Here is a 72089-nt window from a genome sequence, read left to right as displayed (position 1 = left end):
TTCCTGAAGCTGAATGGAAACACAGCATCATGGGCAGGTGGTTCTACACATTTCACTCCACCCACAGCCTGAGAGCAAAGCCAGTTAAAATACAAAGGCGGGAGAGGTAATAAATACGGGAGATAGAGGATGCCTGAGTGAACTTGGAGAAAGATCAGTGCTACAAGACCAGGAGAGATGCCTGTGTTTGGCCTGTGTTTTGGCCAGGTGGAGAGCTGTTTCAGCTTTGCTTATCAGGCAAAGCATCAAGGCCTTCTCAGATCTTTGTCTATTACCTAATTGCTTGAAATAAATAGACAGTTGCATTTAGGGAGAAAGGAGAGACAAAACGCTATTAGGTAAGAGTTTGCCAGTCACAATTTGAGTCTTCTGGATTTATGGGCCAGAGACAATTGCTCTTTTTGCTAGAGATGTACAAAAGAGAAGATGTATTCCAGCATGATCCCACAAAATAAAATTTGTAACACTTTGGCTTCCAGCTACAGATTTCCTATCTGAAGAGTATGCTGAGGAGGACAAATCCTCCTGTTACCAAGGAATAGAAAATCCTTGTCATGGAAAGGCCCATCAGCCTGTTACTATCTGCCAACATAGCTATTTTGGACTGACAAAAACTACATTTCAAACCAACAAGAATCCAGGTGACAGGCATTTTATTTAGCTCCATACCATAACCTTATCTATAAGGAAAAATGGACTAACATAGCTATTCCGGGGGGAAAAGAAAAATGTTCTACCTACTCCTATACAGTATTCATATTCTGGGGTAAAAAGCCCAAGTCCCAAACAAACAGACAAAAACTCCTTCATGGGTGTATACACTTTATCTTGGAATTAGACTGAATTTTATTCTAGAATAATTATTCCACTACTCACAATGCACAGTAATTATTCCCAAATAAAGTCTTTTTTTTTATTGCAATGAAGTGTCCACAGGGAGCTATCACAGAGTAGTTATCCTGGAATTGCTATGCTGCTTAACTTCCCCCGTGTAGACAAGCCTTAAGAAATCATATCCAAAAGAAGATCAAGGAGCAAAAAAAAAAGTGTCTGTGCATGTGTTACAGCATAAAGTGTGAGTGTTAAAAGTTATACATTGTAATGTAGGTGCTGTAAACCACGTATTTATCCCAGGAAGGTACACCATAATAGCAGCAGAAAAGGATTTTATGCAAAAGTGTAATAAGAATTCATGCCTTTTCTTTTTTCTTTAAAAATTACTTTCAAATATTTCAAATTGAGCTTTCATCTTTATTCAATGAAGATGCACTGTTTACTCAACAATTTTATGGTATTCCCTCTCTGGATCTGCTGGAAAGGTGTGATTAACAGCGATGTTCAGTCTTTTGGAATACAGTAGCCTCGATATGGTGCTGGGTCGTAACTCCTTAAATGAGCTGAAATACTCAACTGTGGCATGTGCCTCAACAACAAATTAAGCTCAAGGACAAGAATGAAGAATGTTTTATAAGATGAGCTGGTACATCTCCTATTATATTAATACTTTACTGAGATGCACAGTGCAGTCCACCCTCTCTCTTGCTTCAGGTTGAGTGATGTATTCATCTGTATTCATTGTATTTAGATCATGTTTTCATGCTCTTGGAACTTGTAAAAAAAACAACCATAAAAACTATGTATAAGTCACAAGACTTCTGGAGTTTGTGGTTCTGAGTGGAAATCTGACTATTCTGTCACTTTATGTCACTCTCAAGGCTTCTTGATCCAGATGATCATCTTCTCTGATTCTTGTCATATCCTCGTGAGAGAGGTACCCTTGCAGTATCCCTCGACTGTCTCAGTCTCATCCCTGGGACACAGAGTGTGTGACATGCCATTGGACTTTTCCCCACAGTCACTGTGGTATCCCTGGTAAACCCATTCTACCACTTGGTACCATGTACATGTCCCACCAATAGACACACATGCCGAAGCATGTGGCCACACATAGGGTTGGAGAAGCAGGGAGGAAGAACAAAGTGTTCAAGCATAAGGTAGAAAGTGCTAGCTCTGTTGGGAGCATCAAAACCTGTTGACCAGGCACCATATCTCCTGGCCAAGGCCCCTTGACAAGCACCATGTCTGATGCACAGCACCTGGCTGGTAAGAGCTGCTGCCTCCAAGCCCAGATCCAACATTCCCAGATGCTCTGGGTACATATCACTAGCCAAACAATGCTCTCTCTGTGAGTCTTCTAGACAAGGAATGACTGACCCTGAGCTGTAATTTTGGGATAGGTGGAGGAGCACCACTGTATTTTGTTTTGCCCTTTTTTTTATTATTCCTGGAGCAGGCAGGTTGCCCATCCTAGGGCAAAGGCTGGTAGGCACTGTCTTCTGGAAGGTCACCAGGTAGCCCTCCCCAGATTAGGGGATAGCAGCTTGTTGTTTGCAAATCCACTGGCCTTCCAAATCCAAGCTCTGTAAGGTGTCTGCCAAGCCTTGCTGTGACCTTAGGTGCTGCCTCAGTAGACACGGCTCCAGCAAGAGGAGAGCCATGTGCGATGCCATCTGGACCCATGCTGGCGAGGTGACCCTCCCTCCGGCACTCTGGTTGTGGACACCTGTGCCTGTATCTGCCTCCAGAGCCCCAGCCCCTGCTCCTCTCAGATCTCTCCCTGGGAACTACTCAAGCATCTCCCTCTGCCTCTCCTCTCTGTGGACAATGGTGAAGAGCCACGGCCTGCCCACTCCAGCCAGTCCAGGGCTCAGCAGCGTGCACAGTCGGGATGTGGATCTCTGTGGTTCCTGTACAAGGATGGTGGAGATGTCTGTGCAGCCTCCTGGGACCCCTACTTGCCCCTGCAACCACATAGTGGATGTAGGCACCACTAGGGACTGACTTGTCCTTTGCCACCACAGGTTCTTGCAGTTCTCCACAGCTGCTCCAGAAAATGGGGTGGAGGGGGGGAATTAGCCTTAATGTCCCTTTAATTTCAGTCAGTTTGAGAGGACACTCTCAGCAAGTATACATAAGTAATAGTCTAATAATCAGTATTGAGAAGAACATATCAAAGAATGTAGGGATAATTTCCTAAATATAAAAACACTTTTCTTGACTTCACATTTGGAGAAATATAGAAAAAAAAAAGACGTACCAAAAAAACCAGTTGGGAGGGGTTGTTTGTTTTGTGAGTTTTCTAGCTCCTGTTGTGTTTTCATCTTGCTCAGCAGGACTGCCAGACCTTTCTCTTCATGTTCCGATACTTCTCCTTTGAGATCTAGATGAAAAAAGTAATAGCAGAAACATTTGAATTTTTAAAAAACATATTACTGAACTTTTTTTAAAGAATTGTCAGTAATGTTTGGATTCAAATTTGAGAGCTGGCTCATGAATCTCATGCTGGAGTGATAATATTTGTATTTTTTTGGCACCAGATACTTGTTTCTATTGCTTTCAACTATTTTCAGGCAGGAAAATAAAATATTTGTGCTGTTTCTGATAATCAGCCTGTTCTTGCACACTTTCTTGTGATATTGCTAAGGATAATCTTGTTACCCATTCAAACACCACGAGAAGATGTCCCAGTTAATGCCTTTGCAATAAATAGGGCAGTCTGTCCACAAACATGGAGGTATTCCCATATTGGCTTGCACTTAGTTTATGGTCTTTGTAGTTTTTCTTCCTGCAATCATGATCATTAGCACTAGAAAAATGAGCTACACTACAACCCCGGCTAACTACTGTGTTTTAACACATTTTAAGTAAGAGTAGTGCTGTTTAAAACCATGTCAGCAGGTCGCACACTGATGGGAATATAACTCACCTTTTTACTCTGTAACACTTGTATTACTGTCCACTCAAACCCTTCTCCGTCGTGTCCTATATACCTCACCTTATGAGCAGCTTGCCCTTAGTTCATCAGCCACTGTGACTCTAATAAAAAGAATGTCATATATTTAGTCATGAATTCCCTTGTCTTGTTTCCCCTCACTGTTGGGGTTTCTCTGTCACATCTTTCCAAATCTAAAGCCTCAGCAAAAAAAAAGTGAATAAATGCTTTTCTTTGTTTTAAAACTTGGTTCTTTTTGTTCTGCTGCAGATCAGGGAAGTATATAATTCTGACACCTTAAAGGTCCAGGTAGTACACAGACCTGTAAGAGAATACCTGCTGTGGTTTACCTTGCATGACTGAAAGGAAAGGTCTTTTCCTTTCCAGCACATTCCCTGCATTTCTGTAGGAGGCTTATTTTGCAATTGCAACTTCTTTTGGGATTCATGTCCCCAACAGTCTTTTGCAGAGAAGTGCAAGGTGATCAGCCTGATATCTCTGACTCTCTAGTTGCATCAGGGGTGGTGGTGTATATGGAATGATCTTGGCCTCGTGAAGATGAGGATTGCAGCAGAGACCATATATACATTTTTTTCTGTTTTGATCCCAAGTTGAAACTGGTTAAGAAAAGTCAGCCTCCATTTTCAAAGCAATGAATGACTGGGGTAAATTGGTGGCCAGGAATCCTTTGGTGATGGACCTCACACAGTTCATGTCCATTCTTAAGTTCTGCTTGGCACTTAATGTAAAAGAAAAACAAAGAAACAACCTTAATTTAACTGTGATGTTTTTCCAAAACAGTGTGTTGCCATGTGAATCTACTGGCCCAAGGACAGTTACAGAGGCTGCCTATGTAGCATAGCTGTGTGGAGACACCATAGTCCCTATGGACTGTCAACCACAGAGCTAAAAATGGGATTAACCCTGGCATGGCAACTCGTGTACATTAAAGTATATTGGTTTTGGGGGAATGTCTGTTACACCCTTTATTCCTTGTTACTCTTGATGTTTCACCTCCTGATACTGAGGTGTATCAGAGTATAAAAATAAGCTTCTTTTGTTCACTGGATATAAACAGAATCGATTTAAATGTGCCATTTCAGACTCAACAAAAAGTCCCTTGAGGTTTAGCTTTATCCAGTGTGCGAACTTTACCCAAGACCCATGGTGCTGACAATTCTATATGATTCATAAAGAAACATTCTGTTTACACATCAGCATAAGCCTCAAGAAGTAGAATTTAAACGTGGCTTGAAATATAGGACAGAAATTGAATGTAATAATGAAAAGCATTTGATTTTCCCATAAAAAGTAGCAGATACAAGGTCAGCAAGTGAAACATGAATATGTGTACTAATAACAGTGCTTCAGTCAGGCTCCCAATTCCAAGTTTTTGTTCAGAGGCTTGTGACTCATTTATAAATATTTACCAGGGTGGTAAAACTGGCACCAGGAAGCTTGCACTTAAAAGACCAGGTTTTTCTAAACAAAGATTTTATCAGAGGAATAGGTGTTCCATCTTGAAGTTTTGTGAAATCATGTAGGAAATTTCTAATCTGAGTTGGAGTATCCTAATGCAGAACATTGACAGGACTGCAAAACAACACATGCAGAAATGGACAGTTTTACATTTAATTTACTTTGTTTTCTTAAAACCAAACTTGGGTCGAAATAGATTTAAAAGAAGAAAATAACCAGCTTTCAAATGTTTAAGAAAAATTTAAGCATAATTCTACTTAAAGCCATCTATCTTGAAAATGGTCCAGTCCAGAGCTAGGAGATATCTCTACATGCCACTCTTGGCTTTGCAGCTAGTTGAGTCCTGAATTTTCAGGAAAAAAAAAAATATGTGTTATTATAAATCTCAGAAGCGTTATTTCACTTGGAAACACATTTGAAAGAACTGCGTGTTCTCAGAAGTGTAGTCACATTAGTAGTAGTTCATTAAATGGTTCTAACTTTTTGAAGCGTGTTAAGTCTGCAGTATCTATTCATGTGAGGTAAAACTGCAGACTGAAAACTTGTAGATGTCTGATAGTACAGAAGTTACTGTCGTTATAAATCAGTCTTTTCTGTGGTTAAATGATAGGGTGGAGAAGGGTGAGGGTGAAGCAAGTAACTATCTTTTCTCTCCATCTAATTTGAGGGAATATTAAAAGATGAATGAGAGCAGGATTTTTTAAATTTTACATCAGCTCCACAGCTCTCTGAGTATAGCTATTTTATTTATTTTTTTTAACTTTCTGATAAAATGGGACTCTATTGCAAGAATGCTATGTGTAAGATACTGCCTTTTCAGAGGCAGCATTTTCCTAGACTGAAAAAGCAGGATTTCCAAGCAGCATCAGATGCTCTTTGGGAGCAGAATCCTGGCTCTCTCTGCTCTACCTCCCATATGTCGGCTGCTCATGTTGTAGGACACTAATGAACTCTAATAGACCTTAATGATAAGGAAGTTCTGCTGAAATCAAAGGTATACACAGGGCAGCACCACTTCTCTCCACAGCAGGACAACAATCAGAATTGATGCGCAAATGGCCACTGGCAGATGCTTGTTAAAGATCGATGACTTTTCCTTTTTTTTTTTTTTTTTTTTGGCAGTCCTTGGTGGTTTTCTAATTTAGATGACAAAATGTAAATAGGAAATGAATCTTTTAGTTGTAGGCCTGCACATCCATGATCCTCACTTTTAAGGAACAGCACATGGCCAACATTTCTGAATATTTAAAAGATTTTATTTCGGTATCTCTTTTTGGGAAGCTGTAAGAGTGTTATCTGATTTGCCATGATCTGAGAAATTGCATCCATGAATTGCCTAAACTTTTTCCTTTTTTCTTTTTTTTTTTTTTTTTTCTTCACAACTCTATATTTATTATTTAACTGCTGTGGAGCATTTGGTCAAATAGTAAGATCATATTCACATTCCAGCAGTGATATGTGGCCTCAGTCAAGGATCAGGGCTAGATAGTGGGTTTTTTTTTACAAGTTGTTTTGGTTTTGTTAAATTAATAGGAAAATAGATTATTCTGACCCAGCAAGTTTACAATCAAAGTCTACATCAGGATACAACAAGGTGCTGAGACAGATAAATAGGCAGTAAACATGTTAAGAGGAAAAGGAGGAGAAGAAAAGCATATTTTTGCCACGAGAAACAGTAATTTCCACTCTTTACCTGTTTGATCACTGTTTCTTCTGGGATATAGATTCCAGGAAAGACTATCTACAAGTGAATGAGTCTTCCATCCTGCAAGCACCTGTGCAGGTGACTAAATCCATACATTTGCTTTAGAGGATTGAGACTCCAGAGTTTTACACTTTTCTAACTTCAGCTACATGTTTGATTCTGTTTTTTGACTACCTTCTTATCTAGTGTCATAGTGACAAAAAGGCAATCAGGCATTTCTGCTTTTATATTTACAGTAACTTTGAGTGATCATATGGGGACTCACACAGGAAAGCATAACTTACTTTGAACCTCCTACCCTTTCCTCATGTATGGCTTAAAATAAGTAGGCACAGTTATCAGACTCTTGTCAGGACTTGTAACTTGTCTGCAATAACAAGGTTAACCAGCAATAGCTGTCTATGCTCTGTGGTTGCATGCCAGTAAAACACTGACAAATTGAAAACTGTAATGAGAATAAACACATTATGAATATACCAAGCACATTGACACTTTTACATTAGGAACTGCGGTCATGGTAAGTTGCCTTGTCCTAGCCAACCCCTGCCTTTTGAAATAGGGCCCCATTTTAAACTTATCAGGTGCTCTAAAACAGTGGTAATAAACGTGTCCCATGTGCCATAATCCTGTGTTTTCAAGACGTGGTTTAAAATGATTTGCCTGCTTGGTGTATTCCTACTTCCCTCAGTAAACAAGATTGAAAGTTAATAACAAGAATGGTTTCATAAATGAAAACATAAATTGTCACGGAGCTGAATAGAGTTATAATTTATAGGCAATCAGAATTTTCAAGCAATAATTGTTCTATTATTTCTGTTTGGGTTTCTTTTAGATTTTTTTTCCCCCTGCAGATATGATTTGGCATGTGTTGATTAATAAAAGATTCACTGAAAATCATTTTCCAGCACTGGATTCTCCTAAAATGCGCTCGGTGATGTTCTGTAAATCACGTAGAGGATTCTACAGGCAGAAAAGTGTGACTTCCAGCCTTGGTACACAGCACATACACAGGTAACAAGGATGCGAAGAGTGCATTACTACACTAGGACTGAGAGCTATAGGTCTGAGTTTGGCTCTTTGTGTGTCAAAGTGGAGTGCATCGGGTTGTTTGATTCCCTTTTTCTGCTTGCATTGTTTTGGAGTGCAGAGCAGTCGCAGGCAGTCGGTGCAGTGGGCAGCCCTGGCACAGAGCAGCACAGCTCTCAGCAAGCAGGTGTGTCACAGTCAGGAGCGAGCTGCATTGGCAGTGCCGTGTGGGGAAGTTTGTGCGGCGATTGCTAGAGCTGGCTGGAGCAGTCATTATCTTTCCGCTTTATGTGAGCCTTCTCAATGACTGTTTAATTTCCTCCTCCCTCCTACCCCTCCAACAGGTGAGGTTTGGCCAGTACTCCTAGGGCTCCTGTCACGCAGGAGTGGAGTGGCAGGGTAGGAAGGAAACTTTGGACCCTGAACTAATTCAGGTAACCCAGGGTGAAGCTGCTAGTGGCTGGAAAAGGAAGCAAGTGCTTTTGAGTCTCCGAAGCTGTTTGTGTTGCAGAGGATCTGCTCCCAGCTGAGCCTCGGCATCCATGCAGACAGGCTGCCTTGTGGGTGTCCTAGGCAGCCCAAGAACTACAGCACTAGCCTTTGTTGTCACTCAGATTTGGGGAGCAGGATGTCAAAAAGGCAAAGGAAGGAGGTGGGGCCATAGACCTATTATCCTTCCCTATCAGCCTATGGAGCTGGGCCAGTACCTGAGGGAACAGTGTGGAATGAGATTGCTCACCTCCCATGGAGAGACGGTGCATGCCTTGAGACTGTAACTGGGTGGTTTTACTATCCTGCCAAAAATTCATAAATTTCCCTCTTTATATCAGGATGAAACAAGTGTTCTAAGGCAACTCTGGAGAAGCCAGTAACCTAGAGGATATTAGGACACTCACATGGAAGATAAAGACCCATGCTGCAAGCCCTGATTTTACTTAATTCTAATCAAACATTTGAACCTGCCAGAGGCCATGTATAAAACATGATCCCTTTTCACCATCTTTTCAAGGATGAGATTTTCCCCACCTCTCTGCACAAATCTCTTCTCCGTCCCGTGTGAATTGCTTATGCAGTCAGAGAGAGGCCCAGCAGAAGAGGTGTGATACAGCAGCCTATATTAAGACAGCCTGTAGCTGCAGGCTTCAGCATCAGGCAGTTTTGCCATTGCTTCACTTCAATAGAGTTTCCCTCCTGGGGAAGGATGGGAGTCATCAGAGGGAAACGGAGTGCACCATTCCACAACAGTAGACTCAATCCCATCTTAGTCTTGGTGGCAGGGATGAGAGGTCACTAACACTTAGGATGTGTATTTGCAAGGGTGAACAGGCAAGGCCACCTGTCTCTGTAAATACTTTCTAAGGGCTGTGATCACGTTCTCTAGAGTCAATGCCCTGAACTAACTGATGCAGGTGCCTACATATTCCTGTGGGTTATCCAGAGAAATTAGGCTCTCGAATCAGTTGCCTGGACACAGGAGATACCTCCTGTCATCTGCCTAGCCTGCAACTGCTGCAGCAAAAGGGTACAACTGTCCTGTAGTGCCTGTGTTACACCTGGCAGCCTTGGGCTGTTATCTTGGCTAGCCCAAATTAATTCGGAAGAAAGTAATTGAATCCTGGGCTCCTACTTTTAATTACTTTGAATTGCAACTGGTCTAAGTGTCTGAAGTAAAGCATGCCGGTATAGTGATATGACAATCTCCTCCATCACTGGGGTCTCTGCAGATCAGCTGGGAGCCCTAATCTTACAGTCCTGTCACCCTTGAAAAGAGCACAAACTGGATTTAGAAAACTCACACAGGAGCTCCCATCAATACTGGGCTCTGCTGGATTTAGACCATGTTTCCATCATATCTCTTCTTATGCTCCTGTTTATTTTTCTCATCTCTCCCTGGTGATTGATGATTGATTCTGGGTGACAGCTTACATTAATACAATTTCTTGGACCACCTTCAGATTTGGCTTCTTCAATAGAAATATGGTATTCACTTTTTTTTCCCTAATCAATAGAATTAAATGCTTTCCACTTCAGTAATTTACAGACTCAGATAGCATTGAACTGGCTCTTGGAAAATACCAAATGAAACAGATAAAAGTGTTGAAGTAACAATATTCATCTACTCTTTTTTCCTTCTCAAGGTGTTAACTATAGAAACAATGCTCTAGAATAATTTTCTTCTGAGAGAGCTGAGGTTTGAGCTTTTATCCCAGGAACAACATTCCTACGAAGACTAAATTGTTTTAACTACCTGTTCTGTCAGGTCATCTGCCATATTGATGTGTTTGGCACACATGTAATCTTTGTTGCAGCTAAAGAAAACATTTTCAGTGATCCTCTCCTTTTCTACGGCACTGCCTTTGGCTACTCTTAGTAGCCAAGCTAAGGGTAAGACTGTGCTGCAGACAGCAGCATTGCATGGAGCTGTGCAATAATGCAGAGCTTCATGGAGGTTAATCTACTCTGAAAATAGGCTTTGGCTGAACAAGCCAATAGCCACTGTCTCCTATTCAATTGATATGATTTAGTCCAAAACCAACTGTCAGTCACAGTAGGGGCTGTGTTACTAAAATATCAGTGCACTGTCAAAAAAAAATGCTTCAGGTACATGGCAAAGTGGTACCCACTCAGCACTTTGTTATAATTACATGGATGGAACTAACAAGGGAAAAAGTGTTGTAAATCTTCTTTTCACACAGTCTTTCACTGTCCTCTTGTCTTTAACCAAACAATGGTCACAAAAGGCCTGGAACCTAGATTAAAATAACCGGAGTCACAATTCAACATTTAAAAGAAATAAACTCCATTAGTAAACTTAAATGAAAATTGACCTTCTTAAACTGTCTTTTTAATTGATGTTTTCTTTCCAACTTTAAAAATTATATTAGCATTTTGTAAAGATTTTTGATAAATATGGATGTGGGAAAGAAATACTGCCAAGGTATCTGCCACATATAGCTTAGTAAAACCATGTGCGTATTCATGTCAGAAGGAGAAATATACTACCTGGCACCAAGGCAAAGAGTTTGCAGAAGATACAAGTGCTCTAATCTGAGTTCAAAATTTTTTTGATTTAAATATTGTTTTGTTCATGTTAGATTAGGTCTTAGAAGTTATGGCTGAGAACAAGACGCTAATGAATATGCAAAGAGTAAAATGACACTCTAAAGAAAAATTTATTATTAGAGCTCAGCAATAAATGATTTCGAAATGGCACTAACATTTTAAAAAGTTGTATTTCTGTTCCAGAAAAAGCTGAACTGTCATAATCTGAAACAGTGAAGCATCTTAGTTACTATACTGCATTGTAGATAAGCCCTTCTCTGCTCCTCCTTTACTCTAAGCTGTGGTAGGCTTATAAAATTTCCTGCAACCTAGAAGAGTTCAGTAAATCTTGGGTTTATTTTCTGTCTCGAAAGATATAGATCATCTTTTGCTCTTCTCCTAAAATCTCTGTAGAAAATGATGGAGGTTTTCCCACCACTATTTTTTTGTAGCCAAATAAGTCCCAGCTACCCACCGTGTGGGAGGAGAGACTTTAAAACATAAAGATGTTAATACTACACCACACCATCTGATAGTGAAGAATCCGAAAGAAAGAGATGGTTGGAACAACACTGGTGAAAGGTTGCTTCAACTCAAGCAGAGGAGAGAAAGTTGTCCAAGTAAGTGAGCGGAATGGAGAAGCAGATGAGAAAATGATGCTGAAGTTCCCTAAGCTGCAGGAATCAAAATGAAATTTCCTTGAATAAGCTTTTTGTAACTGCTCTCTAGTCCAGGAAACTTTACAGACTGAAAGCAGAAAGTTGCAATATTCAGGTTAAGAGCCAAAACCCCCTGTTGAGACTACACTTTCTATCAGGGCACTTTTGATGATTTTTTCTGCTAGCATCTGGTCGCCTAGTCTTTCACAGACAATTCTTTAATTGTTCTATCATAAATAGCATAATATGCATTTAGTAAAAGTAATAGAATTACAATACAGTGCACGTTATACAAATAATTTGGGAACCAAATGCCACTGCCGTGTTATTGAAGGACTTGTGTCATTACTTACCATCTTCTCTTTTGCATGACACTGAGCACTGCTTTTAAAAGTTATCCCTGTCAAGCATTTAGAAGACATTGATTATTGGGAAATCTGCTTATTCTCTTGTTCCCTGTTTCACTTGTATGAAATGCACACTTTTTCATTTCTATTATTTAGTATTTTTTCATCAATCTATTTAAACTAGGCAGAGACAGCTTTAGCAAGCAGCAGTAATATGTAAGAGGAATAAATTTATCTTTCAAAAACTTACACTTGGTCTTGCATGTTTTCTTGTTATTAAGGTTAGCTCTCACTCTCTTTCTTTTTTTTTAAATACTCAATATTGCATTTTTAGATATCCTGCCAATCTAGTTTTTAACTTTAGAGTGTCAATTTTTACGTCTCACTCAAAATTCCGTGAGTTTATTCTCCACAAACTTAAAATCATCTTCATAATATTTAGTCCCCTTCTGGCTGTAAAAAAAAATCTATGAATTGAAAAAAGCATGATGCACCACTCTGTAATGCTTAACAGTAGTGTTTTTCTGATAAAACAATTAATCATTTTGTCTTATTTATTTTAAATAAAATAAGCATTAAATTGGTCTTCAAGAGCTCTGCAAGAATTATACTTCAGTTGTAGACAGTCAGAAGGGTTATTTTTACTGGGATCACTTCAGGGATCTGGTTTATTACACAGCCCAACATCTAGTTGTGTTGGCATGATCAGGGGGAGGCAAACTGTGAAGTGGGGAGGGGGAAGGAGGAAATAGAAAGTTTCTTCACTGCCAACTCCTCTGTATCATTTAATGACAACTTGCATCCCTCCCTAATTTTTTTGCACCTGAACTCTTCTACTCCAAAACAAGGGTTACTTTTCATAAAGTGACCATCTGGATTAACTAGGGAGGGCAGCTGAGCATGGATTCTACTTTCATTAACCTTTTCGCAGTGAGGATGCAGTTTTTACCACAAGTGCTACGTGCTTTTTCACAGCTCTCCCCACACATCCACAAGGTCAGATGAAGTTTTTCTCTGATTACTGGGAACAAATCACAAGGTAGCCAGCTCATCACACTTTAGCCCATTTTTTTATATATAACTTTTATCTATAAGAACAAGGAGGAAAAAAAAGCCTTCATTCTTGTGTTGGTTTGCAATATGGTTCTCAGAAAAGCATAGTTTAATCTCAGTCGTCAGGTATTGGTCACCAAGACTAATTTTGATGTGGCCTCAGGGTTTCCACCTCTCAAAGGTACTGATTTAATCACTGTTTGCCCTTCACAGACATTTGGAGGAGAAATTTTACAGTAAAATCCCTAAGAATGGCTTAACCAACAACATGTACAGCAACAGTGATGAGCATCACAGAACAAGCCACCTCTGACACAGATGAAAATATCTGCTTACAGATTACAGTTTTTGGATGTTGTGGACACAAACAGATGGCTGTTACACTGTCTTTTTTTTCTGGTAGGTTGCTTTTTTAAAATTGTGTACATGACTTTGTGTATGTAAAGTACTTTTACTGCCACTGTTTACAGGAAGCACAGGAGAGAAAGAGCTTTTCAGAAAGAAACAGGACAGAATTTATTCCCCGTATAAGAAACTACAAACTTGTTGGCATTTAAAGAACCTGCAGGATGCCTTTAAATGAAGCTGCAAAACTTGGAGAAACTTTAATTTTATCAAGGGCTGATGACACTTGAAACTTCTTGCAGCAACTAGAGATTCACAGGAAGATGGTGCTGTCTTTGTGTTTCTTGGTGAAAAGAACACGTAAATATGGACATAGTTCATTACTTTTAAAAGGCTTACTTTTAAAAGAATTATCACATTATTTCAACAACTAAGTAGCTCCTCACAAATATGGTAAGTTTAGGCATTTGTTTAACTTGCTGCAAGTATTTCTGAGCCTACAGTTTCTCAACCTCTTTAAATCAATGGAAAGCCTAACAAATTTGGTTTTTGAAAAAACAATTTTTCCCTTATGTTGTACCACTACCACGCCTTTCATTTAAAATCAAATAGAAACTAGATTTTACTGTGAATATTTCTTTACTATCACCTCCTTTTTGTTTTATTCCTTCCTTGTGTAAGTGGAAATGAATGTTGGTAATTAAATGTTGCAATGGTATTACTGGCCTTTGCAATGCTGAAAAATGCTGGTCTACATCACCTAATCACTTTCCAAACCTAGTGGTTGTGATTCACGGTAAAAATTATTCAAATATTCCCAGAACACCTTTCACAAGCTAGCAGCATTATCATGATAGCAACAAAACCAGCTCGATCTGTTCTGGTTCCTATTGTTAGAGTAAACACATATGATATATATAGACACACAGTCTGGCATTTCCAGCATAGTGTGATATAAGTGGGTCAACTGGATTCACGTTCTCCTGTAGCAGGTGAAGTACATTGCACTAAATGATCTGTATTTACTACCAACTGACAACACAGGGATGTGGACATGTGGCATATCATGGAAAGAATATTATTCACTTCCTCATGTCTAAAAGACAGCAGAAAAGACTGAATGAACCTTAGCTGCTCAATGCACTGAGCAGACTTTTGGGAATGTGAGTTTAACACCACTAAATGCATTTCCAACCCAAGTAATATAGGAGACAGGTAGAGATGAGGATATAGGTGCAGTCTGGTCATGGTAAGGCCAAACTGGGACTGAGCTGTTACTAACAGTGTCTCACTTCTCTTCCTCCTAAAACTAAAAAGCTCTTCTTTGATGCATGCTGTTGCAGGCAGCTTTTTGATTACTTGCAGACTAAGATTATGCCATGTGTCTTTTCCAGTGATTACAGTTCTTTAGCAACTGTAATTGAAATTTTATCCTGAACACATATGGGTAAAAATATGGTTTTAAATGATTTTACACCATGCTTCTGTAAAAGTTTAATATGCTATGTTAAGGTTGCAGGACTAATGACCATTCCTGTTTTTCATTGCCCTCTTTTGTTCTGGCATGTCTGAAACTACAGCTAGATCCCTAGTCTTCTGAGGTCTGTGAGGGTCTTCCCTTGGCACCAGAAGACTTTGGACCAGTTGTGTCAGTTTGTCAAGAAAAGAACCCTATCCGTTGAATTTATCAGTGCATGGTTTACACTGGTAGTGCTCAGTAAACAAGGTGAGTTTGCTGGGTCAGGGACAGACTGTTGTGAATTCATAACTGTTCTCAACTGCACAGTGGAGACCTTGTTCAAATCATGGTTCTATGAATATGACAAAGAGTAAGTGAAATTAAAACTCTGAAACTATGCAATTAATTTCTGTTCCAGAGAACTGAGACAATCCAAAAGAATGGGTTCTCAAGTACTGAGGTGACCAATAATTCTAAAATACACCAACATGCAAGCTTTTGCTGAGTAAATTATAAACTTCCACGCTATTGCAGAATGACTGTCAGTTCCTGCCTCATAACATCTGAACTCCATTTTTTTGAAGAGTTAATCAAAGTACACCACCAAGAATAAGTCATTCCAAGAAGTACCATCAATGAACTCATTTGAACCCAGCCCAGATGCTGCCCTTCAAACAAATGCACTGCTTATTTCAGGTGCTCTCCCATTTCTCTTTATCCATCACACCTTTCTGGAGCAACTGTCCCAGCTACAGAAAAGTGCAGAGAAAGGCTGACACCAAAGATGTAGTATTCCTTCCTCAATGTGCTAATTTTCTTTTTGCTTTTACACACAGTGGCCGGTATACAATTTGGCAGTCTTGTGTTTCTGGCTTGGTTTTAGATCACCTATGGTTAGGGCCATGGATATTACAATGAAATAGTAGGTTTGGTTTGTTTATTTGCAATGTCTTTTCTTCTGGTCTTTTTTCATTAAATTAAAATCTCTATGCCCACAGGCAAGCTAGTAACTTTCAATGGGAAAGTAACTTTCTGTCAGTAGTTTTTTTGCATTTCTTCACTTTAAAAAAAAATGTTATGAAAAGAACTGCAAACCCCACAGCTGCTTGCAAGGGAAAGACATTGTAATTTTGATTCCTTCAACAGAGAAACAATTCTTTGATATTTGCACTATTCACAAGGAGTTCATTAGTGTAACAACAGCACATCCTGTGAATCACACCCTAACCTTGTCAATTTTTTTTACAGTAAAATAGACTAAGGGAGAAGGATTCATGTAAAGGGACAAGAATGTAACTCACACATTAGTAAATGATTGTGTATCAAAATTACTCTGGGTAATTAAGTAACTCTGAAGGTGTTTAAGTACACTGAAAAAAAAAAAAAGCCAAGACCATATAAAATACTTTTGGGCTAAAGAAATCATAGGTCACACCAATTTGCTATTGAATTCAACCAAACCACTGTTTAAGATACAGTACTGTATAAATCTATAAAGCCAGCTACTACAGGATGTCAGTTTTTTAAATGCTTTAATTAAGGGGATTCTATCACAGTATTTCTCACTATTAGGAGAATATTGTATACAAAACAACTAGAGATGGGTGAACTCATTTTACCTCATTACAAGCCCATTCAAAGACCACTTCTAATCATGGAATATTATTAAATTCTTGTTCTTTTTAGGAGATGATCACATAGAATAATACCTAATGATAAAATAAGGGAAGTAGAGGAGAAGAAAGCAGCATGGGAAAAGAAATATGAATACAGTGTAGAAGAATGATTAGATAGTATGGATGGAGGACCTGAAAGGAATACTAGTAATACCTTCTACTCATGGTCCAAAGAAATATTTGGCACATAAGGTAGCTGTGTGTTTTTTCTAATTTTTTTCTGATTTTTACATGGGAAAAAAAAAAAAGGTTTAAATTACATCAAAGAAATGTCTGCAAAGTCAAGATACCTCTGCAAAACCTGTGGACCATGAGAATAATGTAAGATGTTCACAGACACTGAGTTTGCTCAAAACTAATGATAATCCTTTGTGAAATGCAAACTGAAATTTGTTTGCCTACTAAAACAAGGCCTTTTTCTTATCCCCCTTCCCATTCACAGACACAGGCATGTGTTGGCTTGTTATTGTAGTTTATGAATGTTGGCCTTTATTTCTGTGAAATTAGTGTTATCAACTTCATTTGACAAAATGTAAAATTGCATGTAAAGCTGACAGACTTGGAAAAAGTAATAGAAATTAAAAGAAGATAAACATAGCTTTAGGAAGCTGTGTTCTTTTAAGCAGTTCTTTTACTTTGAAGGGCTGCATAATTACACCAAGCCATATGTGTGTCTTTTTTTTCTTTAATAAATATTCCTGAAACTGGACAAGTGCTAATAGCACCACTCAGGAGAGTGACATCTATCATCCAGAAAGTTCTCATTATAGCTTGCTTTATCAGTTCAATGATGAAAAAAAATTAGCCATAAATCAGAATCTCCAATTAATGTTTTAGCTGAACTTAAAATAATATTCTAAAGTCTCACCATAAAAGTGTGGGATTAGGCAACACAGACACACAAGGTGTCACTTCTCCTTTACCTGGAGACCTACATGATGAATTATACTGTTCCCACATAGCACAGGAGAGGTAGAATTTGAATAATACATACCATAGCACATAAATCATGTAATATAAAGTAAACACTCCATAGGTTATGGAGTTTAATATTCTGGAATCAAGATTTCTTATGCCAATTGGTAGCTTTTTATGTTCTTCATTGGTCTTTTAATAACAAGCTATTTGATCTTTCTGTCTAATTGTTCTCATGTTAATAATTATTCAGGATTAGGAAAGCTCTAATTCTTAACCGTGCATATGGGAGGATGTATAGTTATGACACCCCCGTAAAATCTTTGTGAGAAAGACATGACCCAGGGCAGTGAGGAAACGCTCTTGGAAGAGCAAAGTGCCACTGATGTAGCTGGTCTGTGGCAGCTTGCTGGGCCAGCATGGGTGGTCATCATCCCTCAGAGCCAGAAATCCTCCCCAGAACCCCTCATCTGAGGGTCACAGGGGACCTTCCAGCTCCAGGGCTTTTTTGGGCCCCATTTTGACTGTGTCAGAGTATGCCAGTCTTTTGCTTACTTGCTGTCTCAGGCAGGGAAGCTGATTTTTCAGGTGGCAGGCTGAGGCTCCATGGGGCTTGCAGGACTCCCTGTGAATTACCAAGCAGGGACTTGAAGTCCATGTCTCTGTATCACATACAGAAATTATAGGAACATTTTTCCTATCGGCTGTGACTCTGATGCTTCAACAATGGTGGAAACTAGCAGACACTTTGTCTTGGAAAGCTGGCTGAAGAGTTGTATCTTTCTGCTTATTCCAACAGCTTGATGAGAAAATGCAGTGGATACAAATGTTTTGGGGACAATCACTCTTTTTTCGTTTTCAAAGCATTTCTTCAGGCTGGGCTACTTCAGTTACTAAGCGGCTCCACAAACATTTGCACAAGTATGATGGAAGTGCAGAGACTGATACAGAGGTAGGAACATGTCAGACCCACTTTGTTTCTACAGTAATATGTTGGAATAACAAGATCCTGTTGTTCTTGTTTAGCCACACTGGCTATTGCATAGGGCAAGTTGGAAGTGAAGGGGGAAGAGAAACTTCTTTGCCTTCTCCCTGACTGCATGGGAAGCTGAAGCTCTGGAAGAGCATGAGGCAGGATTTTCCCAATTCCCATTTCCTTATGCTTTTTCATTTGCTATGTGGAGAATGGGGCTGCAAGCACCCTGGTGTGCTTGGGAGCAGGTTGATTTCTCTTTCCTTTACATAGGCTGCTCAGGTGTTTGCGTGCTGGCCCTGCTATGAGGAGACATGGCAAGAGTGGAGAGAGCTCCAGGCACTGCTCTTCCTGCTCCATTCGTTGCAGCCGCTCCACGTGCCCACTGGTTCAAAAAAAAAATAACCAACCACACACACACAAAAACCTCAGATGACAAAAAAACCCAAAACACAACAGTCAGCCCCTTCTAGCAAATTAAACCCTTTTTGACTGAGCCATTCTTGAGGTGTTATTTGTACAGCATTCAGTTTTGGGCCCCTCATTTGGAAAAGGACATTGAGGTGCTGGAGTGTGTCCAGAGAAGGGCAACAAGGCTAGTAAAAGGTCAACATGTCCTATGAGGAACAGCTGAAGGAGCTGGGGTTGTTTAACCTGGAGAAGAGGAGGCTCAGGGCTGACCTCATCACTCCTACAACTGCTTGAAAGAAGGTTGTAGTGAGGTGGGGTCTGGTCTCTTCTACTGTGCCTGCAGTGAGAGGACCAGAGGCAAGGTCTTAAGCTGAGACAGGGGAGATTCAGATTAGATATTAGAAAAAAATTTGTCACCGTTATGGTGGTCAGGCATTGGAATGGGCTGCCCAGGGAGGTGGTGGAGTCACTATCCCTGGAGGTGTTTAAGAGGCGTCTGGATCTGATACTCGGTGATGTGGTTTAGGGGTTTAGGGGTTACAGTGGTAGTGCTGGGTTGATAGGTGGACTGAATGATCCTAAAGGTCTCTTCCAAGCTTGGTGATTCTATGATTTGATAATTTGTCACTGTGGTTGCTACTAACTCTCCATGCAAAACACACTACCTTTTTCATACCCTTGTACTATTCAGCATAAGGCATATTTCACTTAACAATTTTACTTTCTTTTCCTCAGAATGGTCTTTTCTAAGCTGATCCTTCCTTCCTATCTGCCCTCCACCCAGCCATAGAAAGTGATGGTGCAAGAATGAGGCTTGTGAGAGACCTGTCCTGCCTGTGCTCTCAGGCAGATAGTGAGAGTGCCCTAACATGAACCAAGAACTTCACCTGAGAACAACCATTACCTTTTCCCACCCCAGAAGAGGCTCCTTCTGCCACTCTGCTCTGCCTGCTCCTCAGTGTTGCAACTACAACAGCCAGTGCGGCTTCCCACCAGCACTGCTCTTGCCAAAACCACGGTGAACAGAACCACAGAAGTGTTTGGACAATGCTCTCAGGCACATGGTGCGATTCTTGGGGATGGTCCTGTTCAGGGCCAGGATCGCTGATCGCTGTAGGTCCCTTCTAACTGGGGAATATTCTGTGATGCTGTGTTCATGTGCGCGGGGGACAGGGCGGCGGGGAGCACCGAGCGGGTACAGGGATGGGCGCGGGCGGAGCAAAGCCCAAACGGGCATGGATCGCCATTCCCGCCGGGAAGGAGGAGCGTGGGGAGGGCGGGGGCCGCCGCCTGCCGTTCCCACGGCGGGCCACGAGATGGCTCCGCGCGGGGTGACCCGGCGCCCGCGGAACCCCCGGGGGCCGCGCCGGGTGGGAAAACCAACTCCGAGTTTCTCGTTCTGTCACATTTTAGAGGCGCTTGCTCATCGGCGGGTCTGCCGGAGGACAGGCACACCCCTCCGGCAGGCCTGAGAGCTGTGCTTGGGAAAGAAGGCGGCAGCCTGAGCTGCCCGGGGAGGATTTAGGGCTGCGGTGAGGCTGGCAAGTGCCTGGCCCCTGGGAGGTCACTCACGGCTGCCGTGCTTCCCTCACCTGTCCCGGGGAGCAGCTGCTTTCCACGCTGAGGGTGCTTGCAACTTATCTGAAAAATGAAAGTCTGTCGGTAGGAGATGGGTGGGGTGACTCACTAGGTAAAGGCGAGAGAGACATTGCAAAGACTTCCAGGGCTTTAAAAGTTGGAACAGAAGTTTTTGTGGTTTTTTTTGTTTTTTTTTTTTTTTTCTCCTTTCCCCACTCCTTTGAGGTGGGCTATTTCTTCGAAGAAAATTCTGCTCACATTACAAAAGGGGGACGTCAGGGGGTTTGACTGTCATTGAGGTTGAAATGAACTTTGTCACCCTGTTTAAATATTTAAGTCTCCTGACACAGGCAAATACATCACGAAGTGCTAAAAAATATATTTAAAAATACAGCTGCCTTTGAGATGAAGCATTCATATTCCCACTGTATCAGTTCACTTTGCTCAAGCAACCCTGAGGTGTAGAATATGGCAAGAAATTGTGGGCCAGAGAAGCAGCTCCATTTTCAGGATCTGACTATTTGTGCATTTGAAGGAGTAACACTCTGTTTTATGCTGTTTTACCCACTCTGTTGATTGAACTGATTTCCAAGAGCTTAAACATCGATATGCATTTGTATCAGTTTTCTTTCTTAATTCAGTCATATTAACATCCTATTCCCTTAGGTAACTGTGGTTTTATTGTAGTTTCATACCATTTTGCATACTGGTAGTATTTAGGGGATTTTTTTGGATCTTCTCTTAAGAGTCTTACTTTTCCTGCATGTAGGCAGGGTTTCCACTGTTACATCACTACTTTGGTTGTATTAAGGTGCTAATTTAACTTAGGAGTCAGAAAATGGTCTGCAAAACCCACTCTGTAACACATCCTTGCTTTAGATGCAACATTGAGGAAGGTAGTGGATGCACATTAAAGTAAAAGATAATTTCTTTTAGGTTAAGTTTGGCAGAATCATTATTTAGAGAAATTGTAATGTGGTTCAAGACAGAAAACAGTTTTATGGTGGTGTATTTTGTCTGAGATGATCTGAAAGGACAACAGCCTCTCAGGCAACTGTAAGTGTGGAAGGCTAAAACTGGAGGCATAATTTAAAGTCTTATCTCCAGTACAAACCATATGGACAATATGTCTTTTGATTTAGGTTCATCCCTTCCCATGGAGGTGGAGGTACTAATGATCAACATGCTGTTTTCAGCTCTTGTGGGTCACAAAAACAACTCTGAGAGGCTGGAGCTGGGGATTGCCATGGTAAAGACTTGCAAGAGCTGAAGAGACCAACTCATGGCGGAAATGATACCATAAAGGTAACACAACCCAGCATGAAAAACAAAAACAAACCTCCATTTTGCTGATGGTTTCTGAACCTCCAACTCTGACCCCATGCCAATTTGCTTGTGACGGGCTTATCTGGAAAAACACAAACATCTTCCAACCTCCAAATATGTGGAGATGCTACAGAATCCTACAGTTAATGAGAGTGAGTCATTTACACATCTTTACAGATTGCTTTGAACATTTCTTGAAGGCAGAAAAGTATCGAAGATAGTTTGTTCACAAACATTGAGAATAAATCCTTCCATATCTGAAAGAGGAGATCACTCAGGTTGAGTCTCTGTCCTTACAACTTTTCATTTTTTTTCAGAAAATCTGAAAAGTGCAGAGCCTGTCCTGCACCTGCTGAGATAAACATGGGTCGAAGATTTTCCCAGATACTAGAAAAATTCCAGTTTCGTTACTACAGTTCTTTTTTGAATCTATGACTATATAAACCATATATCACATATTGACATTTATGTCCTTCAGCACTATGGCATCACTTGTCACTTGATGTAAATTTGTTCAAGCTATACAAAAACCAAAGCAGATCCTGTGTCTGAAATCCGAGCTCCTAGTTATGAAGAAACATACTCTTACTGACTGAGTCATAGTGTTTTCGCTCTTATGTTCAAGCTCATGAAAAAAAGAAGATGAAACCAGGAATTAAGACAGACGTTAAAACCTGTGTAAGAGGTTTTAAGCAAACTGTGCAAACTGTAGAAGTCCACAGCCAGATCCCACCTGCTCCCAGTCACAGAAGTATTCAGCGTATAAATAAATGCTTTCAATGAGCACAGGGGGATGGGGATTCCCCCATCAGTGTGACACTGATATGTTTAACCTGTGACTGGCCTATAGATACATGCCCATGTGTGAGCCGTGTGGACACTATCTGCATGACAAAGTATATGCATGATAAACACATTGCGCCAGTGTTTTAAGCAATTTAAATGTGAGTTTGGGGTATATTTGTTAAAGCTTTATCTTTTGTGAATAAAGCAACTAATGCTTTTAATCTGTCACTTGTAAACACATCTATTTGTCCATCCATCTGCCTTGCTTTGGTTTCAGACTGTTTTGTTGTGAAATGTTGCTTTAGGGATATGTGGTGAAATCTATGTTGTGGGATATGTGGTGGGATATATGTTGTATGTGAGGTAATGACTCTGTGGTCCTCCTGTGCATACTAGAAGTGAATTCCTTTCTAATTATGCACACCAGCTGCTGGCCAAATCCTGTCTCCTGCACTAACACGTTTCTGCACCAGGAGAAACACTTTGTTCACATCTGGAAAGTAGCTGATGTAATGTGTCATGATTGCAGAGGACAAAGAAATCCCACGCATAATTCAGGCTAGTTATATATGTACCTTTGAAAATGCAGGCTAAAGTCTTGAATATTACTTTGTCTTCAGCAGGAATCCAGTGGAAGAAACAAAGTAATGGTGTGACATCTTTTCAGCAGAGAGGCTGTTCTGATCTAAATCAACTTTCTTGAGATTAGCTGTTGCAAGCCTGGATACTTGAATTATACTTGTGGATTTTGATTACCAAATATACGTGGTTTACTATAAATCTATCCACAGAAGGAAGAGAGCACTTTTGAAAACAAGAATGAGTTGTGTAAAGAGGGAGGTGTTCAAAGGAAGCCTGAGTCTGGGCCCATCTGTAGAGATCTCAGAGGAGATGTTGTGGGGAAGGAAGACACTGCTGTGTGGGTGATGGTGATGTCTTCAAAATTCACTTATGAGGAATGCGGTATGTGATCACATCTGTATCTCCCCATGGATGATCTGATTGAAAACATAGAAAACATTTGGGAAAGGACAGATGTGAGTAGCTCAGTAAAGAGGATTGCAGGAAGAGAACTAGGAAAATATGATAGGTCTTCAAATAGGAAAAGAGTAAAGATGAATTAAAAGTTCAAATTATTTTGAGTCATGCATGGTTTGTGTGTTTGCTTGTATTTACTCAAACAAAAAGAAAGGATAAAAGTAGAAATTCTGTGCTGAGCTCATGAATCCTCATATATAAAACAGCTGCAAGATGGGAAGGTGTTCTTAGATCTTAGATTTGCAACTATGATAGAGGCACAGACAACATGAAAATCAGTTTTATTTTCAGCTTTGGTCACTGATGTAGTTAAGACTGAGTGTATGTGAACATCTGTGTTTGGTGAGTATATAAATAGAATAACATACAGTGAATTTACCTCAGATTTTCATAAAAGTTGTGAGACCTAGATTTGCACAGCAAATGCATGTGTGAACAGGTTTAAAAGTGAACATAAAACCCTTAAGTTGTTTTAATTCATTGTCTTTAGATGTGTATACTGAAACAACATACAGCATTATGCATTGAACATTGGATATATAAGGGGGTTTTATGACATATCTTGCTATAGTTCAGTTGCAGAAATCACAGCTGTGATGTATTTGGACTAAGTTACAGACCTAGAGTATTTGAATCATTGTTTGCCCACCACTGAGTACACATTACCTCCTTTTAGATAACAGTGATTTTATCCTCAAAAACAAATTATGATGGTGGGACCTTGGTACTGTCCAGTATGATGAAATAGAACAGAGTATCGGATAAGCTATTCCTCTTCTGATTTGTTCCTGAAATGGGGGAAATTCAGTCAGGTTGTTCAGTCAGTGACCATGTGGATGTGGTGAGATTTTTGGGGATGAACAGGGTGAGAACATGTGCGTATTTATATTTGTTTCAGAGTGAACAAGTAAAAAAAGTGCAAGATACTATTCTTACCGAAAAAATCAAAAAGCTCACCAGCAATGGAATCTATTTGGTTTTAGTAAAACTCACTAAAGAGCATAGGACTGACTTTGTCCAAAATCTGAGTTGGGGGTTTTATCAGTGGGAGTGTCTGATGGGGAGGAACGTGTTTCACATCATGGACATGGGAGATCCTGCATGGCTCCATGGCTTTGGAAACTTGGTGACTTTACTTGGTTCTGAGAGCCCCTATCTTGATGGCAATTTTGCCTTCCACCAGTAGGAGACCAGTTTCCATAACTGGAACAGTTTCCTATGGAAATCTGGACTTTATCTAGCTTTGTAGTATGTACTGATAGCCAGATACCTCATATCACACTATACAGGAAAAGTGCATGAAAGTGAGGAAAATAACCCCATTGACTTTGGTTACGTGATCTTTTGTGATAAACACCAATTTAACTAGCAAAGTTACAGAGGAAAAAGATACTGGCCTTCCACAAAATGAAGCTTGTGTTTGGGTAAGAAAAGGCAGAAAAGTTTCAGAAGTAGTTGGGCTTGATTCAGTCACAGTTACTGCAAGCATAGATGAGGTGTGGGGTTCAGCACTGGCTACAGTCAGTGTAAGCAAATCCCACGCTGCAGCGGATAAGAAGAGTAGTAGGCCCAAAGAAGCTCATGTCCTGCTTCAGCATGTTCCAGCTTTGACAGCTTCAGGGGCAGCATCCCGCTTCAGGATTCCCACCTTGTAAGTTAGTGTTTCTGTTGGATTTCTGGGTGCTGGGTAAGCAGATGGCCTGTGTTCTTCTTTCCTATCTTCCCTCGTGCCCTGTCCGACATAAAGCAGACTGTGGCAAGGTTACTCTCCCTTTTTAATTTGCTGAAACATGGAAGCAGGTCCACCTCTTTCCTCCTCTACCCATTCTAACTGTGAGTTGTTAGAGTTGTTACTGCCTGACTTCCTCCCTCCCTCCCTCAAATATGACAGCAGGTTTTAGAGGCTGTGTATGGGCAGGGGCATGCATCCTTCTTTCCTCCTTGTTTACCCCCATTTCTTTGCAATAATGCAACCATCACCAGATCTGAGTCAGCCATGCCTTTCTGTTCCCCAAACTACTCCCATTCTCTCAGAGGAAAAGCCAGGCTGACAAATGAGAGTTGGGTATCTCTTGTAGACCAACTCTTGGGTCAGTCTAACCATGTGAACATGGTACTTATGAAACATATGAGAGACAGGAAGTTTCTAGGAACCCAAAGTGAGATATTTAGATACTTCTCAGAATGAGAGTCTTTCCTAGACATTACAAGACCTTCCCTTTTCTTAAAGCAAAGTATATGCTTCTGAGCAGGGTCCAGTCTTTAAAATTTCAAATATGAGAGGTGTATTGTCTCTAGCAATAAAAGGGGAATATGGTTTTGGTAAAAATATTGATTTATGCTTGTTGAATACAGATTTAGGGCGAATCTGTTTAACTGTTTATCTGTTCTGTCTGCCTCTTTTGGCCAGTCTTTTTGCTTTGTTCACAAAGCCTAAAAAATACGGGAAATATTAATGAAATTGTACATTCACTTTCCAAGGAGATAAGGTACAGTCTTTTTTTTACTTTGTTGGAAGCTTTACCTAAATAAAAGGGCATCAAAGGGCATATTACTTTTGTTTATTTAGTTTTGTTATATGCTTTATAGATTTTTCTGGTATTCAAAGACCTAAGCAACTTTACTGGAATCAATAAGAAGTACTGATCCATCCCTCAACCTTGCCCAGATTTCTCCCTTGTGGTGGCTCCAGAGCTTTAACACTCCAGGTGGAGTGTGTCTGGCTCCAGGTAGAGTCTGTCAATATTTTCCATCTGATACAGTATATGTACTTCTCATATACATGAAAGAGGCAGGCTCAGCAGTACCAAAGAAGTTGGAGAATTTGACTGAATTTTATCAAGTTTCTTGTTGAAACCAACCAAACAAAAAGTAGCTTTCCTTAAACTCTTGAAAATAAACTGGAAGATGTATTTATATTTGTCATTGCAATCCTTTAAAATAAATAGTTTCATTGTTTGGTTTGAAAATACCATACAGTGCTATACATTTTCAGTTTTCCTTGAAATGTGTTTTTAAAAAATAAACAAACTCAAATTCATAATAAATTTTCTGCTTCAGATTAAGTTAAATGTTTTGTGCAGTTAAAAAAGTTGCTAAAAACCATATAGATTTGCTCAGTGTTTTTCATTTTGTCTGACTGCCCTGTGAATGGAAGGATAAACAATCATAAAACTTTAGTTACTCTTTAATTTAACCTGGAAAAAAGGCTGGTTTTCTGTCACTTATAAGTAGGGTCCTACAGCCAATAGTATTGCTTATTTTGTAGGAATTTAAGCTACCAGGTACACATTTTTAAAGGACACGTAGCAGATTAAGCCTACAGAAGGCCGAGTGCAGATGGCATGTAAACCAAACTTCCTTCAGTTTAGACAAGTCAAAAGAAAGAGCTGCTCAAAATAGGGAAATACCTAGCACTATTTCCTCTCTTGAGCCCTCCTATGCTTGTGAGAGTTCTTTGGGATTCAGACAGACATTTTTTTGTCAATACCTCTTTTTATTCTGATTCTCCTATAATTTTCAGCATCATCTAGCTTTTGGGTCTCCTGATCAACTGCAGATCAAGGTGGCTTCAGGTAGTTCGTTGCTGTGCAATCTAGACTGAAAAAAAAAGAAACTCATTTTCCAGCATTCAGATGTCCATACTGATCATAAAAGTAAGGAACAAATACTTAGATCATTCTTTTTGAAATTAGCCTGGAAAACAGAGATATGTGCTAGACCACAAAACCACCTGTAGATCATAGTATCTGAAAAAGTTAATCTAAAACTTGCAAATGGCGTGATGTGTTAATCTTGGCTATCAGCCAAATACCTACCCAGCTGAACTCCCCCTCCTCAGCAGGACAGATGGAGAAAATAAGAAAAAAACCCCCCATGAATTAGAAGGCTTATGGGTCAAGCTAAGGACAGGGAGATCACTTACCAATTACCATCACTGGCAAAATAGGCTGAACTTGGGAAAATGAATTTAATTTATTGCCAGTTTAAATAGATTTGGGTAGTGAGAAACAAGAGCACAAACATTAAACCACCATCTTTCCCTCCCCCTTTCCCAGGCTCAACTTCAGTCCCAGCTTCTCTCCCTGCCCTGCTGAGTGTTGCAGAAAGGATGGGGACTGTAGGTTATGGCCAGTACATAACAGCTTCTCTTTGCTCCTCCTTCCTCCTCACACTTTCCCCCCTGCTCCAGTGTGGATCTTCTCCATGGGCTGCAATCCTTCAGGAAGAAACCTGTTCCAGTGTGGACTCTTCCTGGGCCGCAGTTCCCTCAAGAATATCTATCTGCTCTAGTGTGGTCTTCTCCTCAGGCTGCTGGGGAATATCAGCTCTGCTACCTGAATTAACTCTTTCTTCTCCTCTGACCTTGGTGTTTCCTCTGTTTTTTCTCCACCCCCTCCTCCCCCCACTGACTGTCCAATGTTTTCTACTCTTTCCCAAGTATATTTTCACAGAGACACCCCAAACTCCCCAGTGGGCTCAGCCGTGTCCCATAGTGTGTCTGCTAGGGAACTCGCTGGATCTGGCTGTGTCCAGCATGGGGCAGTTCCTAGCCTCTTCTCACACACAGTCACCCCTACAACCCTCCTACCACCAAAACCTTGCCAAACACAACCAATACAGTGGTACAGATATGGATTCACTAAATAATCCTTTCCTATTCCTTTATTTTCTCCAGGAAGCTGTAGGGACACTGTAATGAAGACTGGCAGTGCTTGTGATGGCTCCAGCAACACACAGAGGGAGAGGCATTTTGTGTATGTGTGACTTAAAAGGCAGATCCCCAGATCTAGGAAAGTTGTAGGAAATTGAAATTGGCTCATGCTGAAAAGTGCTTGTTCACTAATGGCAATAACAGCTGTGTCACGTGTTCACTACAGAGATGCCCAAGGACACTCACTTGTGATGTATTAAAAAGGAAGAGACCAGAAATGTATTAGTACCCGATAGATAAAATATTTAAAAGATTATAGCTACATGGACTATGAAGATCTGATATGTAGGCATGCACTGTACATTTTTGTACTAGAGATGCAGCATAAATGACCCCATTAAATCCTGTTATTTTCCTAATCCAATAAGCACTTAATCTCATTGCAAGTGTTGGAAATAATTATTCATTTATACATTTGTTTTTGCCACACATTTTATGTCAACAAGGAGTGTGCCTTTGACTAATCAGTTAAAACAGCTGGCGGATAAAGTAGTGAATGAGAATCAAGAATGTGCTATTCCTAGGAAGGAGACTGTTGGTAGTTTTAATTTGGTCTGAGATGTTATTGATTCTACAAATAAATGTTATATTATACACAAAGAAAATCTTTTGTAGGGCAGGCTCTAATCTGTGTTAACAGCCACCAGGACAAGGGTGAAAAGTGAAAAGCTTTGTGCTTCTCAAGCTGCCCCATCCTGCTGCCTTACTTGACCCTTACTCATTGAATTTTATAGCTGTGAATGATTGGAAGGACTCCACCCTTTTTCAACACTCTGCACTTCTTTTACCTCTCAAATGTCTGCCATACTGTGTTGGGTGAAGAACTCTATGTAAAAGATAGATTTATGAGTTTTGCTAGTTGACCATTCCCTCCTAGAAGAGGAAACACTCTTGATGACCACTGCAAGGAGAATCTTGTTCTTTTGTCCTCCTGCATAAGCTGTAGCAGATAGAGTGAATCTATTCTGGTCACCAAGGACTGTTTGATGGTTAGATATTTTTAAGTTTATTCAGTTCAGTTCAGTCACACTCTTCCTCACTCCTCTTGGGAAACACTTCACTCCCCTCTTTAGAAGCAATTCACACGCATACCAAGACTTAGGCTGGGCTTGCTGTTCCACCCCAGCAGTGTTGTGGGATACTGGGGTGGAAGTGGGTGCAATGGAGAAGAGTGAGCTCCCCCTGGACAGTAGCCTTACTGCTGTGGATCAACACAGTGCCACTTGTGGGAGAGGGTCATGGCAGTCACACCTAATGTGAGGGAAGGAAGCAAACACAAAGTGAATAGATGTTGCATTCCGGATTTTGTCATTCCCGCTTACCACATTTCTGTATGTGTTTATTACAGCTGTAAATGCAATTATTTGTCACTAAAGAGGAGTACTATACTTTGTCAGAAGAACAGGAGAAAAAAGATTATGCTTTTGCTGTCACAACTCTGATCTGGAACATAACACTAGTATTAAAGCACCAGGTAAGAAAGGAAGCATTTTAAGGGTTAAGGAATACTTCAGAGTAGATAAGCTTGAAGTTATTTTTAACACAGGTGTTTCTGTAATGGCACTATACTATATGAGGAAACTTCACAGTTCTCCATGACACTCACGCTAGGTGTAACACCTTTTCAGAATGATGGCATGGTAACTTTGGCTGTAATGTAATAAAATTAGGAAGACTTGCAAAATCTTCTCCCACTAAAGAACCATTCAGATTCTGTGCTTTTCACATAGGTGTTTATTTCTGCATTTGTACTGACAACCTTTCTTATAAAAGATATAAACTATATTTGAAATTCTGGGAGGTTACCTGCTACTTCTGAAGTAACTCCACTGCAAATATTAAGAATAGGAAATCAAGGGGAAATGCCCATTGAAAAGTATGTGTCCCGAGCTGTGTTTACTAAGACAAAATAGCCAAAAAGATTCCTACAACTTGTCGATCACTTCCATCATTTAGAACCAAGAAATGTAAAGATCCAGGCCTTAACTAATATCTAGAAATACTGTAGTAATCGCCATGTTAGATATGCTATTGATGAAGAACACTATCTTAGCTTACAAGCTCAATAATGATAATGCAAGAGGGACAATAATGAGAAAAGGTGATGAGAATTTCAGAAAATGTTTGTGGTGTTCTCATACTTTTGACTAGAAAAGTTGTTCTCTTTGAATCTTTAGATTATCTCATCACCTTCAGATAGCGTTTTTAGAGTGAATGCTGGGTAAAATTACAGATTGTCTTCCAATAACCCTTATCTTTCTGCCTTCTGCCTATTGTAGCAAGGCATCTGAAAGCGGAAAAATCACGTGTAACCCTTTATGGAATTCATAACATCATGTTGCAGACATGCTTCCCGAGGATCAGTGTTGTGTCGGTATCTCAGCTGCTGGGCACATATTCAAAGGCGTATCTCCATCAAAGTCCGATTGCACTACAGTCTAGGGAAATGCTGTGCCGAGTCACATGTGCTTCATGTGCATGAGTATCTACTGCCTGAACACAGTGGTGTGACACTGGAAATGACACTAAAAAATGCTGAAAGACCCTGTTCAGGCCTTAATATTGTGAAATGCTGGAAAATCTTATTTGTATTCTTTGTAGATGTAACTGACTGGTTTTCAGCCAGAATAAACAAATAGAGGACCAGATTTGGGTCTTGGGTCAATGAGATAATTCCTCCAACCTCTTGGCAAATTTAGCTGAATTATATTATTCATAATGTGATTTGTGAATGTTTGCTCCTATTTTAGGATACTGAAATGGCAATTTAAAGTAGGATAGTGTTTTAGAGACTTACCATGTATCATCTGGCATCATTGTAGGTCATATTTCTGAAGGTTAGTTCTGTGTATGCGTACTTAGATCCAGAAAGGTGGAATACTTATGCATATTTAGATCCAGAAAGGTGGAATACTTGGTTTTGCACTGTAAGTTCTTTTTTTTGGGTGCAAATCTACAGATTGTATCAATTAGGACTTCTCAGTGTAAATTGCATAATTAAAAAGTTGATTATTAAATATATGTATCCTTGTGCAAGTATAAGAGTCAGAAAGCAAATTATGAAAACCTAAATTGCATGTGAGGATAAAAAACCCTTGACATTAGGCTATACAAAGGGGTTCCTCTCAGTAGCTTAACCTAGGCTATTAGAGGGACTAGGTGTCAGAACCAATACTAAAATTGAAAATGAAAAAAGTATGTGATTGATTGGTTAATCTGCTGAACAACAAGGACTCATGTTAATAAGGGTAGTATCCTATGTGTGGCCTTATAAAACCAAGTCTATGTTTCCAACTCTACCCTTCTCCTACTGGCTGACCTTGAGCACATAGCATTGCTTGAGTTTTCCCCTTAAAAATGGCAGTAATATTTCCTCACCTTTGTAAAACTCCATGAAAGCAGTTAACAAAAAACATTTCACAGGAGTCAGGTATTATTCTTACTACTGATGTATTACTGTGGCAATTCTTGTAGGTTATGAGAGAAGAAATTTCCTCTGCCAGCATGCAGCCAGAGAGAACTTGTAGCTGCTGTAGCTACAGATAATCTGCAGTTGCAGAATGATTTGAGGTCAGATCAGCAGTAACTTTAGATTTTTACAAGCTTAAAAGTTGCTTCTGGTAGAAGTAGGAAGGACAATGAATATCCTAAGGAAAAAAAAAGGTGACAAACTTTCCTTGTAATTGATTTGCATCAGTCAGAATATCTGCAAAACACAAAGGTCAAGCGACTTATTTAAAAAAAACCCTATGTGAGTCTAAGATTAGCCTTGACATTTTGAAAACCTCAGAAAATTAAGGGAAGGGCTGCAACCCTGAGGGTAGTGGTCCCTTAGGCTGACTGGAGGACAGATTATATTAAACAGTTTGAGACCTGAATGATCCATTCTGTATTAGAGAAGATTTACAAGATCCTCAGAGTATGCTTGAAACATCTGACTGAGAGAGAGTCTGTGGACTTTCTGCTTTCTTGGTAGGGATTCTCAAGGGCACTATTAAGGAATCAACTATTGTGATTGATGGAAAAATAAAGAAATTGAAGAAGAAATGAAGATAAACTATAATGTGGACTTTTTCCTGCAGTCCCATGACATCTTCAGCATTAAGTGATTTTGGCAGATAATTTCTACTATGAAGCATGTGGATAGCCAGAAGGCTATTAAGAGAGAATGATGCTATAATATAAGCATGGAGGATTCTTATAAAGTGTATCTTTCTCTCATTCAAAGTACATGATGAAAAATGATGTGTCCAGAGTGCTAACAAATTATAACAAAGTATAAATTCTCCCCAAATATATATATATAATACTAAACTGCCTTTATTATCATAGGCCAGCATTTTTTCCCCCACCCCCCTGCTACGCATTTCCTATTTATAAAAATAATTTCATCTGTATCTTTTAGCTAATCCTGGCTAGCTCCATATGCAGGCTGACAATATGCCTGAGGTGATAATATGTCTGGTCAGTTAGAGCAGTGTGTGGTAGATGTAAAATGCTTAAATGGGAGCGCAGGATTCTGATGTAGTAAGACCCCATGTTCTCTTTGCACAGATGAAAATGATCTCATCATGTGCAAGATTGTAGGGAATAAGGCTCCTCCTTTCTTCCTGCTACAAATTAAATTTGAGTGATGTAATGAATATGCGCATGCAGCTAGATGGATTCTCTCTCTCCTACCCATGTCTATGTAGTTTACAGACTCAGTAGTTTGTCTTTCCCTGTTCTATGAATTATTTGTGAACAGATTAATTTATTTAATGACTTTTGTTGATTTATAATTGTGTTCATCAAACCTTTCTGAAGAATGACTGAACCTTTGGATTACTACAGGGCTGTGTGCACTGTAGTGTTACTGGTCACCTCAGCAGCATGGGGTTGCTTTCAGTCCCTGCCTGGGACAATTGCAAAAAAAAAAAAAAAAAGTAAATATAAAGCTTCTATTTCTATCTTAAAAGGAGTTTGTGTACTCAAAACATCTGTTTTTCTCCCATGCTACCATAGGTTTAATGGAAGGCTTTCATTCTCCCTCTTAGTTGTGTTGAGTTTCAGTGCTTTGACTATGAATATTATGAGAATATATCATACCCAAGAACGTGTTCATTTTCCACGTTTTCATTTTGCCCAGGGAAAGAATAGAAGAGCAGTTTGCGGAGGTAGATGATACAGACTGGCATTCAAAATGCCATTTTGCTGGTGCTTATTTTAAACCTTGATCTTCCTGGGCCAAATAGAACTGACTTCAGTCTGTAACCAGTTCCTTTCAAGGTGTATCTACTTGCATCAGTGCCAAAACTCTGGGCAGGAGGATTATGTGGTCCTAGCTACAGTAATGTCAATAGTGGTGCCAATATTTTCGTCTGCATTAAAGCCAATGTTGTGGCCTTGTATTTAAAAAGCAAAAACCAAACACAATTCTTCCTTGTGGCAGAGATGATGTCAGGCACGGTACAGTATTAAGTGCCCTTTTAAGAGTGTACTTGTACACATTTTTTCCTATCACCATTACAGAACATGTACTGAAGAAATACATGTATCAACATTAATGAACAAATACCTAACATTTACTTATTTGTGTGTCCTAAATAGGAATAGTTCTGAATATTAAATAAAGGCATATGTAAGACTCCATATTTGCAGGTGAAGAAGGAATCTGGCTCTGCCTTTGTTTAGATCGACTTTGTCTGCTCTACTCTGTGTATCTAGGTTTCCAGTCAACTTCACACATAATGAGCAAATGTACAAGTCTCATAGAGAAATGTAAAAGATTTATTCTATTTGCTTTCACAGAAGGAAGATGTTAGTGTATGCTGAGTTGGGATAGGTTCCTATCGTGACAGAACAAAACTGGCTTTTCAGCTAGTGCCTTCCCGTGGCAATCTGCTTCAAAGGAACAACTGTCATTTCTGATAAGGATAGTGAGAATTACTGTCATCTGGAGAGATCACTATGCCTCTGGGTTGTATAGTATATTACAACAGAAGGATTTATTCTTTAAGAGATGAATAATCATTCCACTACAACGTTTTGTTGCTGGTTTAGAAAAGACGCAGTTTGTACCTTGCAGTATTATAATGTAGTTCTTTATCTAGCTCTCTTCAAATATAAACTTGTGATATGCTTTATATATATATATATACATATATATATATATGGCGGGGAGTCAGGCAGAAAAAGCAGCTAATTAGTGGAAATCTTCACAGGGCAAGTGGATTTGGGGAGCTTGCATGCACACCACATGCCTCCCCGCAGCCAAGAGCCAAAGAAGAAGCTCACAGTCTCACAGAAGCTGTGCAACTACGAGTTATTATGGAGAGTTTCTCTGTGGCTGAGCCAGTAAGAGCTGGGTGCTAAACTTGTTTCCGCTTGAAGTTGCTCTTTGCATACTTGTTAAGGCAGAATGTTCTACCTTTTCACCTCTGCAATACTGGGTGTGAAACATGAGCCTCTAGGTGTTTCCTGGCTGGCAAGAATTCAATGGTAATAAAATTACTAGTAGAATAAATGTTTCAGAGGCAGTTATCCTCTCTCACCTGTTTGTAATTTTTTATTAATTATTACAAATGTGTTTAAGTACTCTACCTGATTTTAATCTGCTGTATTCCCAGGATTTACATATAAAGGTCTTTTTCCCACAGAATAATGAATAATCGCATATGTGAGGGTGTGGTGTTAAAATACTGAAGGTTGATGATACACCTACTAGCAATCGCTCGTTTTGTAAAAGGCTGGGTTCTATAAGTAGTTTGCTATTTATGGCTCTGATCCAAAATTCTGTTGAAATCAGACTCTTATTGAGTTAAAAAACTACAAATCTGGTCCCAAATGTTCTTTTATGGGAAGCGTTTGTAGTGCCATTGTTAACAATATATGCAGCATTGGGCGTGTGAACTGTATAAGTAGAAATTTTACTTTTCCCAAAGCTCTTGCTCACTTTTATGCATTCTTTGCTCAAGCAAACAGCAGGTGGCTTACACGAATAGTGGGGTTAATGAGACTACTTAAGTGATCAAGAATGGAAAAAAAAAATCACAAACTGGTCCTCTATATCAGAGAATTTAGGACTTGCCAGATAAAGCTGAGAACTATAAAGGATTAATATAATTATATATTGAAAGAAAAGCTGACTGTCATAGAGGTGACAGGAGGGAGGAGGGTTTGTTGTTCCAAGAACAGCAGAGCTAATGAGATCTAATGCTTTTGTTTCTTAATCCCTGAGCTGAATTAATCTCTCTCCCTTCCCATGTGACATCATCCCCTAGGTGCAGGGAAGCTGCAGGGCAAGGTGCATGCTGCATGGCTGGCCAAACAGAGGGTGAGGGGGCCAAATAGAGGGTGAGGGAGCCAAACTGTGCCTCCCCTTAGTAGAGACACCTCTCTCCTTCCACTTTTGAATTCTCATGAGTTATACAGAAGCATAGTTATCTTTGACGTTTCAGGTTGGATTGAAATAGGACAGTGAGTTCAGAAGTTATTTGGGAGGACAGAAAAAAAGATAATACAATTGTGTAGTCCATTTCCTTATCAAAAAAAATTGTACCCTGAACTCCACTTGGACAAGGCTGAACTTAACTTGCAGTTCTCTGTTCAGATCCCATAAAAATGTGGCCCTCATGAGTTTTTGTACACTTTCAGAATAATTTACCTCGAAAATAGTAAGCCCTAGTAAGATTATAAACTATTAGGAAGGGGATCACATGGATAATCTGTGTGATTTCTAATTATGCCATGTTTGTGCCAATTAGCATGTTATCTTTGACTGCAGCCAAACTGGAAGGATGAAAATGAAATATCTTATATGGTCTTATATTTTTTCTATTTTTCAATTTTCTCTTCCATATCTATATTCCTGATTTGACAAGACACAAACAACAGAAATACTAACATATTGCAAGAAATAAATTTTACACTGGCTCTATGGTATTTGTAAAGGAAACAGTTTGTAATTTACCAAAGTCTTGACAAAATTATAAAAGACTGGATTTTGAATCTTGATGGATCTCAAACTGCAGCTACACAGCTGGATGCCCCTCTTATCTAGGCAAGTGTCAGGTAGGATTTCGCAGCATAATGGCTACTCAAAAAATTCCTAACACTCTTGTCTAGCAGACAAGATTTATAAATATGAACACTTAGAGTTTGAAAGTTAAGGAAGTCACAAAGATCCAGCAACAAAGCAATCCAAAAGAGGAATCTTCTTTCCACTTTCAAACTCAGAAAGTGATTTCTCTGAAGCAAAAGTTACATCAAATGCTTTTTTAGATAAAAGGCAGTACAAATAAGAAAGATCCTCCAGGAGAGGCTTTAAAGTGTCTTTCAAAATTAGCAAGCACAAAAAGCCCATAGGTCAAGAATCAAGTCCTCTCCTGTAATCCGTATTCACCCAGATAGCATTTTGAACTCAAGCTCCTGGAAATGACCTTCAGAAAGTCATTTCTTCACAAAATAAATGTTATGCTATTGTCGCTGTTCATCCACCTCTAAACACCTGGCATCAGGCAAAGTTCAAAGGAATCAAACAATGAACTGACCCCCTAAAAAAAAAAAAGTAACAGCAGCACTGGGGCTGGTTGGAATACTGGAAAATGGACAGTTATTTGTGAAGTATAGTATTGTATGGTCAGTGATCTTGACAATTACTAAATTTGAAATAAATTATGATGTAAAAATTATTATACTTACTGTACATATTTTATATATAAACACAAGCATTTTCTTGCTGATGAGCCTTGCAGGTTGCTTGGAATTAGCTAATGTAAGAATTAGTAGAAATTGTATCCCTAACAGTACCTCCTTCAATTTTGTGCTTGAAAACAATTTCAATGATTTATGAAGTGGAAATATACAATAAAGGTAACTTGTAAAAATTACTGACTCATAAAAGTGAGCAGAGACCAAAAATGATTTCTGAATTTTATTTCTTGTATCCTTGCGATGTGAATTACTGTTTCTTCTTACTGGAGGCTTTCCTGATGCACGTCAATACAAGCCTCAAGTGATTTGAGTCTAGGGAAGTCTGGACACAGTTCTCTGAAAATCTCTTTCTACTTCCTGTTAACAATGATGACAGCTCTGATCTTCCCCACAATATCGCATTTAAGAATTCAGTGGATGTTAATAAAGACTTGATGGGATTCTAGTCAGAATAGTAGTCATATGCGCAAGGTTTAAAAGCTTTGGGTTAATATGGATTAAGATGTCAAAGGTCAGGAGAGAAACTGAAAACAAAGAAAATTCATCACAGATGTAATTTTATTTTTTTTGCAATTAAAAACTGTAGTACAGTTATTGAGAAATCAGATTCACGAATATGTAAAGAATCCCAGATGCCCTGGAGGGCAGAAATCAGGCTTTACTTACTATGAATCTGAGGATGGGATAATTTTGAGCTCCTGACTGGGCAGGCTCTGGAGCATTTAGACTTAAGAAGACTGATCAGTCAAAACTAGAGTAATATGTTGTATGTGCAACTCTTGAAATGGGCACAAAGATTGCCATTTGTCTCACTGACTTTTAAACTACAGTAAGTTTGGAGGACTCAGAAAGCTCATTTTACTACCATTGCAGCCATAAATTTTGTTGGATTTAGAAGTAATTTGTGACACTTATGGCCTTGTAGACCTGTGGACTTACGGACCTAGAGAAAAGGTCCTGTCTTGAGTAAGGGCCCTTTTATGCCCTACCACCATAAGAAAACTGACTTCTGTGCTGAAGATTTATTTGCTAGCACAAAGTTGGTGGATGTCTCCTGCACTGTCTGCCCTCCACTTCCCAATAGAAAGATTTCACTGGGGATAATAGAGCTTTGCTCATAGAGGCCTTGGTAAGCATCTCTGCTAAGAGACAAATTAAAGCAGCTGATTAGCTCCTCTGAGTCTCTATGATTTTGGCTGAAGAATGAGAAGGGTCTTTGAGCAATGGGTCCGAAGACTGCAGGCTCAAGTGTTCTCACAATCTCACTCTCAACAAGCAAATCTTGAGCTACAAAGAGAATGTAACTTGAAATATTAAAATAGGTTGCTGGTTGCCACATCTGTCTTCCTCTAATGATACAGAAATGTCTAGAAAACCCTGGAGAGTAGTCCTTTAAAATCATTATGCATTAACTTTAATTTTCCTTTTCCCTTTCTCTGAAAAGTTGTTCATATCCTGGGGGAATTTAATGAGATTTGTGGGCATGACCCTGGTTTGCTAATAAAATGGACACTTAGGTTTTCACGAAAAGCTGGTACTTAGTTATATTTCTCAAGAAAGATTTAAAGGAGAACTTTTTTTCACTGATATAAATGGTATTTTGGTGCTTATGTTCCCCACTGAGTAATATGTCTGTATTCCCTATCATTTAATGAGAAATTAATGGCTCCAAAGAATCAGGGCAGTAAATGTCAAAATAGATAAAGCTAAATGGAGACTAATATTTTTTATGGACATCAGGTATCTTCAGATACATTATGTGCACTAATGTAATCCCACAAAGTGTGAATTAGGTGATTAGATCAAACTGGTCTATGAAAAATAAAAAGGAACACATATAGAAAAAATGGCCCAAACTGGATTTTTGTATAAAGGTTTAAATGCAGAGTAAAGCTGCTCTGTTCAACAAAGTTGCTGAAGACTCATTTGGGTGTAAGTTGAATAGGAGTCTGTCTCTAGGAGTGACTTAACAGTGACTCAACATGCTGAATTGTTGCTCCAAATAGTAGTTATCAAAGGCATCTTGCCTTTGCGTAAATGACTAATATAATTAGCTTATAGCATCACCATAGGCATTGGCAAAAGTAATCATCATTACTATCCATTGTGTTCACAACATCTGAACCATTCATTTCAAAGCCTGTGGAACAGAAACTTCTATCCATCTCAGGAGAACTTTGTTTTCATCCTCCACGCATTTTCTGCAGGGGCCTCTTTTCTATGCCTCCCTGTCCTCCTGCCCATTCTTACTGCATACAAAATGTAATTAGCATTGTTCCTGCTTGCTTCATCTTTTCTTTTTTTTTTTTTTTTTAAAGGAGTGAGGCGGAGATGGGAAAAAAGTGTTTTTACAATAAAAACAATGCAAAAGTCCTTTGTACACAAAACCTTGTCCTGCTTGGTTAGCTCAATTAAACATATGCAGAAATAGGCTCACAAAGTTGGTCCCATTTTGTTGTTAGTTTTAACCATACAATTCTGAAGTTCTATGGGTGTAACTAAGGTCAGAATTTAGTCCATTGTATGCTTAAAAAGAAAAAGAAATACTGGAAGAATTTAATGTTTCACTTTTCTGGTGAAATGGATGTGCTTCCATAGCCATGAAATAAGGACATGACTTGAATGAGTTACCATTTCTGTGACACTAAGATAACTAATCTGAGACTGAATGCTGCTCTTTTTTTTAAAAAAAAAAGAACATAATGATTAATAGTATCATGGCAGCACTATTATTTGGTATGTAATACTCTCTTTATATTATTAGATGTTTGTGAAATTGCAATTAAAAGCTTGCCTTATTTGCTAATATGCTCCCTAATTAAAGAACTCTTGCTGTGAACTTTGCCTTTTGTGAACATGTTTAGCTGTGGTGTTAAGGAAAGTTTTAATCCTTTTAGACAAAGAGACACAGGCCGCTAAAATATTTAAGTCACATGTCATTTAAGACTAGATTGCTCAGCACCTTGTATAATTAAGCATAGGCTTAACCTAGCTGTTTCTGGTTTTAGTATCATGTAGCATAATAACTCGAGTAATAGCTGAAACAGTGCTTCTTCAAATACCCAGCTAGGAATTCAGGTCTATCAACCCCACCAGTGTTGGCTATTGTCCTTCCGTGATTACCTACTGCCTGATGTCCTAGGTGAGGATCTTTCCCTCTTTGCTAGGGTTTAGTTCAGCTTGTGGGTTCACAGAAAAGTAGCTATGTCTTTACATAGAGCAGATGTGATGAACTGACCCATTGATCAGTCTTTGTGTGTGCAGTAAGCTGGGCATGTTTGGGATATGCCAGGGTGGTTATGCCTGCACAGTGTTATCTCCTATATAGAATCATGGAATGATTTGGGTGGGAAAGGACCTTACAGATCATATAGTTCCAACCCCCCTGCCACAGGCAGGGACACCTCTCACTAGACCAGGTTGCTCAATATCCCATCCAACCCAGCCTTGAACTCTTCAAGGGATGGGTAATCCACAATTTCCCTGGGCAAATTATTCCAATGTCTCACTGCCCTCAGTAAAGAATTTCTTCCCTATATCCAACCTAAATTTCCCCTCTTTCAGTTTGAACCCATTACTCCTTGTTGTATCACTACACTTCCTGATGATGAGCCTCTTTCCAGCTTCTTTGTAGGTCCCCTTCAGATACTGAAAGGCTGCTGTGAAGTTTCCATGCAACCTTCTCTTCTCCAAACTGAACAGCCCCAGCTTTCTCAGCCTGTTTTCATAGGTGAGGTGCTCTAGTCCCCTTTACCAACTTTGTAGCCCTCCTCTGGACTTCCTCCAACAGTTCCATGTGTTTCTTATGTTGGGCGTCAGAACTGTACAAAGTATTTTGGGTGGGGACTCATGAGAACAGAGTAGAAGGGGAAAATCACCTCCCTCAACTTGCTTGCCATGCTTCTTTTGATGCAGCCCAGGATTCTGTTGGCTTTCTGGGCTGCATGAGCACAGTGCTGGCTCGTGTTGAGTTTTTCATCAACGATCACCCCCAAGTCCTTCTCCACAGGGCTGCTCTCAATCATTATTCTGCCCAACCTGTGGGTGTGCCTGAGATTGCCCCAACCCAGGTGTAGGACCTCGCACTTGGCTTTGTTGAACTGTGTTAGACTTCATGCATTCACACCAGTAAACTGAATGTGTGAAGTAGGTCCAGGCTGTCTCCTCATGAACCTGCTTTTACATCTGTGTAAGCTCCTGTCTACTTTGTTCTCTTCTCTCCATTGTCAGTTTTGACTCCCTTCCCTCCTCTTTCACCATCTCTTTGGGCCTTTCAGGAAAGGGAAGATGCAATGGATTTCTACAGCACAAGAAGCCCACATGGATTAGTCCCTTTCTCTGGTATTGATGTGGCTTCTTGTCTCTCAGTAATCTCCCTAAGTTAGAAAGAAAACTATTTGTTTGAGGTCAGAAGATGTCCTTCTTTCCATTATTTATAGTACATGTGTTGTAATTAGACAAACAGCCACCAAGGGTGATGCTTCTTTTATTAATAATGCAAACACTCTACAAACTTATTGGTTTGTTTATAATCTGCTATGATTTTGGTTTTTTTAAGGTCTAATGAAAAAGGCAAAAAAAGTTTAGAAAAGTTTTTGAAAGTTCAGAGAAATTACAAACAGGTAGATGCCCAATGAAAAGTTAATCTCAATGGATCTATCAAGAAACCTGCAGTCCTCCCTCCCACCTGCCTATTCTGAAACACCTACACTTTTAAAAGTGTGTACTGTAAACTGTGTTCCTGTGTGATAGACACCCAAATAAAGACCTTACATCCAGACTGGCAAAATATTCAAAATCCACAATTTGAATAATTCTGAAAAGAGCTCAACAGTCCTTTAAGCATCCCACAAAACCATGAGGATTTTTTAAAAGTACATTTTTCTTTTTAAACAGAATTGTAGCTTTAGGATGCAGAACTTCCTATGTTCTTGGTTTTGGCTTTGCATCCTTGTTTCCTTTAAATAATAAAATAGTAAATAAAATTTTTGTCATGCAGCCCAGGCAATGGCTGTAGTCTAATGGTGTAAGCAAGAAAAGCCAAGCCTGAAGGTTCCCACTAGTTCTAGTCTTGCTTGGTGCTGAGAATTGCTGCAGGTCTGCTCATGGCCAGCACATCCCTCCATCCCAAGACACCCAGCTGTCTATTTGGGCTGATGACAAGCAACTGAGCTTATAGCAACCTGAGTTAACATCATTGATAGATGGGTTTAGCTCTCAGTTTAAGAGTCAGGAAGTGGCGGTTGAGATCAATATGCATAGAACAGATGCATTTTTTGATCTCTTTTTTTCTTGAGCTGAATATTTGAATGCAAAATCTGATCCTACATATGAACAAAACTGTGGAAGTGTAATACAATAGCATTTAAAAATAGCTACCACCAAGAAGCAAATTAGCACATAGGAAAACTGTTTGGAGGTGTTTGGTGATGGTTTTCACCAGGCAGGATATGCACAGTTTTTATAGAGAGTAGGTTAGCATTTCCAAAGGGCAAAGAGAGATGAAGAATAAAGGATAATCTTTTGTAGCTTCAAGGCATGTGAGCTTTGTGGATGCTCATTTGCAGTTGAAGAGCCTAAGCAGTGCTATCTTTTAGTCTGGTCTTGCTTTACTCAGAGCTTTCCTTAAAGTGTCATGACAGAAAATTGACAACAATAAGAACATACCTGTTTATGTGCTTCTTTTTAAAGAAATAAATTAAAACCCTGTTCCATATCAAACTTTTTGTAACACTATACATTGTTTATGGCTCTGACAAACAATGTAGAGATTTGAAACCTGCCCAAAACATGTTTAAGAGCTGTACTATTGTAAATTAATGAATTTGCAATGTATTTTACTCAGATTTGTCTCTACTCATGTGGAATGATGTATTTTTCCCCAAGAACAATACAGATAAAAGCTGAAGATTACAGTTTGTGTTAGAGTGGGTATGAACAGATAAGGGTGTTTCTCTTTGCGGAAGATGAAACAAGCAGAAGAAGAGCATAAGAACAGCAAAGATGATCTTTCTCAGCAGGGAATATATTTGATGACCTACAATAAGTATTATAAATGCCTGAAATTGCTTTTATATATAAGTACTGCTTTGTAGTAGGCACTTTGCAGTATGTATTTGCTATTCTCTTCTGATACAAATAAATACCAGGCTAGAGAAGAGTTATAGAACCATAAGATTAGGAAGATGTTGAAAACATAGCATTGTCACTGGTCACTGTCAAAGACCACAGTCGTCTAGCAAAGGGACACAGACTCATTGGTTTGTTTTCTACACTTATGTTTAGGACGAATGTAAGCAACTGTAGTAGTAGATTGATTTGGGCAGGAAGTGTTAATTACTGAGTATACCTTATAGCAGAATAGAAGGTCATGGGCCGGCTCAGTGTAGCAGAACTCCAGTTAAAACCAGTTTTTTTTTAACCCCAGTTAAAAAAAAAAAAACAACCACAAAACCCACAAATGGGAACTCAAATTTGAAGTGAAGGCCTGAACTGCAGAATGAGCTTCTATCTCTGGGGTCGTACAGGAAGTTAAGACTACAAGATCCTACTAATAATTCAGAAATCTGTTACTGGTCTGAAATACTGAAATCTATTTCTAGGGATCCATTTGAAGACATTTAGCATTTGTCTTGAACAAGGGGCAGAAAAAAAAGCCAACCTTGTCATGTGGGAGCTCTGGGACAGCTTCCAAGCAAGTTCCTCAGTGATTCAGGGTAGGATTCTAGATGGTTTTCTTTGCATTGTGGGATACTGTGAATCGATGAAAAGGAGACAGAAACCAGCCTCTTAATGCCTCCAGTTATAGGATGTCATATGTCTCAGCTCTGTGACAAAGCAACCTTACTTCTGAATTCACTGAACAGATACTGTTCACTGGCCAGATGCTTTCTAGCAATCTAGAAAGAGACAGCAAGACAAGGTGTGAAGACTCATGAGGAGGTGAAGGACTGGATAAATCAGGATCTTAATTTAAAAAAAATTAAAAAAAATTAAAAAAAAAAAAAAAATCAAGAGTACTTAAGGATTTTGTTAGGATTCTCAACTCTAATAGCCAGAAAGTCATTTTCAGGGCTCCAACCTAGCAGTTCTAGATACATGTTGAAATCCCAGCAAATGAGCCCACTGGGGAACTCTGTTCTTTCTGTTTGCATATATAGTTTAAAATTAAATCACCTATGACCTTTCTTCCTGCATTTCAGAATTTGCTGCTGTGCTCCTCATATCCAGACATGCTGCAGTGATAAGGGACCTTGCGTTCAGTGTTTCAATACCCTATCTACTTGGCTCCCGGGAAGAAGCTGAGGCTCATCTTTCTTTCAGGTTGGTAGGAGATGAAAGGGTTAGAAACAGGTTACAAACAATGAGAAGAGGACAGGGTGAAATGGAGAGGAGTTGGACATAAATGCCCATCTCTTTGGGCTGTTGGGGCTGTCATTCCTTTCAATAGCCTCCTCTGCCCCTCTGCCTTCTGAAGCAGCAGCTGTGTGTTACATGTTGCTTTTCTCTTTCTCTCCCCAAAACAGGAGGGAGGCTGCCCCTGGGCAGCCTTTATTGATTATAGTCCTAGAAGGCAGCAGCCTACTGGATGAATACATCTGTAAAGAAATGTGGAAGTGTCTGGGGGACTTTCCCAGTGAGAGGAACAGAACTGAGGTCTCGGCAGAATTTTGGATGTCTCTGTGGAACATGTCACTCTGGTAAGCCAGACCCTCTGGGGAGGCACCTTCACGGAAGTCTGGAAGTAATGCACTGTGAGATTTTATAATGTAAGCGTGATCGCATGTTGGCCGTGAACATAACAAAGATGTCACAAATTAACCTGCTTCTTAGTTTTTTTCTTCTAAAGTTAGTATTGTATGAGAGAACAGAATATTATATTAGACTGTAGGAAACATTAAAAAGTGTAAGTAAATCAAAATTCTAGTTTATCTGTCCATTTTTTTCTAAAAAACTAGTCTCTAAGAATAACCATGGCTTTTGCTGGCAGTCTGAAAAAAGCTTGCAATTTATTTTCTAAATTTTAATGAAACTAAATGATCACCAGCAAAAAAAAAAAAATCTTCGTATTAGTAATATTTAGTTTCTGTTTTAAAAGATGTATTTCTTTTTGAACTAGATCTGATCAATGCACACAATATCTTTTGCCAAAGATTTTTTAAAATGCTTTACTTAAAATTGTCCAGATTTTTAATCAAATAATTTGGAAAAATGTCTCTGGTTTGTTCTCACATTGGGGAAGGCTTTTCTCCGTTTTCTCACTTCTCTGCTTTTCCTGTCCTTTTGACGAATCCTGACTCAAGTGCTCCATTTAAAGGCTGTGAGCATCCCAGAGCGTGGGAAGCCTTCTGGGGCTGCTGATATGCAGCAGAGTGCACGACCCTGTGACTGCTCCCTTCTCTACTCGCCCACTGTGCAGCACAGGCTCCCAGACTTCTCCTGAAAAGTGTTGAGGCCCTGCCAGTTCTAGTCTGGGAGCTGGGTCTGTTTAGTACCTCTGAATACTAACTAGGTTGTTTTTACCCAACAGTAATATGTGACAAATTAAACAATATAAATTTTATCTTGATCTTAATTAAGGCAACAGCAATATTCCCATTAACTTCAGTGGGACCAGAACTATATCAAGTATTATTTAAACATTTATAATAGCATTAGATAATGGGTTTAGAATAATTAAGAGTCTATTGAAGAAATTTAACTTGATAGTGGAATGGCAAATTATGTCAAATGAACAGGAACTGTCGTTTATGGAGGCCTATTGAGATAGTCTTGTTTACTGAGAGAAGAGAACGAAGCTCATAGGAATCTTTCAGGGGCAGAGTCTGAAGGTCTTTTTGGGACTGAGAAAGAGGAGTGGGAATATTAAACAGATGTGTGAGGTGGGAACAGTGTTTTTCACCATCACACAGACTCAGCAGTCAAGAATATCCAAAAATTAATTTTTGATTGGTAAAATGAGATCCTAGAATCAGTGTAGGCTGTTTCAATTAGGTCTGTGCAGATAGACAAAATTAATGGGTCAAATAAGTAATTAATGGTGTTAATATATCAATCACTTTTCTAATAAAAGTGTCTGAAATGAGTCAGGGGAAAAAAATCTAATAATTAATTTGAAAACTGCTATGATGCTTCAATTGATTTGGGGTTAGGAAAAAAAAGGAGAATAATTAGTAAAGATCAAAAAACAATATCACATTTAGTCCTCCAAATGGAGAGGAAAATTAAACAGAGATGGGATTGAAATGTCATTTTTTATCCTTACAAGAAGATTGGGACTGTCAATTATAGTAAGGTCCTATTCTTTATTGTGAAAAACCTGTATATGCCCTGTCCTTCTTCACTGCTACTCATGTGCTACTCGAAGTCATGTCAACTCAGTGAGGAAAAAAGTGGCTCTGTTTGTGTGCGTTTTGTAGGCTTACTCCTTAACCCAGAACTTTAAATGTTAGCTGGCTTTTTTCTCAGTTTGCTGTTATGGTAAAATAATGATGAACTAGTATAAAAACCATAAATGTAATCTTTTTTTTTTTTTTTTAAAGCATACTCGTTTCAATGCAAAATGAGGGTATTAGTCAAAGTGATCTCTGCTGGACTGCTCACTGGACAGGAGGTGAGAGAGAGAGGGAATTGCATGAAAGCATCGACTATTCATAAAAATAGGTTGTGTGTGTGAGATTTTTAATTTTTAGAGGAAATTGTTGAAACTTGTGAGTGTGTTCATTTTTTGAGTAAAATGCACTTGGTAAATACAGTGATGGAGGGGAAAGAAGCACGAGTTCATGAGTTTTTAAAAAATATAAACCTGGGATTTCCACTGAGAAATTCTTTGACTGACCACACAGTGCTACTGAGCTTGGCTTGAACAACTTCTATGTTATTTAACAAAGATGTAATGCATTTATTGTGAAAAATAGTTCTCTATTATCATTTAACCTTGTTTTGCCCTTCCTCTCTCACTGCTGATATGAAAACCAGTTCACAAATGAGTAAAAAACAACAACAAAACAAACAAACAAACAAATGAAAAATCAAGATTCAACCACCTCTTCCTTGGGAAAAGTTGTCCCACAAGACAGTTCATGGAGCTAGACCTGTTTTAGCTGATCCCCTAAAGCTGTGAATGAAAGGCAGTAGTTAAAAGTACTTGAAATAAAAGGAAAATCAAAACAATTGCAAGCTAACTCAATGCTTTTGAAAATGGGATTCTTAAACAGAATGTGGACAAGTCTGTTATCTGCCATTATTTCAAATCTGTAACATGAGAACTGCCTCTTGGAAAGCTGAGATGTAGGTATTGGTGTACAAATATTAAATAACTAGGAGGTATTAGAGGAGTGGAGCTGATAAGAAGACTGATAATTCAGACTGTGGTTTTTCAACGTACTTTGGTGGATCCAAGTAACCCTAAAAATCTTTTCAGCTTAGAAATGCTCTTTCCTCACATTAGAAGCAGCTATTCTCTCTTTATTGTACCATGAGTTAAACTTACTCACCATATGCCTTTCCTCTTCCTGGTAATGTCTGTTTTAATGACACATACACCAGTGTTGGTGGTTGTGTTCTTTGCTATATCAAAGTTTTCCTTATATTTATTCCAGGCCACTGCTACTGGGCATGATGTGACAAGCATGCTGGTTGCAAGACTATGGCATATGTAGGAAAGAGATTTTATTCAAACAAGAATTTGTTGCTAGGTAGGCATTTTATTAGCACTCATGCAGAGTAGCAAATTCCTGCAGTCTGCAATTTTTTTATCTTTAAAATACACTTAAAGCTAGATCCCTGAACAATGGACCAAGATGTTGGAAAACACATTTGGACTTCCTAAGAAGAAATGCATTAAGTAAGCAAGAAAAAAAAAAACAACAGTATTTCAAGTAGCCCATGGCACTATGGTGTTTAAGAGTTTGTAATTTTTCTACCATATATAGATTCCTTATTCTCTTTGTTCTTTGTAAATATATTGGTACACCCCCTCTATCACCTTAGTTGCTCTCTGTGTTTTGTTTCTAATTCTAGTCTGTCTACTGCTCTGTTCTGTCTTGAGATGCACAGACCAAAACTGCAGACATTTAAAATATGGGTGGAGCAAGGTGTCCCTAGTGGCAAAATTATTTTCTTTGTTCTGTTCTGACTGTCTTTCCTAATGACACCCAACATTTCATGACTGGTTGTAGTGGGTTGACCCTGGCTGGATGCCAGGTACCCACTAAAGCCACTCTCTCACTCTCCCTCTGCAACTGGACAGAGGAGAGAAAAAAAAACAGCTAAGGATCCATGAGTAGAGATAAGAGCTGGGAGAGGTCAATGACTGATTACCTTCACAGGCAAACAGACTCAAAGTGGGGATAGTACTTAAATTTATTACTAACAGGATAAGAGCCAAAGAGTGAGAAATAAAACAGTCTAAAAAACACCTTCCCCCCACCCCTCCTTCCTTCCATGTTTTCTCTCCTCCCCCCCCAGCACTGCAGGGAGACAGGGAATGGGGGTTATGGTCAGTTGTTGTTTCTGCTGCTGCTGCTCAGGGAGAGGAGTCCTTCCCCTGCTCCCATGGGGTCCCTCCCACGGGAGACAGTCCTTGATGGACCTCTCTGGCATGAGTCCATCCCTCAGGCAGCAGTTCTTCCTAAACTGCTGTCCCGTGGATCACTCCTCTATGGGGTGCAGTCCTTCATGAATGAGCTGTACTGGTGTGGGTCCCCCACAGGGGCCATAAGTCCTAGCTGGGAAAAACCTACTGCAGGGTGTGTCTGGAATTCCTTTTGCGCCACAACCTTCTGTTCTTAAATATATTATCACAGAGGCATTACTATTGCTCCTGATTGGCTTGGCCTTGGCCAGCAGCAGGAAGTCCATCCTGGAGCCAGCTGTCATTGGCTCCATGGGACAGGGGAAGCTTCTAGTAGCTTCTAACAGAAGCCACCCCTGTAGCCCCACCCTCTACCAAAACCCAGCCAGAGAAACCCACTACATCGGTGTTGCAAACTTAACTCAGAATTGCAAAGAGCTGTTATTGATGACTCCATTAGTGTTTCCATGAATGGAAACTGTTCTTAATACAGCATCAGGTGAGCAAAGTTTAGGTTATTCTTCTCCTTATGGTGGACTTCGCTGTGATCCACATGGAAGATCATGTGCCCCTGAGTGTTGTGCACACTCACTCGGTTGGCTTTTGAAGTTCCTTATAGTCACAGTGTGGCATTTGACTATCTGAAAAAGGCCTTGGTACTATCCAAACACTGCATTCTCCAGATCATTGACAAAGATGTTCCCTAACTCTGGTTCTGACACTGATGTCTAGGGATTCCTGAGATTTATACCAATGTGCCTTGCACATGTTTAGCAATGCATTTTATGAAAAATACTTTTTAATTATATTTGCTATTTATTGTATTTTATTCAATTTTAAGTGTATTTGAGGTGAATCCATGTCTCTTTCACACTTCAAATGCTTCTATTTTCATATACTTTTGTAATTTACAAAAATTTTGGTTTAGTAGTTAATCTTATGAAAGCACTGTCGCCTATGAATGGCTATCCACTTCTCTAGGTCCCAGTGCTAGTAAACAGACTATGGACAGACTTAAAACTTTACTTTTGTACAAATTGAAAATGCCAAGCATCTGTCTCTCTCTGTCTCAGCCTGGGCATTGTGTGACATGTCCCTTTCCTGGCAACAGAAGTAGTATCAGACAGATTCATTTCATAGTGTCCCTTCTGCCTGGAGTTAGGAAAGCACCTTTCCTAATTGACTGTTACTTATTGACTGTCATTTATTCTGCAATTATATCAAATATGCTCTCAGACCTGTTCTTCCTTGGAAAGTGTCAATCTGTGAGTGATATTTCTAGAGCATACCTCAATTCAGTGATTTATTAAGGCAATATATCATCCAAGTAAGGTCCTTTAACCATGTTTTTGCTTACTGTATGATACTATGCAAAGAGAACAAAATCTGAGTCACTGTTTAGTTGTGTAATAAAAGGTATGTCAGGAAGCAAGACACTCTTGAAACACTAAGCATGTTTGCCTCCAGGTATACTGGCATCCTTGCACCTTCTTTCACAAGCATGTTAGTGTGCTGAGTAGGCCTCCATACCTGGTCGCTAAGGTCTTGGTCTCCTTGACAACTAAACTTTTCAAAGATTACATGAAAAATGTTTTCTTTACCCCTCGAGCTGTTTTAATGCTTTAAAATGTCAGGGAAAGATCTTTTAGTCCCAAGAGTAAGGAAGAGGTGGTAATGGAGAGGAAACAGAATATTTATAAGTATGTTTACGGAGTAATACGGCACCACAGGTCAGCCTAGTCAGAATGCCCTCAAAAAAGGGGGAATCTGATTTTCAGCTTTTTAATAAAAATACATTGCTTCAGAGTAGATTGGGCTTTTGACTGAAAAGTGAAACATTTCATCTTTAATTTACGTCCCTAAATTCAGCCAAGGTTGGTAAGAAGAATGCCATACTTTATGGCTGCTACTGTATGACAAAATTTACAGGGAATGAGCTTCAGCATTGTCCTCTTCTTGGTATTTTTTGTTAGAAACGTGGAGTTGTGTTATCTGGGAGTCAGAATCACTGTTTGGCTCAGGATTTAGGGTGTATTTCCCACCTAATCTAACTACTAATTTAGGTATTGCTGAAACAATGGGTTGGATATAATAATTGCCAGTCTCTGTGTTCCATGAAAAGCTAAATAGCCATGTGCTCACTGTTTGGCCTGACCATTCACATGCAGGGGCAGCTCTGCATGCAAGAATGGGCATTTTTCTTCAGAACAATTTCTCACTTTGGGCCCCAAATAGGGCATTGCTAAAGGTGTAGGAGAGAAAAGAGCAAAATGTAAGTGAAAGCAGAGACATCAAGCTGTTTAGGAAGTGGAGCTGTACAGTGGTAGGCCCTGGCCAAAACTGGTACCGTGATGGAGCCTGCAATACTCCCCAGCAAATGTGGCCTTCCCAAGGGTAACTTGGAGAGCAGACATGGAGAGAAGGGACATGGCTTGTTTCTGTGATTGTGAGGCAGTGGAAATGAAAATGCAGTGAGTCAAAAAAATGATGCTGCACTGAGGGACCAACAGGTACCACAACTTTGGGCTTCTTTTCCAGCAGGGCTTGCATATATCAAAGGAAGCTAGTGGTAGCCTCTGTTTTGTAAGTGGTTACCAGTGCCTCAAATGACCTTCATTTGAACCTGTGTTTGCAGAGGTGATTAAGAAGGTGGTGGTGCGGAAAACTGGTGAAGGGAAATTTTTGCTTGGGGTTCAATATGTGCAAGCTTGGGGGAAGACTGTTGTCTATAATCCACAGAGGGTCCATCTGTGGGAACTGTAACCTCACCTCACTGTTCATTTTCCATACTGACTTGTCTACTGGTTTATCTCAGGGTATCATTATGACTTTGTGTCTTCATTTTTGCTAGTCTTCAGATGCTGGGAGTTCTGAAATAAAGTGAAATTTTTGTAGCTTTTTCAGATTAAGGGCCATATTCTGAGACCAGGACATCTAGGAATGGGAAAGCAGGAGAAGGGTATAAAATGCACGAATAATAGTGAATTTGCTCATCTTCAGTATGCTTTTTTTTGTTTGTCTTGTTTTGTTTTACATTTTGTTTAAATAAATCTCCTTCTTCTGTTAAAATTTATGTTGTTCTGCAAATATGATGCAAGCTGGTGTAATTGCATTGGTAGTTGCAGTCAGTTGTCTGAAAGAGGACTACTGTCATTTTTGACTGGTACATTGGCTCCCTAACTTGCCTGACTACTAATGGAGTGCCACCCACTGGGTAAACAGTGAACCCTTGTAGATCCTATTGCAAAAAATGTGTGATCGACCGATGGCAACCAATGCTGCTATAAGAGGTTATTTTCAATCAAGGTACAATTTGGTGATGATTCTTTGTTTTACAAACCTTACCCTGATCAAGCACCTAGACTTGGATGATGGCAAAACTAAATGTAGAATCTTAGAATCATTAAGGTTGGAAAAGACCTTTAATCATTAACCCAGTACTGCCAAGTCCACCACCAAACCATGTCCTTAAGTTCCACATCTTCATGTCTTTTAAATATCTCCAGGGATTGTGGCTCAACTGCTTTCCTGTGCAGATTGTTCCAATGCCACCACCCTTTCAGTGAAGGAAACCTCCCCTGGCCCAATTTAAGGCCATTTCCTCTTCCATTATTGCTTGTTACCCGGAGAAAAGGCTGACTCCCACCTCACTACAACCTCCTTTTGAGTAGTTGTAGAAAGCAATATGGTTCCCTCATTCCTCATTTTCTCCAGGCTAAACCCCACCACCTCCCTCAGCTGCTCGTCATAAGCCTTGCAGTCCAGACCCTTCACCAGACTCATCGTCCTACCACAGACATGCTCCAGCACTTCAATGTCTTTCTTGTAGTGACAGGCACAGAACCAAACAGGATTCGAGGTACCACCTCATCAGTGCGGACTACAGTGGGACAATCACTGACCTAGCCCTGCTGGCCCTATTATTGCTGGTACAAAGCAGGATGCCGTTGACCTTCTGGTCCAACTGGGCACAAGGCTGGCTCGTGTTCAGCTGGCTGTCAACCAACACCCCTAGGTCCTTTTCTGTCAGGCCACTTTCCAGCCACTCTTCCCCCAGCCTGTAGCACTGCATGGGGCTGTGGCTGAAGTGCAGGACATGGCACTTGATCATGTTGAACCTCATACCACTGGTCCATTGATCCAGCCTGTCCAGGTCACTCTGCATACCCTCCAGCAGATCAACACTCCTGCCCAGCTTGGTGTCATCTGTGGACTGACTGAGGCTTCACTCAATTCCCTTGTTCAGATCATTGATAAAGATATTAAACAGGGCTGGCCCCAACATTAAACCCTGGAGAACACCACTGCTAGCTGGATGTAACTCTATTCACCACCATTCTCTGGACCTGGCCATCCAGGCAGTTTTTTACCCAGCAAAATCTACATCTGTCCAAGCCATTAACAGCCATTTTCTCCAGGAGAATGGTTTGGGAAATGGTATCAAAGGCTTTACTAGTTCAGGTAAATATCCACAGGTTTTCCCTCATCTACTGAGTCACCTTGTAGTAGAAGGAGATCAGGTTAGTCAAGCAAGACCTGCCTCTCACAAACCCCTGCTGACTGGGCCTGATGCCCTGGTTGCCCTGTATGTGCTGTGTGATGGCGCTCAAGATGATCTGCTCCTTAACCTTCCCTGGCACTGAGATCAGACTGACAGGTGTGTGGCTCCCTGGATCCTCCTTCCTGCACTTCTTGTAGATGGGTGTAGATTTGTTAACCTCCGGTCAACTGGGACCTCCCTGGTGATCCAGGGCTGCCGAGCAGTGATGGAAAGTGGCTTGGTGAGCAATTCTGCCAACTGCCTCAGTACCCTTGGGTGAAGCCCATCCATGCCCATAGATTTGTCGGTGTCTAAATGGTGTGGCAGGTCACTGACCATTTTCCCTGGGATTATGGGAGCTTCATTCTTCTCCCTGTTCCTATCTTCCAGTTCAGTGGGGGTGGGGAACCCAGAGAACAACTGGTCTTATGGTTAAAAACTGAGGCAAAGAAGGCATTAAGTACTTCAGTCTTTTCCTTATCCTTTGCCCTTCTTTTTTCCTCTGCATCCAATAAAGGATATCCAGGAATTTTTTGAATATAGATTGAATTATGGATTTCTAAGACAGCATAAACTGTTTTGTTCTCAGTTAAAGTGTGATACTAGAGTCAACTGATAGCTGTCTATTCTGCTAATGCCTATTAATGTTATGACCTGTGTTTCATGATTCACTATTCAAAGCCATAGTAAATCACTTCTGTTTGAATTGATACATTCTGCATATTGCCCCATCATGCCCAGCAATTCTGGGTTCATCTACAGCTCTTTCCACAGAATCTGATTCAGTTCAGAATATTGCTGTTGCATTTCTTTTGATTATTGTATTTGAGAGACTTGGATTCCCTCATAATAGGACACAACAAACTGGAAGTTTTATGTAATTGCTGGTGCCTGACACTGGAACCACAAGCTGACGAGACTGTCTGTGAAATACTAAAGTCTTTCTGATACGTGTAATAGGAGAGTGCAGATACCATGCTCCACCTGTTAACCACTGATCTGAAGCAGTGATTTATTTGGCTCTAGAAGATATTTTCTATCTGAACCAGAAGCTGGGGGTACATGGGACTACCTCATTTAAAGGATTGCCAAGGAATTCCCATTTTGATGCCTTCAGTGGATGACCATGACTTTGTCAAATAAAGTTCTGGCCTCTTGAAACTTATTGTAGGTGACTGAGCCCTGCTTTAACTACAGTTGAGAGTTAATAGCCTCTGCATATTATTAATTAACTATTTAAAGCTCTTGAACAAACATGCCTTTTCAGGGAGCATAAACTCATCTGACAGGGCGCTGAGAGCACAACACTTTCTGCAGTTGGTACTGGTAAATCCTGTCCTGTTCCTTGCCATTCTAATGCTCTAGCAGCATTCCAGCATTTTATTTACAACTTTGAGAGGAAGATGTTAGACTAGGATGTAGCAGCATGTCTGGATGACACCCACATTTATTTTGGGAACCCAGAAACAACACAGTTGGCATGTTCAACTTGTCCTCAAATGCCTCCACCATAATAACCTGTTTGCCAAGCTGGAAAAATGTAAATGTGATCAGACGGTTGTGGAATTTGTGGGCTATGAAGTTGCCCTTGGGGATGAACTGGGGAGGGTTCTTCATGAGATTGCTACTGTGGTTAACTGGGCTTCTCTGGGTGATATGTAGAGGATATTGTGTCTGTGGTCCAGAGTCCTTTTACACTTTTCACACACATTTACCCAAAATGCAGAGATCTCAATAGTATGAATCAGAGCCTGGATAGCAGTCTTATTACTCCCTCTGTTTAGGACACTTTTTGTTTAGATAATCTCAAAACCAAACCCATAAAGAACCTAACCTAATGGCTTTTGTCGTTCATGGAATCTCTTGCTTTTTCAGTGTATTCCGTGTCTTCCTCTGTGCTGTAGAAGATCATGACAAATGTTGGGCTAGGGTTTTCAGAGGGAAAATATAAATTGATGTGTAGTAGCAGAGATGCTGTTGTCTAATATGCTGTCCTTGATGAGGAGTTACAGAGTCTCAACTTTGGTGTTCTGGAGCATTGCATAAAAACATCTATAATATTTGACTGTTAGTATCTGTGACACTCTGTAACAAGCAAGAGATAGAGGAAAAAGTGAGAATTTCCTTATGATTTCTGCATTTTCACTTTTACTCCTCTATTCACTCTGTAGAATATTTCCTCCACTTCATGTTTCATTTGAAAGCCTGTGTGGCTTCAGGAGAGATAAGTACACGCATATGCCAGTATCTTCTCTTCTCAGCAGCACTTCCTTGAAAAACTTTGCCATCCACTATTTTCTAGGACATCACATCTCTCATAAGCCCCCAGATTCTTCTCATTCCTCTGTCAGGATTTTCCACCTGTCCAGGAACCATCAGACTGTGCAGCTTGGAGCATCTGAAGATAAGCCTTTTTTTTTTTTTTTTTCATATATTCTGTTTTGGTAGCTTTGATATTCTGAATGAAAGAAGTTTGAGAACCCCCAAAGGAGGGGAAGTGTCACTCTGAATGTGACTGTATTGGGAGTTGCTCATGCTTCACATCAATTTACATCTGGTTTAAAGTCCTCTGAAAGGGTTATAGGGTTTATCTGATAGAGACAGAGGGTAAAAATCTTCTACGTCTGAATTGCTGATTGATTGCATACAGTAGTACAACAAATAATTCTTATTATGACTCATAATTCACCTATGGGGTTTCCCGTGAGGCTTGAGAATAGATTTATGTGGGTTGCTTGGCTTTCCTTTTTACCTCTGGTTAGGACGAGGAAAAAAAATTCCCATCTATCTTACTATTTTCACAGAGATATTTCTTGTATAGAACTACTATTAAAGCCATGTTTCCAGTTTATAAAAACTGTCTAGTTTATATTGCTGTGACATGGAAAGCTATTACCTCTGTTCTGTGTATCTGTCTTTCTCAATATATGCTGTGCAGCAAGGGACCCTGACCCAGCTACAGAAAACCTGTAAAACAAGGCATATTACTTCTTATCTACAAGCACTTTATGTCACAAAGAAATTCTCTGTCTGATTAACACCCAAGTATTAACTCCTTCACTGCTACTGACACTGGAAACTGAGCTGGCTGTAGCAATTAAGTAATTTTGTGACTCTGCCATTTTGCACCTCAATAAAGGCATTGTTCTCCTTGGAATTCTCTTTCTTATTAATTTGCTTGATACACCTTAAGCTTTTCATTAACTTAAGCATCTTTGTTGCCTTTTGGTGAAGTGATAATAAAATTACAGATGAAGTGGAAAACGATTCAGCTAAAATGTGATTATTGTTTCTTCCGTACCTTTAATCAATAACATTTATCTCTGAAATATAATCATGTAATGGACTTTATTAGTAACTAGTGGATGGGCATGGCTTCTTTTATTGTTAATGGGGAATCTAAGAGGTGTCAAAGGGAGAATAATACCCACCAAAGACAACATCAAAAGCCTGGGAATATACTTGTGTTACTCTCTTTTAGTCTTTTTCTTTAATTACCTCACTGATCGTTCACTGTAGATTAGATTGTATCTTGTTGCCTTGTTGGAGGTACATTGGAGCTGCAATACTAAAAAACCTCCAGGAGACATTTCCTCGGTGTTCCCACTTACACTGTGAAAATGGAAGGTGTGGTGTATTCCTCTTCTGCTACTGGACAGTATTGCTAAACAACCCGTAGGAATAGCCAGCCTAATTTCTGCCTTATTTTTCAGTTTTCTTTTAAGGATGAAAGCCAAAGGAAAATGTAAATGCTCTTTACACAATTGGTGCACTAGGAGGAAGAAAAAACGGAGAGGTCTCTTCCTAATCTCCCCTTACAAACCCTTAAAATCTCTTCCTTATAAACAAAATTTCGTGGTAAATCTTCAGAGGCAGCACCAGATTTGCTCTAAATACGGGATGACTTACAGTTCCAGGCTATGTTTGTTTCAGAACGGGAAGGTTAAATCAACAAAGCAAGTATAAGAAAAAGCTTATATCCCTGAAAAATAGGCTGTCTTCTTCTCTCCCTCTATCCCTTATGTCTTCAGAGCAGGAAAGTCAAGGAATGGATGCTCAGTGTGATTGTGCTCCACAACTCATTCTTCCACTGTCTTTGTAGCTGACTGGAGCATAAAAAAGTCCCTTCCACCAATTCTACTGAAGACTTAAAGCAATACATTGGGGATTTGACATGTTTGCCTGAGAGTAAAGGTTTGGTTAAAATGCAAGGACTCCTTAACTGAAGTCCACAGGATCACAAGCATTTAGTTGCCTATAGATCTGTTTTACTATTTTAGTTTTGGGTTAAAGTGATTGTAAGGGATTTAGCCATTGTGAGGTTTGCCTCTTTTGTTCAGCTGTCTCAACAGACTCTGAGAAGGCGTTAACTGCTGGAAAAGATCCATATCTTGTGTCAGAATTCTCCCTAAAATACAACCCACAAAATTTCCTCAGGCTTTTTTATGTTAATAAAACCTCCAAATTTTCAAAGGGAAAGTGAAATGGAAAAGGCAAATACTGCTGAAATTCAACAACTACAGGGAGATCTGTGGTCCCACCCTTGGCAGATGCATGCTCTGTCCACATGAAATTACCAGCTTTTACCTTCAGAGGTCTACTGAGTCAAAAGACTGTTTCTGAACCTAGTTCAGAAAATGCTCAAACCTGCCCGTGGAGTTGTTGCACCTACATATAATAGACAGAAAGACAATTAACCTTGCATAGTTCAAGCATATTTTGCTTCTTGATCTGAGAGCATCCCACCAAATGCTTTCTGTTCCTATTAAACATCAAGGGGCACAGAGGCACGAAAAGGTAATGCTGGGGAAGTGAGGGGATTTTGCCACCCTCTTTTATTGTTCCAGGTCACATAGTGAGCCAGTAGCTCAAACTGGAAGTTGATTTCTAGTCCCTCGACCCTTACCTGCTTGCTCTAAACAGTAGACAGTGGAAAGATGTCTCCAAATGAATGTAAAGGTAAACAAAGCCGGGCAGTTTATTTTCTCTGCTCACAGATGCCTATATAGTATGCAAATTTTATAACTGACCACTGGAGTGTGGCTAGTGAAGATATTTTTATCATAAAGTGACTATTCAGATAACAAGAGTATTACTGTTTTCTTCGAAAGTTTACCTGGAAATCATAGCTTCCCTTTGTCCTGTGACTCAGCTACAGTGTGAGTTTGTGTGGATAATTTGAAAAATTTACACAAGCATCCCTCTCCTCCCTAGCTCCGCTGCCTCTGATCCTGTCCCCGACCTGCTTCCTGACTGCTGTTCACTCCTTGCCTGTGCTTTCTAGTAGCTGTTCCCTCTGTGACTCCCGTCATACCTCTGACTCCTTATTGCCTCTGCCTCTGTGTTTTTCAACTTGTCAGATAAAACTTGTTTCCAGCCCTAATCATACTATAAAACAAGACCTCAGCTAATTGGCTCTTTCTCTAGGATATAGATAATTTCTGTACTTAGTGAGTTCAAGAAAATATTATGAATACTTTCATAGTTAATGTGCCTATTGGAGAGAGATTTGTTGCAGGGGAAATGAGCATTTTCTCTGTCTTAAACAAGTTCTTGTGCAATATCTAATCTCCACTAACTTCAGTGTACAACACACAAATTAATGGCAACAGATAATAAAGTCATGCTGTAGTTTTGGCCTGTGATCACCTCCCTTGCTTGAGCGGCAGTCAGAGCAGTGAAGAAGTATCTGATGGAGTGGTGCAGAGGGTAAAGAAGACAGATAAACCCTGATGCCTCCTTTCAGCTGATGCATCCTTTTACAGCAAGTCACACCTCTGTAGGTCAGGGCGAGTGGCCCCATGGGAGGAGATGCAAGCTATGTCCACAGGGCAATGAAGAGGTTAAAGTGGTTCTTCAAGCTCAGGGTGTGACCCATGAGGTGTCATATTAACACATCTGATACTTGTACATTAGTAGGAGCAGAACAAGTAAAAACCTGCTGAAGAGAAATTAAATTAAGCTGTTGAAGGAAACAGTAATTTTAATAAGGAGCTTCTATATAAAAAATTCCTGATACTTCATTATCTATTTATTCCTTTCAGTCACTCAATTTTATTTTATTCTTCATAATTAAAAAGGAGACAAAATCAAGTCTTTAAAAATTATCTGATGCCACAGTTTTGTGTATACAGTATTGGTGGAATGTAGGACTTGCTGTCTATATTCCCAGTCTTTAATAATATTTTATCTTTCTCTTTATTCATCTCAAAGTGTTTTTATATTGTGTTAGAGATGCATGTTAACAGTCATGGGGTGATATTACAGTGACTTTGCTAAAGTAAGTAACAAGCTTGTGTGCAGATCTGTAAATATTCCAGAACTATCTTAAAATAACATATTGAAATAACATAAAAGGCCACCAATTCACTTCCTATGTTGAGTTGTGTGTTACTGGACATGTGGTCCCAATGATGTGAATGGTGTAAGACAGGAGACCCAGAAGATAAATAGAGCCCTCAGGAGAAAGGATCTCATTTTTCACTGCCTCTGCTGACTGTGGGCATCCCCACTACTGCGTGGGCGGTGTGCCCAGCTAAGGGCTGGATGCTACCTGTATGTAATCATTTTCCAGAGGAGTAATGCTTAGCAGACTTGGAAAGCAGGGGCAAGTTAGGCCTTAAGCATTTTTGAAGTTCTCATGTAGCTTCCTCCAAACCTGCTCTGCGCTTGTTGGAGCTGTAACTAGAGGCTTGATGGTGAGCTGGGCTCTGAAGAGGCTCAAAGGGAGAGGCAGCAACAGGAGAGGATGACTGAGGAGAGACTTTGTGTCTGAACTGAGATAATTATGAAGTTGCATCGGTTTTCCATAGCTGAAAGTATGACCCAGATGACCAGAAATGCAAATCAGACATGAGAGCCCAAACTTAGCATACCCGTCTTCATGCATGAAGGACCACCTGGCCTTGGACTGGATGGAAAAGTCCTCGAAGCCGACGAGAATCCTGCTGTCGCTCTGCTGCCTTCTCAGTGGTTCTGCAGCAGAGGCATAGGGTACTTGGCCTTACGTTGCTCCAGCTGATTTGTTCAGGAACAAGATTGTTCTATTTTGCAAAGTTAATATTCATCAAATCTTAATGAAAATACATAACAAATAATTATGACAAACACACCATCTGATTAAGATGAAAGAGGATGACAATTCTTGTGAATTTTTAATCTAGAAAAATAAAGAATGTTACATTAATAAGACTTAATTATATCATTAAATATTTAAATTTACTTTCCATAGTAGATTTTATTTTTATTTAACGTATTTTGTTTTTAAATATTGCTAACATTTTTATGAGATTTTTTTTCATAAAACACATAAACAGATATGGTTTTGTGAGGCAAGAGGAATTTTAACATCATGTATTCATTATATTGATCACAATTTCAGTTTTATTTATCTTTAAAAAGAGCTAATAGAACCCCTTTACAGTTTATTATAATTCACAATATCTCCATCTATAGATAAATATTTAATAGCGTTACTAATGCATCATGCACAGAGTATTTATTAATTAGGAAATATGTATTACTAGTTGTACATTTCAATAATTTGAATTTAAAATTAATGCTACATTTTTCCAGGAAGCCATGATTAACTTAAGGAATCTGACTTCAGCTTTCCGAAGACAGGCAACCAAAAGTGCATGGGGCATACTTATTAACTATTACCCCACAATGTTGTGACCAAAAGTGAAGAGGACTCTGAATATGAGAGGATGCCACCTGACAAACATGAACACATACCCTACAACGCTTGTGCGTAGTCTGACTTTAGAGAAAAGGAGATACAAAATTTCAGCACTCTCTGATTTTCCATGATAAAACCAAAGAGCAGATTTGACAGAGTAGTTCTGCCACATAGTCGGAGGGATAAAACTTAAGTTATCTTTGTGCATCCAGCAACCTTAGAGAGCAGAAGCTTTTCAGCTTTCTTAGACAGGGAGGTGGATGAGGAAGGAAGGACTGGGGGCAGAGGCTGGATAGGAGAGGGAGCAGAGCTGGCAATTGAAAAGTGGTTTTGCTTGTGTTCCAGGAAGCCAATGATAAGAATTCGAGTTGAGTTTCTTCCATTATGTCACTGTCTGTGAAATTATGCAAGGTATCATGAGACTTGTTCCTCCAAGACACTTGTTTAATATGTAAACAAGATATTTAGGTCAGGTGTTAGACTGTGACTTTACCTTGGCTTCAAAAGGGCAGTATCTGCCAAATCTCCCTTTTCTGTGAAACCAGACTTTTTTTTTTTTTCGAATTAAACTACTGGTTTTTTTTTTGTGGATTTATTATTTTCAACTGCAGTTTCCAGAAAGTCAGTAACTTTCTGATTTGTTAATTTTAGGGAAAAAAATCTACTTTTACTAAAAGAAGAAAGTTATGACACCAAGAAAAACTTCTCAGTAAGATGTCTGAAATACAAATAACCTTCCTGGAACTGTTTGTCAGGCAGACATAGACATGACAGACCAACCAAAAACCTTCCTTTGAAGTATCAATCTATTAGATTAATCTACAGTGTAAGTATACATTTTACTCTGCTGTTAAGTAATAACAGATATGAACTTGTCATTTAAGACATGAATTGAGTATTTTTGAACCTCAGAGGTGGTTCAGTAAATGAAGAGGTTAGAAGTCGTACCAATACTTCACAGTCTAGACCATCTTTTACTGCAAGATTTAAAAATGCTTTATAAAGTTTTGCAGTTTTACAGTATTTACAGCCTTTACCTGTCAAACACTAGATTACATTTTCTGATAAAACCACTAACAGACCCATGTATGTAAAAATTTGTATTTTTCTTTGCTTTTGCCAGGTGTTTATGGAATACTGCTGAATACAACCTACTGCAAATAGCTGTACAACTACATTGGGCTATTTGCAGTTACCGCAGCTGTACCAATATCTGTATGTGTGTGCATACAAAGACATACAGATACACCTCAGCACTATAATCTGTGTGTGCCTGTGTTTACTGAGCATTTATAACTATATGCACTCACGTATGTGAAAAGCTACTGGTAAAGTTTTGTGGTAAAAATCCTACATGTGATGGTCAACATACCACTCCCTCCCATAATTTTATAATTACAGTAATAAAAGAAAAAAAAAAAGGCTTACACAGCCAGGAAGCAAAAGAGAAAAACCTCAGATTGGTAACCACTTCATTTTTGTAGTGACTCTGTGTTCACACGTACAAGCACATACATGCAGTTTCTGATAAAACGAGTTGTTTCTCAAAAGACAGAGAAAAAAAAGAGGACTGATGAAACCCTCAAGTTAGTCTTGAAATTACACCTATACCTGTTGTCATTTTCAGGAAATCCACTTTGTTTAGTTGATAAACTTGTTTTGACTTTTCAGTGGAAACAGTTTGCTGGCACTACTTCCTTAACTGTAGGCCAGATTCTGACCTTGGTTTCATGTGACTCTCACTGCAGTCAATAGAGATTGGCTGTGTAAGGCAGGATAGAGCCTTTAGATTTACAATTATAAGATCACTGAAAGGTATTTTGTTGTTATTACTGTTTGCTCTGCTAGAACTGCGTCTGAAGATGTCTATTTTAGGCAGTGTTCAGACCACAGATACGGTTAGCCTAAAATTCTCAGAAATATTGAAGTGCATACACAGAAAAACTGAAGAGGAGGAATCAAGGAAGGGACTTCGTTTTAGCTGAATACACTGTATGGCATCTTGATTTTATACTGATGCACAGAAGCACTGACATGTAATGATTTTGGTGTAAATCACATACTTTGATGTGCAGAAAGGTTATGGACCATTTTATATGAAGTAATAATATTTAGTAATTCTATTGAACTAATTACCAGTTAATCTGACATTTAATGAAATAAGTAACACTAAACATGATGTGAGGGCAGCTTTTATGGACTTAAACTTCAATCAATTGTATGGGAGTCAAAGGTGCCATTTTTGCTGATGGTGGTGAACAGTGCATGATGGCATTTGCTAAAGAGTTTCTTGTCTTCATTATTCTAGATTGAATAATTGCTCCTAGGCAAACTGGGAAGAGCTGTTCATGTTCTTAATGATAAGAAGAAGCTATGAGATTGTGAAAAACAAATCCATGTTATTTTTTATGGCAGCTACTTGTTAGTACTAAGTGTATACCTACTTTACAGGGTCCTGATTTGGAGCCCTGCTACAGGCAGGGATGCAGTTGGGCTGAAGTTCAGACTCATACTTGATGCTGAATTCTCTGTCTGTTCCCAGCATCTACTTTTGCCTCCCAGTCTGAGACAGGAGAGAGGCAGAAGCTCCCCAAGCAATTCAGGTACAGATTTAGGGCTGGTTTGCCTTGAAGGCAGTATGGATGCAACTGACTTAAGATGCTTGGCTCTACAAATGCAAATCCAAAGACAGTATTGATCTGTGACTCATACTAGGTCTCCTTGATTTTGCTTCTGAAGTAAATAGTTGCCTCAAGGGCCAACTGATCCACACAAGATTTTCCTTCTGTCCTTTCTTCTTGACAATAGTTGATACTTTTGTGCAGCATGTTATTTGTAGAATAACATGCTGTGGTTCCAAGGCTCCATGCTGCACAAAGGTACCATATATTTTTTTACAAATTTAAGTAATGCCATTCTGATTTTACACTGATGGTACATAAACATAGACTAGGGACTCTCTGACAAGAGCCAATGATGGAGCATGACCTAAATTTCAAAAAAAAAAGAAGCTCATGGTGTAGTATGAAAACATAAATATGCCACATGTAAGAATAAGTACTTGTGACAGTCAAAGTCATGCTATTCTCATATCATGTTCCTTAATCACAAGTTGATGGAATTCACTCACATTTGATCTAGCATTGCTGGATAATTGATGATGAAGTGGGAGAAAAAGATTGGAATAAAGATTTCAACATGAAAAAAGGAATAGATTTCTTTTTTAGTGAAAAGAGAGATTAATTTTCACTTACTTGGTTTTATATTACAGATCACTAGCACAGCAAAGCTTGTACAAAAATTGTCTGCACAAGCCCAGCCCAACTCACTGCTAAAAGTTATTAATTCTTTTAGAAATTTTTAGAAAGAAAATGAATAACTTGCTCAGACATATCCTTTCTGATGTTTTTGGAACATTCTGTACCACAGATGTGGCTAGGAACAAATTATGGGTTACATCATTTAGGACTATTCCCAAACCAGGTTGGATTGGGCTCTAAATTGCAGGAATTCCTTCAGCAAGAATTCTAAGGCTTGGCCAGACCAGAAGGACATACATTAATAATAGTGATAAGCCCCTTTCTGCAACCAGTTTGTAAATCTGGGTCCAATGTTACCCAGCTAATAGAACTGTTATGAATGAAGTTATTGTACTGAATTTGTTCATGCTGTTCTTGTGCCATATCATTCCTCCAGTAGACTCCATCAGCTGCTAGGCAAGAGGAGACCATGCCTGTAGAGAATGAGATGCCAACTCTCTTTGACACTGGTTTAGAGACTGTGATAAAAGAGAAGGAAAAATATCAACGGAGCACATGGGTTAATGGCTGCTATTTTAGTCCCTTGGGGCCGTTGCCAGCTGCCATTAAATCAAAGTAGCCCTCAGGCTCTACTTGATTTCATGATGAATAATTTAGGTTTTCCTGGTGCAGAGGCAGGTTGCTTTGGCTTTGTATGATAGATTCTACAGATCTCCATTATAAGCACAGGAGTGTAAATATATGGTGGTGCATAGTGTCATGGTGGACCAACCTCCTGTGTCCTCCAACAACAAGAGTAGTAATCTTTATGAAGCAGAGATTCTGGATATCCTTAGAGATGTCTTCCTTCTGACGTTGGTACTTTGGTTTTGTGGAACCACTTAGTTATTGGAAGTCAAAATCTTCTTTGGTATCCATTTATTTTCAGGAGTTAACTATGGGACTGGATATTTTCTACCCACTGAAAAAAAGTAGTTCATATCTGAATAAATAACTGAAAATGGTTTCTCACTGTTCAGGAAGTACAATCAATTTGAAATTAGGATTATGGAAACATCTGTGAAAATTCAAGTGTCATCTCAATTTGAGCTCATTCAGATCCTGTATTTTTTCTACTTCCCAAGCAGCGAATTTAAAATCTAATCCTAATTAACACACATAGTTTAATTATAGCCAACAAAATATTCTCCTAAAATTGTGTGTGATGGCTGGGGGGTTGGGTGGGGAGGGAGGAGGCGAGGGGGAAACCAAACAAATGTTCACTGATTGTAAAAATCCTGGTTTTGTTAATAATATATATCTTTAAAGACTTTAAACATACAATGAAGTTTGCCTCTCATGAATCAAAGTGGCATAAAAAGCATGAAGCAGGCACAGCACTCATAACTCCCTTTCCTACTTGCTTATTTCTTGGCAATTTGAAACAAAGAAACTCAGCACTGGAATTTAAAACTTTTCCTTTTGAATGGATTTCCCCATAACGTATAACATAAAATATACAATGCTGCTGCAGGTAGAAACAAATAAATCATGGATGTCATGGACAAACCTTGGGAAGATTTTGAAATTTGAGTGAAGCCCAATAAAAAAGCCCAGGTGGTGTGCTGCTACCAACTTTGATGTGTGTCAACAGAACTCTTTGGCACTACTGGTTTGGGAGCCCTATGAGATTTTCAGTACTTCCGACTTTTGTTTTAGCACTACAGGTCTTTAAAAAACCCATCATTTTAGGCTGCTTCAGAATGCTGTCATTCCTGGATCAGACCTCAGAATGCAAAGTATCCCAGCTTAGGGGTACTGTAGCCCTTTATGGACAGCACTTGTTATCTCAGGACCTTTTCCTTCACGGGGTCTGGACTGGGTAGAGCATATTCATAGTCTGCAACTGTTACTTTACCCTGCAATCAGACCTCTTGCCTGGGCCCTAGACTGTACTCGGAGTCCATAGTCCAGCTCCCCTGGCTCCCCAGAGCAGTGTTTTATGTCCACCAGTGCCACCACGACACTTACACAGTCCTTTGGAGTTCTGCTCAGGCCACAGGTAAGATTTTTTTCCTAGGGATTTTGGGGAGAAGTTTTTAGAATAATATAACTGGAAATCAAGAAATGTTGGCCTAATACCTTGTTAAAAACAAAACTGTATCTGATTATTAACTTCCTCTAAGTCATCCTATTCCTGCTTTGTTCTACTTTTGTTTGAGGCTCTGCTAATGTTTCAGGTCACACGGAGTTCTCCATGTCAGATGAATCTTATAATGGCAAATGTCCTCAAACTCATCAGCCTAACACCACTTCTTGTGCATTTTCAACCTCTTGCTGTTTTGTCATTTACACGCATCTTTCTACTGCATATTCTGAGTGAAAATGTTTTCTTTCACAAGGTTGTTCTAGTGGTCATGGAATAATAAAAGTGGAGGGATCTCGACTTCTTATTGATGTCTTTCCAAGAGGTGTCAAGATCAGCATTTTTCCTATCTTAGCAGTAAACTAAAATAGAATTAAACAGCCTTGGCTTGACAAGGTCAGATTTTTTTTCATTTCATAAAATGAAAAAGGATATTAAAATAAAAAATGGACTTGATAACATTTTTTAATATATCCTGTTCTGTCAAACATGACAATGGAAGCAATGAGTGACCAAGATTTGTCTCCTTTTTTTGATCAGATTTATTTCTGCTTTCAGCAGGAATAGGTTAATTTTGGGGTCAGCAGTGGCTGATCTGAATTTTCCATATATTTTTCTTTAGAGTGACTTAGGAGATTAGGAAACATAATTTCTCTAGGGATGAGTTTAACTCAGCTCTATATCCCATCAGTAAGACTAAGAGCATAATTTATCCAAAATTTGGACCAGAAAATTAAATTAAAATAGGAAAGTTTTATTACAGAAATGGACTTGTTCCTCATCTTTTTCCTGTATATACCTTTGCACCATTTTAACTTGATTGTTAAAATCAAGCACTGTGAGCTCTGTGGAAGCAATGACAGTCATAGAAGAATGAGCTGAGCTGTCTTTCTCCACATGTCCCACATTCCGTTGCTGGAGTGGTTCTAAGAACGATTGCTTGATTGCCGGTGCTGATGGAAGAGGCAGCAAGAACAGTTTGATTTTCAAATACAAAATGGATTTTAAAGTATAGATAGCGACTAAAAGTAAAGACGGTTAAAGATAGTGACTAAAATCATCTTTCGATTTCTGAGCTGAGCAAATTTGTTCCTGAATAAATACAGAGATTCACTTTTCAGAGATAGGTTTTGATTTTAAAGACTTCTTTTTCTATGTTTGTATGGATAGCACTTTTTTAATTCGGGGGTCAAACAACATAAGTTTTTATCCTAAGTGCATATTTTATCGTGGATCCAAAGAGTAGGTATTACCGTAACTGTGATAGTTTCCTTTCCTTCTCCTTCTGTTCCTACAGTGAATTGTAACAGATTCTTCTGGCAGTTTGTTAATAACAAGACAACTTGGTATGGAGCTTGCAATACAATTTTCTGAGTTCTCCTCTGTTACTTGAAAAAGTATTTCCCCTCATCATTTTTGCAGGTGTTGTGTTGAAATAGAAGGAAGAATACCTGAAAGGGCTCAATCATTGCTTTTGTGAACAAATACCAGCAACTAAGCAAGACATTATTACATGGAGAGGGAATAAACTTTTAAATTATAGTACTTCTGCCTCATTCCCTCTGCCTCAAGATTCTGGGAATGGACTGGTATTGAAGGTGTCTTAAAGTGCATTTAAATAAGTGTAGAGGGAGATCAATCATCTGCTTTTTTGTCTCAATTAGGAATACTTCTAGGTGGAAACAGTCCCATGCCTTCTAGAATATTAGTGCTTTGTGGCTGCTACATGTCTATCCAGAGTAAGGTATGGGGGCAAATGTCACTTGCAGTTCTGAAATATCTAACCTCGAAAACTTCTGTCAGCTCAGACGAGAGCAGCCAGTTTATTTTGCAAGACAGGTGAAAGTACACGATCCCTGTTTTCTGGTCTCTTTGCACAGAGATCCCAGAAACATCAGGAGTTTGGTCTTAATTTTTGAATCTTTACATATGTAATCTAACCAACTTAATGGAGGAGACCACTCCATCCTCCCCAGTCAGAGTTGGTCAACAGAAGATAAAGGTAGATATCCAGCAGCACCTGTCAAGTCAAAGCTGGCACTTTCAGGCATCATGGGGATAGACTCAGGGAAGGAACACGGATACAAAGCTAAGGCTTACTTAATTGCCCGTAGCAAGGGGATGTGACTAAAGGACCTGGACTATGAAAACAGCCTTAATCTTTCTACTCCAAGGGGCTGTGCAGCAACTAGGGCTTTCTCAAAGCTATCTTAAGAGTCTTTTCTTCCCTACACACATAATGAAGTGATTCCCTATGGTGCTTCATCAACTTTTTGGGTTTTAAACTGACCCTTAGCATTTTGCACTAGATATTTGTGAGCTTTTCTCAGTTAGTAACTATTCAGAGAAAGAATAAAACTCTAATTGTTCTTAGCTGTAAATCATAAGTGTAATGTTATATCCTCTCTGCCCCGAGAATGACATGGCATAAAAATTGAGCTTGAAATATATTCTGTAGCAAAATTGTGGAAAACTAACAAAAAAGAATAAAATAAATTGCACAGCTACACACATGAGCAGTTAAAATCATGTGAGACTTATGTATTCAGAATTGCAAGTGCTTTTTCAACATTTTAAAACACAAGTGGGTTAAATTTATCACCTTCCATTTTAATTTAAAAGATGTAGGAGAACATGTAGCTGAGGATTTTCTAAAAGAAGTAGTGATTTGAGCATGTTGGGGGTGGTGGTGGAATTGCTTGTAGTTTTATTCATTTAGGCATATCTTATCACTCCTCCTTTTCTTCCTTCTTGGAGGGCAATGAGAGAACCCAGATGCCAAGCTGTGGAACATGTTCTTCTGACACTAGCATCTGGCTCCTTGGCAGAATCCTCCAACTGTCATGCTGACAGCTTTCCTGTTGTGTCCTCGTATATTTTTATATAAGAAAATTGCAGATGGGTTCTCTTCTCAAACTAATACGCTATTCTGTTGACCCTTATCATGCAGAAATGTGTTGGTTTTATCTGTTTGTGAATGAGACCTTGGCCAAATATACTTCAAAAAGGATACTTCTCTGTTCGTCTCTGAATTTGTCTGCAAGCTGTCTGGGAAGATGCCAGAATCCTATTACACACCCTTTTTGTGCCTTTAAGCAGTAAGTCCTTCATTCTCTCTGCTGTACAAATAGATTGCACTTTTTGCAGCAAGCACACTTGTAAAATACAACATATTTATTTAATAGTTTCAGTGAAAAAAAAAGAAATAAATTCTTCCTTGAAATGGGGAGAAATGTGGTTTTGTTTGCTATGGGGTTTTCTTTTTTTTTTGTTTTGGTTTGTTTGGGTTTTTTTTGTTACTAGAGGTTTTTGTTTGTTTATTTTTAATTTGACATTATCTAGTATGCTGCTGCGTCGAAGGACTTTTTTTTCCCCCAGTGTTTTGCCTGAGACCACCAGTCCAGAAGGCTTTATAATGTTACAAAAGTAGCACAGTGACTTCATTAAAAAAATAAAATAAAAAATGTTTTTAAAAGCGCAAAGATTTCACTTATTAACATCCTCCAAAACCTCCTGGTATTTTCTAAATGGAATTTTCATAGTCCTGCATTGCATTTAGATGTATGCCTAATTTATGTGGATCATCATGAGTAGTCCCAGTGACTTTACAGTGAAGCACAATTGTGCTTCAATTTAAGACTGTGGTCAGAGGGAGCCTGGTGGATTCTTGACTTCAGGCTTGACAAAGCCCATATCATCAAGATGATAGCAGAAAATAGTAAAAGTTCCCACGTTGCTTCCTCTTGCTCTCCTCCCCCTTATAGAACTCTTCCTGTGGATGTTCTGTTTTTGTCTTTTCCAAAAAATTTCAAAGACGTGACCCCCTCCCCCCCACATCTCATGTCTCCTTTAAACACATAACTTTTCTAGTGTGAATAAGATCAAATACAGATAAGGAAATATTGCAAACCCACAAACCAAAAATTATCTGGGGCCCTTCTCAGTGGAGTCTGCAGCTCCATGGGAGTTGTTCATGAAGGCTCTTAAAAGCTGGGACTCATTGAGACTATTTAGCCATGATTCGTAAGCCCACTCAGACTGACCTTCCATCCCACCTCAGCTCAAGTAGCAGAAACCTGGATTCAAATGACTCCCTGATGCTGCTATGGAAGATTGCCAGCTCTGATGAAGCCAAGTGGATTCCACTGAGCATGCTCTCTGTCCACACCAGGGGAACATCCTCGGAGTTTGACTGCTGCAAGCTTCTCCTAATTTATTCTCCTATCAACAGATATTAAGACTTGATTGACATTGGTCTCTTGTTTGGTGCTTTTGCAATAAATAAAGCCACAATGAATAATTTTATTGTTCTCCCACCACAGTTGTTCAGTTTGCATAACTATTCCAAGAAAAAAAAAAAACAAAAAAACCCCCCAAAACCAAATAAACCCTCTCAAGTCAGCATTAAAGGAAGAAGAGGTAAGTTTCTACAGGTTTCTTATTCCTGTTATCACAAAGAAGAATCTTTATAAATTTCCAACAAACCCAAGTACACAGAAGCAAACAGGTATGTACATGACTGTTAACTGATGCATTGTCCCGTATCATTTTCTTATCTCAAACTTTGTCATAAATGAAAAAAATGACATTAGAACTATTCAGGAAAGGTCATAAATATCAAGAATGAATTCTGCATGAAGCATTAACTTGGATAGGGCTGGGATTTCACTCCTATTACTCAGTGCAAGTTATTTCCTGCTGTTTTCTTGTTTCTGTTTCAAATATTCTGATTCACCATTGGGTTAATCATCTACTAAATATTGTCTCCAGGTGGTTTGGGTTTGCTGTTGTTATCTCCATAGCCCCAAGGGACTATACCTTCCAAAGAACTGAGGGGAGCCCAAGCACTGATATTATGCAAGAAACAGAAATACATCAGCAACTGTATCAGCATGCTTTCATTTGCACCACATTCTGATTTGAACATACGTGCTTTTTGAAGGGCTTGGCATACACCCTGAAGTCTCCAGTTGCTTGAGATTACATAACCAGGTAAAAATTATATTTGTTAAAAAGGCATAGAGAATTAAGAAAAAATAGGTACCTTGAACTAATGGGTGGAGTACAATTAAGAAGAACTTAATAAGTTAGCATTTGTATTTCATATTTGGGTGACTGCTGTTGTGCCCAGTGCACAGTTTTGTCCCGTATTCACATTAAATTTGAATGAGAATTATCACATGTATGATGCTTTTAGGAATGGGGTTTAGGTCTTGCTGCAACCATGGGTCCTGTAGGCAAACCACTAATTTTACCTTATTGTCTTTCTGTAAAAGAGTGAAACTATTTTCCTCTTACAGAGAGGACACAGGGAAATTTAAAAAGTAACTTTACCAGTGGTTATGAGATGCTTAACTACTACAATAATAAAGGCTGAAACCAAAGTTTGGAGTTGTAGAAAGGCAAGCTTGGGATACATGGGAAAGCTAGTTAATAGATTGAGAAGGTGGATTCAGGGCTTGAGAATTTAAATACTGGAAATCGTCATCAGACATGGAATTATTTTAATTCAAAGGGGCAATGATGTTGTTAAAGATAAGTGGAAAAACTGGAAGGAAGAGTGGAATTATTGGGATGAACCAATAGTTTACTGTTTGTAAACTGTTTATGATGTTTGTTCATTTTCAAAATAACAGTCTCTATAGAAACCAAATAAAATTATTTTCAAGTCTTTCTGAATTAGCGCAAAAAATAAATGGCAGAAGTTTTTTAATCATATAAACAAAAACCAGGAGGAGCTGGTTCTTCCATATACTGATGGTGGTGTGTCAAGGAAGGAGGTAAGGCTAACCAAGGACTGGATCAAGTATTGATCAATTTTCAGTAAAGGTGATGACTAAAGAGGATAATAACAGATTGCTTCTCTTCTCCATGCCTTTCTTTCCAAATTCAGTCACAGGTTCAGGCTGT

Source organism: Manacus candei, unplaced genomic scaffold (assembly GCF_025592945.1).
Source record: "Manacus candei isolate 608988 ecotype Guabito, Panama unplaced genomic scaffold, ASM2559294v1 h1tg000072l, whole genome shotgun sequence".
NCBI classification, from domain to species: Eukaryota; Metazoa; Chordata; class Aves; order Passeriformes; family Pipridae; genus Manacus; species Manacus candei.
This window is presented reverse-complemented; position numbering follows the sequence as displayed.